At 33.6% G+C, this 63,066-nt stretch overlaps 1 protein-coding gene across 1 annotated transcript; it reads right to left on the bottom strand.

Moving 5' to 3' along the window:
- Nucleotides 1–4,504: 4,504 nt before the first annotated feature.
- On the bottom strand, nt 4,505–11,212 carry LOC126885116 (E3 ubiquitin-protein ligase RNF12-B-like). Its single transcript, XM_050651546.1, has 2 exons — nt 11,096–11,212; nt 4,505–5,529 (listed from the first exon to the last, which is right to left on the bottom strand). The coding sequence occupies exons 1-2, from the start codon at nt 11,105–11,107 to the stop codon at nt 4,531–4,533; spliced, it is 1,011 nt and encodes a 336-aa protein (XP_050507503.1). The 5' UTR covers nt 11,108–11,212; the 3' UTR covers nt 4,505–4,530.
- Nucleotides 11,213–63,066: the final 51,854 nt, after the last annotated feature.

Here is a 63,066-nt window from a genome sequence, read left to right as displayed (position 1 = left end):
GAAAAACCATATCTTGCTTATATATAGTCATAGTCATACAACCTTCTATAATAGACCGTTTTAAAGGCAACTGACTTCTGTTTATACATAAATGTACCAAGATCATAAAAGTACCATTGCGTATACCTAAAACTGCGTAGAAATATAAAAGTTATAGAACAATATTTGCGAAATAATAGGGAAAATGACCCAAAAATGGTGTGAGCGGCAAATTTTGGAAAGTCATACATACAGTAGAACGTCTATAATCCGGACGTCAAAAATCCAGAACATCAATAATCTGGATTTGTATCTAGCAAAAATATCTGATTCTTTTAAAATAAACGCTGTACTTAAACTGCCGTCAAACGGTCTTGCACTATAATGCCGTTAATAGCTATGTATATAGTTACAAGCGTTATGTTTGTACCTAATTTTTAATTATTGTGGGAATAATAAGTTTGAATTTGGAAAACTGGAATGACTTGGTAAGTGTCATTATTGGGCGTCCGCTCGTTTTCTAAATATTGGTACTTTTAGTTAGTAATGATGTTATTATTGAAAGTAATGGTAAAGTTGCATTTGAAAATGACACACAAGTTATTATTGAAAGTAATGATAAGTTGTATTTGAAAGTGAAAATAAGCTGCGTGGTGAGGTGGTTCGTCAAGAGATAAGTAAGGTAGATAACGTGGAGGGAATATACAAGAGTCAAGTCCAGAAAATAAACTTCCTATTATTCACCAAACTCTTCAAGTGAACGATGTTGCTTTGTCGACAGTTAAAATGCCAGTGGCAGCAAAGAAATTAGGACGCCCAAAAGGACAAGGCCTGACAGCAATAGGACTACCAAAGAAAAAGAAAAAGAAACCCAAAACATTTCTAATTAAATCCATGGTTCCATTCCACAGAAAGGATTAAATTTCTATAATTAGTATAATTAGTAATTAATTTTTTTTCTTAGTTTACCTTAGTTTATTTTAAACAGGTTTGACAATAAATAAAGACTAATTTAATTATGTATTTATCATTAACCATAATTAAAATACGTTTTAATACTTCACTTTGTTTTATTTTTCGTTTATAAGAAAATCTTCTAATATTAATAAATTCTTTATCAGAAATTGATACTAATATGGCCAGCCTCCAAGCGAACGGCAGCCGAAGAAAATGCCGTCAAACGTATCATAAGAATGACGTCATGCTGTTAACGGCATTATAGGGCACTACCGTTTGACGGCAGTTTAAGTACAGCGTAAAATAAATTAAGAAGTTCGCTGCGAAAAACGAACCTCTACCGCAGTTCAAAAATATTTTATACATTTTTTTAAAAGCCCAAATAGTGTCTGTTTTTACTGTACACATGGTGCTACTATAAGTTAATAATTACAATACAGTGTTTAAACATAAAAAAATGTTTTGATTAATTTCACCTCTAGACACTTTACTGTACAAGAGAAGACATAAAATTTTAAAACGTTTGTTGTACTTTAATGTGTATACTGGCCTTTTTTGAGGTAATTACGATAATCCGGATAATTTGATAATCCGGATGGGGTCCGGTCCCAATTAATTCGGATTATTGACGTTCTACTGTAAATAGAAAATTATAAATTCTAAGGACTTCTACCAAACGTCATTTCGCCGGTACGGAATAAGAACGACGTAGGTAACTGCAAAAAGTCAAATTTCTTAGGAGAGCAAAACAACGATTTTTAAATATTCAGAATAGGGACAAAGTAAATTAGGAGTAATCATCCAGGGGCATCAGTACGGCGTTTATTCTTACAATCATGGCTTTTATTTTTATCCCTATTGGTTCGAATTTAATTAACTTAATTTAATCCCTCCATTTTCAACCCTGTTTACAGTTGCGTCATTCTTCATCTAAAAATTTTTAAACATTTAAAATAGTGATTAAATAAAGGGGAACCGTCTGGAGCATTGGTATGAGGTTTATTCTTATAATGATGGCTTTTAGTTTCATCCCTATTGGTTCGAATTTGATTATCTTAATTTAATCCCCTCATTTTCATCCCTATCTACAGTTACGTCATTATGGATCTTAAAATTTTTATAAAATTAACATGAAGTAAAACTCCCTAGTGTAGTTGGTATATTTAATAAAAATTATAAAAATTTTTAAAAATCCAAACGGATTAGGTTCAAAACGTTTTCGGACTTATCAGTCCATCATCAGTGAACCTAAAAGTAAGTAATCTCACTTAGTAAAATTGAAAAGGGTGAAATTTTGAATGTTAAAAATTGAAAAGTGTGGTTACGATTACTTACTCTCTGTCCTTGCTAAATAGCCACAATGCCAAACACTGGTCAAGATGTATGTTCTAACTACATGGTGAAATCTGATCTACAATTTGGCTTACATTGGATGCCAACGGATTAGTACTAGGAACATGATGCTCTACTCCATTAATTAAGAGATTTTTTTATAATTAGGTCTACATTGAACTACGTTTAGTCTGTCAATGATTTAGAAGGAAGTTGAAATACTTCAAATGTCAGTAACATTGACATCCAGGAAAGGGAATTTTTAAGGTATTAACCAAGGTCAAGATCCAATGTGGTTACGGAACTTTAAGTTTAAGACTGTGTTGGAATTTTAATTTTTAATATTAGAATTTAAAATTTACTATTTTTATAAAAATATTACAACCATTACCATAAACTTGACTATAAAATTAAATTTGATCGAACTTATTGTCATAATATTGTAATGAAAAAAATGTAGGATAGAATTATTGGTTAATGAAAGTTAATAATTTTTTTGGCCTAAAATAGCCTTGTGGGTGAAAGTTAAAACGTTGAAGTGATACAACCGTTGTTTAGTGTGTATAGAAATTTCTATACACACTAAACAACGGTTGTATCACTTCAACGTTTTAACTTTCACCCACAAGGCTATTTTAGGCCAAAAAAATTATTAACTTTCATTAACCAATAATTCTATCCTACATTTTTTTCATTACAATATTATGACAATAAGTTCGATCAAATTTAATTTTATAGTCAAGTTTATGGTAATGGTTGTAATATTTTTATAAAAATAGTAAATTTTAAATTCTAATATTAAAAATTAAAATTCCAACACAGTCTTAAACTTAAAGTTCCGTAACCACATTGGATCTTGACCTTGGTTAATACCTTAAAAATTCCCTTTCCTGGATGTCAATGTTACTGACATTTGAAGTATTTCAACTTCCTTCTAAATCATTGACAGACTAAACGTAGTTCAATGTAGACCTAATTATAAAAAAATCTCTTAATTAATGGAGTAGAGCATCATGTTCCTAGTACTAATCCGTTGGCATCCAATGTAAGCCAAATTGTAGATCAGATTTCACCATGTAGTTAGAACATACATCTTGACCAGTGTTTGGCATTGTGGCTATTTAGCAAGGACAGAGAGTAAGTAATCGTAACCACACTTTTCAATTTTTAACATTCAAAATTTCACCCTTTTCAATTTTACTAAGTGAGATTACTTACTTTTAGGTTCACTGATGATGGACTGATAAGTCCGAAAACGTTTTGAACGTAATCCGTTTGGATTTTTAAAAATTTTTATAATTTTTATTAAATATACCAACTACACTAGGGAGTTTTACTTCATGTTAATTTTATTTAACTAGATGGTATACAGCCAACCTTCGGGTATTATCCCGTTTTATTTTTTTTTCTTAAAATTTTTCTCTCCAAAAAACTATTTTTAAATATTTATTATGCCGTTTATTTTAATAGCGATGGTTTTTATTTTCATCCCTCTTGGTCCGAATTTCATTATCTTAATTTAGTCTCCCCATTTTCAACCCTCTTTACAGTTGCGTCATTATTCATCTGAAACAAGGTCTTAAATGGTGCGTATTTCAATAACGACGCAACTACCCTGTAGTGGCTCAGCACATAGTTACAGTTCTGTTGCTTTTGTATCATCTGTACGCAGTATTTTAAAAGTCAATTACGCAATAAACAGGAATTGACAAAATATGCAGTTAGGTCATTCTTATTCCGGACCAGTGATTTTAAATAGGAAAGATATGTCTTTTTCTGTGAAGCAATGCCCACCGATATCCCCGTGGAAAAAAGTTATGGGGCAAAAAACAAAATTGCTTTCTTTCATGTATTTCTTTTCCTTTTTTAATATATTTTTGTAAAAAAAATATTTTTGGCTCTAAAAGGTGTTATTTCGATAATAAATGTAACCTGGATTTTTCTGTAGACGTGTTTGTCCCAAAAATGCATAGAACTCACCCTAATACACCCCGTGCTTAAGGACTAATTCACCCCTTTCTCAAAAACGCACCCCTTTAAATGGTAGCACTCCGCGGGTTTTTCATACCTAGCGGTCCATTGGCCAGATGATATAATAAAACCCCGTTAACATTGAAGTTCCTTTTAGCTCTATTATTTTGAACATAATCAATAGCCTATAATGCCAAAGCCAAACTCCTATTTTATAGCAGACATAATTTTGAAGCTATATTTCGGGTAAAAAAAAAACCAAAAATAAATACTAACATAGTTTTATTTTATTTAAAAATAATATGGATTTTGATGGTGCACATTATGTTGTCTAAATGACACTGGAGATTCAACAGGAACATGTTCTTTCAAAAGATAGGGTTGAGGTACATTAACCTGTTCCCTCACATAGATAGGTTGTTGTACAGGTACATGTTCGTTAACAACAACGGGAGATGGTACTGGTACCTGTTCTTTTACTACTACTGGGGATGGCACTGGAACTTGTTCTTTAACAACTACAGGAGATGGCACTGGAACATGTTCTTTCACAACAACTGGTGATGGTACTGGAACTGCTACGGGTTTTGGTACCTCCACAGTATAAGGCTGTGGTACTCCTACTTTAACAGGTACAGGTACTTCTACTCTAACTGGAACTTTTACCTCTACAGGTACTGGTCTTTCTACAGTGTAGGGTACATGTTTATCGACTGTAACTGGGTATGGCTGTGGTACTTTTACTTCATAAGGGCGATCTACGGCAACTGGTACTGGGTGAGGTACTGGTACTGGTACCTGTCTATCTACTGGAACTGCGTATGGTTGTGGCACAGCGAACGGGAAGTGTTTTGTAATAGTATTAACGGTATGAGTTGAAGGTCCAACATTAAGGACAGATGCCAATGATCTTAAATCTAAACCTTGCACGCCAACAGAATGTGCTGACAATGGAGATCCATATATGGATGGAGAGTATCCAGAAAGTGATCTTAAATTAAGTGGAAGTCCTAAGGAAGGTGATCCTACAGAATGTCCTACAGAATGTGCTGACAATGGAGATCCATATATGGATGGAGAGTATCCAGAAACTGATCTTAAATTAAGTGGAAGTCCTAAGGAAGGTGATCCTACATAAGGCGAAAGAGAAAGCGGTGATCCTAAGGACCTAAGATTTATTCCTGATCCTAAGGAATCTAGGGAAACTACGTTGCCTTCAGGTACTCCACGCTTGTCAGACTTTTTTGTTTCCTCTCCATACACTAATACCGATAAAAACAGTGCACATACCTGAAAAAAAAAAAGATTTTATATTATATAAATGGTGTAAATACACCTTAAAAGGGCAATTAATGTAGAATATACGTTGGACTTAACTACTCAGAGCCGTTTAAAGTCGATAAAGAACGTCCAAAAGGATGCTGCCTGTTACGAACCTAATTAAACTTTATAAAAATAAAACACTAAAAACGGGAACAAAAATGTTGACAAATAGGAATAGAAATGTATTATGACAACTATCTCCATAGACTTTTATTTGCGAATAAATTAATTTTAGCAGAAAACAAAACATCATTGCTTTGCATCATCTTTATGATTTTAGCATCAACTATAACTATATGATAAAACAGCTGGAAGAAGAATTTCGAAAATGAATTTTCAAAGTTAATTATCATACAGCAAAATGCATGGTCAATTTAAATGCTCCAGAAGACCGGAGGAGAATAAAAACTCAATAAAACAAAAAAATGAATGAAAATATTTAACTGGTAACTTTAAGAAATACAGGATCAGATGAAATGGATACAAAAAACGATACACTGTAAAACCTGTCAATTTAACGAAAAGAAAAAGACGCTATTAGAAAACAACTAACACATGAAGATAATTTTTACTGAATAGTTATTGGACGAAACATCTGACCAATATTGAAGTTTCATTGGTCATATAAAAGACAGCTGCGAACATCAACCTGGAAATACTAGAATGCTTCTAGAATAAGGTACTACAGATGATATAAAATGTTTGTGGTTCGTCTCAAACCTAGTCATTAAAAAACAAGAATTTGAAATAAAAGATCCTAAAGTCTAGCGATGAGAATTTTATTAGGTTACGTGAGCAACCAAACAGTCCTGTTAACGATTTGAACATGAACACATTAAACTAAACATACACAAGTCTTTTACAAACCGTGATCTTGTCAGAATATTATAATATTATCTTTAATTTTAATAAATCATTTTATTATTTCCAATAAATCAATACTACTATAAGAGTAATGAATAAAACTTTGCACTAAGAAACCGCTGATTTCATGCAAAAAAAATACCTCTCTAACATCCCTAACAACACAAAATATTCCAGGAATATACTATCAAAGTTCTATTAATGTTTTAATGTCCTGGACATTCAAGGAACATTCGGTGAACGTCTGATTAAATAATTGGTGGAATGTTACCACAAGACATTCTATGAACATACTACCAATGTCCTATATTTTAAGTGAGGCCATTTACTATTCAATTTGCGTTCATTTTCAAATTTGCCACGCCTGTTCTATGTAAGTAGGGTCACGTGCCGCGTGGTCATCACATTTTCACATTTCATGATAACCTAAAAATTTACGATTGGATGGAAAATGGAAATTAGAATTATATAGTGGCTTTTTTGCTGTTCTGTATGTTAGTTTTGCTCTGGCTGGATCTCTTTTGTTTAACTTTCTGATGACCAAGCGGGGGAAATTGTGACCCCAGCGTATGTTTTTCTTTAATAAATTCAAAAGTATTTTCAATTTTTAACTAATTTTTTTTTATTTGACTTTAATATCATTCTAGATATCCTCATATTTTGAAATAAAAAAATTCCCTATATTTTACGAATAAAAGATATATTCTGAAGTTGATGTTTAGTAAAATAGCGTCTATAATGTGTAATTCCAAGTAGTTTTACGCTAATGACGTCGACTTTGCAAAGTAACAAGACACTTACTCAACATACACACTAGACACGACACTAATACTCATGTTGTGACTGGCAGAATGACATAAATTCTATGCCATGAAAAAAATTAAAAAAAAATAAAAAAAAATTAATTTTTTTTTTGTTAATTGTCATTTTTGACCTGGGGTCATTTTTCCCCGCTTGGTCATCCGTGTAACAAAAAAAGGTTGGTCATCGGAAGGTTAAACAATTATGTAAGTATTATAAAATCCGTTTTCAATTTTCTTTATTTTTTATGAAACAAATTATTTAAGCATATTATTACCTGTAAATAGTACCTATTCCTTTTGATGTTTAATTGTAAAGAATAGAAAAATTACCATCCATTTTAATGTTTTTTAGAATCAGCTGAAAGTGGTCTACAAAAAAACCAGGAAGGAAACGTATAGCCTTGTGGCTATGAAAGGCAAAAGAAAGATATATGTAAAAAGTGTATTGGCTAGTTGGAACAAACTCCACATTGTCGATGCATAATACGTTATTACTTTATAAATAAATATTAAGACATGTATAGGCTTATGGATATCCACTAGACCAAGTAATATAAAAATTATACAAAGATATGTGTACTTACTAGACCAAGTAATATAAAAATTATACAAAGATTCCAGAACAAAATACTGAGAAATATTGTAGATGCTCCTTGGTATGTGACAAACAGTGACCTCCATAAGAACCTAGAAATATAACCTGGATATAATCATCAAGAAGATGACAGGAAGTCACGAGCAAGAACTTCATAAGTACGAGAATATTGAGGAAATCCAGCTCCTCGATACTACTGGGCAAACTAGAAGATTGAAGAGGACAAAGCCTTTTGAACTAGTTTGAGTGATAGGTGATAGTGAAAAGCAGAGCATAGTGCTTGTGTGCCTGTGTATTGTCTGGTAAAATAGTGCACGATCTTGTTAGATTAGATAAGAGACGCTTTGGGGTAGGCTCTTCATTTTAAGGAACAGTAGTAATTTAGGTTAAATTAAAATTGCTCATTGGTTAGTTATGACGAGATTGTAATTGTAACGTATTTTAATTTCAATAGAATGAATCATCATCGTAGTGATGATTATGGAAAAATATATGACAAGAGTTTGTGCAATAAAAATGTTTATATTTATCAAGGATGTATTATTTTGGTATGGCCACAATGTGGCCACTTACAATACTTCTGGTATATCGTCGGTGATGTGACAATACCTCCTATCTGCTTTTTCATGAATTTTGTAGGAGACTAAAAACCATTTTTAGGGTCATCTCCTGTTTTCATAGGTAAATTTTGACATGTTTTGTAGTAAATAGATAGTTGAATTTACTACAAAACATGTCAAAAATTATCATATGAAAACAGAAGGTGACTGTAAAAAAAGCTTTTAGTCTCTCTTATAAAACTCATGAAAAAACAAATCGGAGGTATTATGTCACATCAGCGACTATATCCAGGGACTGTCTAAAAAATATACTGTGAATGTCCAAAGAACATTCGTAGACATTCATGGAATGTCCTAACCAGACATTCAAGGAATGTTTAAAATGCTGACACAGGACTTTCATGGGACATTTAGGGAACGTTCTTGTGCTTTTGAGGACATTCCAGGAAAGTTTTCAATGTCCTGTGTGTATATTCTAGGACATACATGGAATGTTTGGTGTTATTAAGGATAGAAATTTAGTGCTTAGAATACTAAGCATACAGTAGATAGTATAGTAGGCGGTAAATATCTGCACATAGTAAAAAATTGATAAGGCCTGAACTCAGTCAGCTTTACTCATATTCCTTATGTATATAAGCAAATTTCCATATTGCAAAGGATAAGGAATAATAATCGGTGAATCAACAAACAATTATTTTAGATATGCTGATAAGGACTATAGCTTTTCATAACCATTGTAGTTGAAATTGGTAAGAAATATGGCCTAGAATATCCTAGAAGTAAAAAAAGTACCTAATGATAAGACGGAGGTGCAAGAAGAAGACGGCACAGGGAGAATCGGGAGAAACAACGAGAATAATGAATTGAATGAAGGTTACGATATTGTATGATTTGTGACAATCAAAGACTGTCATGCTGGAACATTTGCAGAGACAAGACGATGAAAAAACAACAAGAAAAATACTACAATGGAAGCCGATAGGAAGGCGACAAAAATGAAGGCCCCCAACGAGATGGTTGGATGAAACAATGGAGAGGAAGGACACAAGAGAGATCCGAATAGAAGGACATAGCCAGACTGGCAATCTTCATCCAGGATTATTATGCCAATAGAAGAAGAAGAATGATAATTAGCAAAGAGATAGTTGGTGGGGTAAAATTTGTCATGAGTAGAAAAATGGTCAAAAAATGTTGCCATAACCATATCTTGGCATCATGTTATAAAGAATATGGAATATTGACAAATTTGGTTAAAAAATTGTTACTGGGATGAGACAAGGAAATACAAACCCACACAAACTATTTACTCTGTCATTGAAAGATAAAAGAATATGAATAATATTTAAGGCTATCAGCATGCATTTCAAGCGAACAAACGATATGGATATCTACTAGGAACAGCATTACGAAAAAAAAATACAAAAAATAGATACCTAGACCAAAATATAGACGGCGTCGAACACGTTGTGAAACTAAAATGGAGATGTACACAACGAATAAAATGAAGGAAGAAATTTGAGCAAAGTGATTGGCTACTGGTGAGCATATACTGCAAAAAATACCAAGAAAAATAAAAAAGGCTAATCTGAAAACATAATAACAGGAGACAAAAATAATTAATAAAGACGAATTAGAAAGGCATATTTCGTAAATTGAATCAATGTTAAACTATAGACAGATCTATAGATAGAATCATCATCTGTGACCACTTTTTGAGAAGATCTTTTCGGTGTCATGTGTGTTTTGCTTATTCTTGTATTCCTTGTTCTTTCAAATCCTGGTTAATACCGTCAATCCATCTCTTTCTGGACGTAGCTCTCGATCAGTCCCCGTTTAATCCTGTTCTAAGTACTTTTTTGTATTTCTCTTATTATCCATCGTTTTTAAGTGTACCGACGATATAAATATAAAAGATAGAACCATGCTAACGAAAAAAAAAATTATATAAAAATTGAACACAAGCTTGTGAACAAACGATATTATAGAAACTAATTTTTCAAAATTAAAAGAGATTAAACACTTGTTCAGAAATGGTTTTATGAATAAAAAAAGTCGTTACTTCTAGATAATACCGACAATTCGAAAACTTGGTCACAGCAGTGAATAATATGAAATTTGTGATATGACAGACCTCAATGTCAGAAACTTATGTCAGACCTATGTCCAGTAGTGAATGAATATAAACTAAAAAGAGAAGAAGAAGACTATCGCAGTCAATAAAACATATTTTAGTAAAGTGTCCCACTTATTATGCAGAGAGGCTCAAATGTATATTAGGTATATCTATATTAGACTATAAATATAATATATTATAGCTTAACCACAAATAATAAGCTAAGTTCATTGGAAGTAGATACAGATGATGAGATATATCTAATACTACCAAATAATTTTTACTACCTTTAATGTTACTTTTTCGTACTAAGAGGACCATATATTCAGTGTCTTTGATTGGCAAAGAGAAATAATTTTTTGAACATTTTGCCCCAAAATGGTTTCAAGAAGTCTAGTTAAATTATTATAATAAATTATATTTTACTTTTCTTTTATTAAAAATAAGATACAATTTAACTTTAAAATAAGTTTATTTTGACGTCGAATTCCACTTCAGAAACACAAACGAAAATAATAAATTATGTTAAAATGCCACAAGAAAATAGAACAATATTAATTAATTCAGAGCAATATTAATAGTTTATATAACTCACCAAGACCTTCATGATGTTGATCTGCAAAGTATTGCCAATGACTGATGCTATTTCAACTCATCACTAATCTTTTATAGGTGAAAGATTTTCTATAACTTATAAATCATTCAATAGTTTCACCACTGATCCAGATGTGACAATATAAATGTGAATTTGGCGGTCAAAATGCAAATAATTATATAATATTCGGTAATGTGTCGGATACCTACTATGTGCCTTGTATAATGGCCTACCATATGCTTGTATAATGTTTAAATTTTACATTTCCATTATTCTTTCTCCACAAAAAAGAAATTTTTTTTTGTAATATCTTCTAAAATAGAAATTACTTTGTATAATCTAAACATATGCTCAATAATAAATATTCATCCGATTGACTAATTTTGTACAAATTAAAAATCTGATTTGTGTATCATTTTTCAAGTAAAATAAACAACTGAAAATACAATAATGTACTAATGTTATATATTAGAATGTTGTAAATTAGTATAATAAATGCAATACATATGTAAGCTGTGAACTTCCTCAAAAGTTGTAGCTATTTTTCAATCAACAAATTTTTCAGAGACAGCTATTTAGTCTAGGCGCCAAATAGAGGCCACCGTGTTCTTTTCAATTTTGATGGACAAACTCAACGGTTTCTTATGGATTTTTAGCTGCTGATTACGAATTTCGAGGGTGGAATTCGATCCGAGTGGTCAAAAAATTGTTATAAACAATTTAATTATTTATAAATTGTTCATAAGCATCTGGCTCATAAACTAAAAGAGATAAAAAAGAATGTTTTAAATAAAATTTGTTCGTTCATAAAAAACGAAGAAAAAAACGTTTACTAAACTTATATCCAACAATTATAACTCAAGATATTGTAAAATTAGTGCACAATGCAAATTTCAAATTACAAAATAAGTATTTTTCGAAGCTTTATCGATCGTAACTCGGCTTCTACGCGTGAAAATGAGCCTTAGAAGGTTTCATTTTAAAGTTTAATAAATATACGTTCAAGCAAAGCTTACAAAATTAATTTGTCTTCATTTGTTTTAAAGTTATATTCGATTGAAATTAAAATTTTCTTAAAAGAATTGTACATTAATTTGTTTATAAGGGTTTCAAGCAAATTTGAGCTATAAACATTTATACTTTAATTTATAATAATGATAGAAGAACTAAAGAGCAACATTTTGAGCTTAAAAAAATCTTCGTATGTTTATTTTTGGCCAAGATATCCATATTTTAATAGCGCGCTCGAGGCGCGAGATTGGCTCACGGCGTAACGGTTCACGCGCTAACTTCTCGATGCGAATTATAATATCTATGTATATATTCGTTATGTTCTTTTTTCATTTTTGAAGATCCTAATAAAATTTTATCATATAATTCTTATAGTTAAATCAGCATACTGTACCTAGTATCACCTTTCATTCTATTTACGTTGTCTTCTATTTTTTGTACCAAATGAGAAAAAACATTAAAAACCAATATTTCAGAAATATAACTAAACAGTAAGTTGATATTATTTATTAATACTATTTTTACAAACATTATCTTTCATGCATCTGCATCGAGATATACAGAGAATCTCAGCTTTTTTACTTCTGCATAAGTTCTTAGAGCAATTTTTACAGTTACATGGTGGTACTAAGTCTGTTCTTATAGGCAGTAAAACTAAAACTTTCTGGGGTCAGAGTCTAATTATCTATAATGATATCCATATAAAGTGGATCTAGTTCTTTTGCAACATCATCAAGGCACGTCAATTGTGTGTATGCCGCCACAACATAAATGCTCGTCTTATATGCAATGATGATGCTATAAAAGAACTCGATTCATTTTTATATAGATATTAGCTCATTTTCATGCGTAGAAGCCGAGTTACAATCGATAAAGCGTCAAAAAATACTTATTTTGCAATTTGCAATTTGCATTGTGCACTAATTTTAAAATATCTTGAGTTCTAACTGTTGGATTTAAGTTTAGTAAACCTTTTTTCTTCGTTTTTTATTAACGTACAAATTTTATTTGAAACATTCTTTTTTATCTCTTTTAGTTTATGTGCCAGAGCCTTATAAACAATTTATAAACAACTAAATTGTTTATAACAATGTTTTGACCACTCGGATCGAAATCCACCCTCGAAATTCGTAATCAGCAGCCAAAAATCCATAAGAAACCGTTGAGTTTGTCCATCAGAATTGAAAAGGACACGGTGACCCCTCTGGCGCCTAGACTAATTTGTCCGTTCTAATTATTTTGTATAATATTTGCTCTTTTCGTCTTACCTTAAGTCTTCCTTTTAATTTCTTTTGCCTGGTAGGTATCCATTTCTTCGTCTTTCCTATTTTTATTCAGTTTGTCTTTTATTTTCTCATTATATGGCTATGCTATAACATCTTATCTTTTACAATTTCATTGATACTATTTTGTTGTTGTTTATCCTCATTTTTCTTTACATGCCATCTCCGCAAATAAGATTGTCAATCATCATTGCTATTCTAACTTTTGACACTAGAGCCCCAAAAATTGTCTGAGGTACCTTAGCCAGGACATTTTTCTTCTTTCTGTGCTGCGCCTTGAATCTTTCGCTGCATTACCTGCACTTCCTTATGTTTGTTTTAAGGTAAATCCAAGGCATTACTTCATTTCATCTATAACATATTTATGTCTCTAAATGTTTCGTCTTTAATCATTTTTCTTGAAAAAACGTTTAGCTGTTCTTTCTCTTTTACCACTTGTGTGTTTGATTTTGAGTCCCTTTTTGAGATAGTCCCTTTTGATATTTTTATTTTTTTTTTGTTCGGCTGATCTGCTTATCTATAAAGATATTTTTTATGCGGTAGAAATGTAAGGTTCCCTTTTCTTTAAAATGAATCTAAATTCTGAAACGGTTATTTATTTTGTCCTAACATAAATCTTTTTGAATTTGTTTCGTTGATCGATCGTTCCCCCACTTTAACTTCTGATTTCATCTCTCGAAATTATGTTCTTCACTCATCATTCTCTTTTCCTTATCCCTATGCGGGGTCGGCTTTCCTAATTGCATTTCTCCATACAATTCTATCTTGGGTCATACCAATATTAATCCCCTTTACCAACATATCCTGCCTAATTGTCTCCCCCACGTCTTCTTTGGTATTCCTCTCCTACTCCTTCCAGGAATCTGCACTTCAGCAATTCTTCGTATTGGGTGATTAGCGTCTCGACGTTGAACATGACCAAACCATCTCAACCTATGCTCTCTCATTTTGGCATCAATTGGTGCCACACCTAGACTTCCCCTAATATACTCATTTTTAATTTTATCCTTTTTTTGTCACTCCACTCATCCATCTAAGCATTCTCATTTCCGCCACATGCATTCTTTGTTTCTCTTTCTTTTTCACTGCCCAACATTCAGTTCCGTACATCATAGCTAGTCTTATCGCTGTTTTATAGAATTTTCCCTTCAACTTTATTGGAATTTTCCTGTCACACAGCACACCACTCGCTTCCTTCCACTCCATCCATCCAGCCCTAATTTTACTGCATGCATCTGCATCAAATTTTATTAGGGCTTCCTTTCATGTTCCAACATATTTTGTCTACTATTCTTTCCCTGAATAGGCCTTCCTTCTCATCTTTTAGCATCCACCACTTGATTTTTTGTGGCCCTCTCCGATATTTTGGCTTAGATTCCCTTTTTACTTCAATGTGCAGAACAAGCAGCTTATGTATGTTGTTGGCTTACTGTCTCACTAACTATTACGTTGCAGTCCTTGCATTCACGTATGTCTTCTTTCCTTATCATGAAATATTCTATTTGGGATTGATGTTGTCTACTTTTGTACGTAATAAGATGAGTTTCTCTCTTTTTAAAGAATGTGTTAACAATCGCAATATCTAGTGCTGTTGCTAGTTCAAGCATATCATCTCCAGCTTCATTTGTAGTTCCAAAGCCTAATCCCCCATGTATTGCTTCGTATCCTGCCTTGGCTTGGCCCACATGTGCGTTGAAATCACCTCCTATTATAACTTTCTCCTCTGACGGAATATCACTCAGAATGTCTCCTAATTGGTCATAGAAAGCTCTTCTTTAATTCTCACCCAGACCTGTTTGAGGAGCATACACACACACAACATTCAGTACCTATTTATCAATTACAAATTTCACTGACATCATTCTATCACTCGTTCTTACAACTTCCACTACGTTATCTTTCATTTCACTGTCAGCAATTATACCAATTCCATTTCTAGTGTTACTACTCCCTGCATACCACAATTTGTTACCTTCACCTAGTTCCTTCGCCCTTTGTCATTTCCATCTAGTTTCTTGAATACAAGCAATTTGAACTCTCCTTCGTTTGAGCGCATCCACTAACTCCAGACTCTTACCTGTAAGACTACCAAGATTCCACGACCCTATCCTAATTTTTCTAACCTGCAATGGTGTTCCCCCTGAGATAGTCCTCACCCGGAAATCCGAACGGAGGCTCATTTTACTTCCTGATTATTTTACCTCAGGAGATGCCATAATTTCAGTATACGTTTTTATATCATTGGAGAAGGTATTTTCATTATCATGGCCTGAAAAGGTTTTATTTGGGTATTTGATGTGCCTTTTCTATCAGCATTATACTCTGCCCTGCATGTTTAGCCAATACACCACCAATGCAACCACAGTGCAGTATTACCCCACACCCGCCTGCATTTTTCTCTATAGGCCAGGATCCCTACTGTAAGGACCGTCCTACAAGCCAATGTATTGTTGCCCGTATCCCGCCACTAGGAGGCACGTAATTTATTCGGGATACAAATTATGTTCCTCACTATATAGGGTGAGGCAGATAAAGGGTCTATTAGAAATATATCGAGAACTAAAGGCAACAGAATAATGAAAATTGGAATGAGAGGGTTTTGAAGAGTGATCTATTTAATTAAAATATTTTCACCTATTTGCTACTTCCGGTTATACCGGCAGTTGCTTATAACTTCGTTTTTTTTAATGGGACACCCTGTATATTTTTACACTTTTGGATTCTCCTCGACGTCATCTTTCTTAAAATATCAGGATTTGTAATAATATACACGGTAGTTTAAAAGATAATTACGTTTTTTTCTCAATTTCGTAGAAATATTCACACCCTGTAGAATTGTAGTAGTTTGACATAAAAACCCTAATTATGTTCTAATGATATATAATATAGCCTACTATTGTCAAGAATTGTCAGTATAGCCAATTTTTTAATTTTAGTATAAAGGGTTGGTTCAAACTCGGAATGAGTGTTTTCTGAGTTTTCTTAAATGGTACACCCTATATTTTAATATTGTAATGAAATGATATTTTATGAAATTTTTTTATTTCTTAAGCATTCCCTATACTTAAATGCTTTAATTTGTGCTTAATTGATAATCGAACCAACCATCTTAACTACGTAGGTATTTTGATAGATCAACCATTATTGCTAATTTTAAGGATCAGTCTAGATTAATATATATCTATTTCCGAAAAATTATTTGTGGTATAGGTATTGGTATTGATGCACAAAAAAAAACTTCCATCCTTCCTCTTTAAAATGGCGTTTGGTAAAAGTCCCTGTGATTTACAATTTCCAAAATATGATTTTTCAAATTTCGCCACTCACAGCGATTTTGGGATATTTTCCTTGTTACTTCGCAAACATTGTTCTGTAACTTTTTTCTACGCATTTCTAGGTATACGTAATGGTACATTTAGTAGAAAGAAAAGTCAATTACCTTTAAAACGTTCTATCCTAGAAGGCCGTATGGCAATATTTTAGCAAGATCTGGTTTTTCAAAATTTTATACTTTTAGGCCGTCCGCACATAGAGCGACGCTCGAAGTAATCGACTCGATTCCAATCGCGTAGATCTCTCCCCGTCACTTAAGTTCCTTCGTTGTGGCATTGAGCTCCCTACGAGCTCCCGATTGTACGACTCTCGTTCCGTGCGATCTGAAGCGCATGAGAAAGTTCGAGTTAGACGCACGTTTACAGTCATTATTTTATTTTTTTGCTTCGTTTTTGTTGATTTTTGCCCTAAATTAAATTTTAGTCTTTTTAAAGATCGGTGAATCTTATTTTCGTTGATTGTAGTACTATTAGCTTTGTGGAAATATATTGTTTGTAATGTAAAAGTCTGAAAACATTGAACTTCTGTCTCTAGGTGTTTATTATAAAATTCGTTGGGGAAGTAGAAAAATACCATCAACTGTATAAAAATGTAATAATACCGTACTTTTCACAGATCGAAATAGTCGTTTTGGTTACTATATAAAAAAAGCGTTAATTTATAAAAACAGAATCGACTAGTGTGCGGAGGGCAATCTCTTGTGTCGCAGGGTTCGTACAAGACGAGCAAGACGCGCGAACTTCGAACGTGTTTTCGATCGACCCATGTGCGGACGGTCTTAATTATTTTTGATATATTTTACGATTATTTTTAAATGTCTCATTATATTTTTTTATTATATATTTGGGTATATGTATTGTGGAATAAAAAGGAAAGCTCATTTTCTTTACTTTAAAATGGTGTACTGTAAAAAATTCTAGGACTCTTTTTAAACAAGATATGCTTTTTCAAAATGTGACATGCAATAGTTGGAACCATATGGAAAACTTTTTTAGTATTAATTTTATGAAAAAAAAGTTATTCTTTATAAAATGCTCTGCCTAGTCTGAAACCTAAAATGCAATCATCAGATATAAAATTTTATTAATAGTGTACGAGGTATGTTAAAAAATATGAATTTGCTCAGGAGTAAAGTACCTTTATATTTCACAATATCGAAAAGTGTTATTAAGAAAAATTATTTGGGATTAAAAATTATATTATAATATGCAATTATATTCTTCTAATTCAAAAAAAATTTAAATTTTAAATTTTTTTCAAATTACGGATACTCTTGAATATCCTACGGATATCTTGTTTAAAAATAGTCCTAGATTTTTTTGGAATACACCATTTTAGAAAATATGCTGTTTTCTATTATACAATGTACATCCCTAAATGTACAAGCAAAAAGTCATAATGAGAAATTTAAAAAATAATCATAAAAAATATCAAAAATCATTAAAAAGAGGAAACCTTGAAAAAGCAGAACTTGATTCAACATAGTCAAGCAACCTTATACAATAAACCATTTTAAAGGTAATTGACTCCTCTTTCTAATAAATGTACCATTGCATATACCTCTCTCGTTCCATCCCTCCTTGTGGAGTATTGGGCGCTTATGCGTTTCTTGGCCAAAAGTGTAAGATTGCTGTCTGGCCGGGACAGCGCATCTTCTTTTGTTTTTATTCTCTGGATAAATTGTGAACTAATTCCCTCCACTCTCTTCTATCTTTTGCTCTCTTTTTGACTTCGCCCCATCTTAGTCCAATTTTTTCGTGTTCTCTCGTTGTTGTTCTTTTCCAGCTGTTGTCTGGTCTGCCCCTCTTTCTTTTCCCCTCTGGTTGGTATTCAAGTGCTTGTCTTGCTATGCTGCTTTGGTCTTTCCTTAAAGTGTGGCCGATCCATTTCCATTTTTTTTCCTTGACTGTAGTAGATACGTTAGTTTGCTTTGTCCTTTCCCATAGTTCTGTATTAGTTATTTTATTTGGCCAGTATATTTTCAGGATTTTTCTTAGAGATTTGTTTACAAATGTTTGTAGTTTTTTAGTTGTATTTTCGTCCTGTTTCCATGTTTCTGCTCCATAGAGTAGTATACTTTTAATGCAACTGTTAAAGATTTTAATTTTTGTTGTTTCCGATATTTCGTTTGTTTGCCAAATTTTATTTAAAGCGTTGAATGCGTGTTGCGCCTTTGTTATTCTCGTCTGTATATCCTTTTTACACCCCCGGCTCCTTTCCATGACAGATCCCAGATATGTGAACTTGTCTACCTCTTCTACTTCTTTAGCGTTTATCATTATTTTATTATTTGGATGGTTATTATTTTTTAGAAGTTTAGTTTTTTCTGTGTTTATTCGAAGTCCGATCGTGTCGGAGTACTGTGCCAATTTGTCAATTTTTGCTTGCATATGATTTCGGTGTTCAGTTATAAGGCAGATGTCATCTGCAAATTCGAGATCTTCTAGCTGTTTGAAAAGGTTCCACCTGATGCCTGTTCGATCGTCGATTACTTTCCTCATTACCCAATCTATCATAATAAGAAATAGGGTAGGGGATAGTACACAACCCTGTTTGACTCCACTTTCTATGGATATTTCTTCTGTTACTTCACCTGAATGTTCTAGTTTGGCTTTGTATCCTTCGTAGAAGAGTTTAATAAAGTTTATGATTTTTTGTGGTATCCCATATAATCTAAGGATTTTCCACATCTGTGCCCTATTTATACGGTCAAAGGCCTTTTCGAAGTCGATAAAACTCACATCTATATCTTTATTCCATTCATTTGTTTGTTCCAAGATAATTCTAAGGGTGCAAATGTGATCAATAGTGGAATGGTTGGAACGGAAGCCTGCTTGGTTGTTTCTCAGTTTTTTATCTAGTTCCGGCTTCAATCTTTCCAAAATGATTTTGGTCAGCACTTTGGATGTGGCACTTAGTAGTGTTATTGCACGCCAATTGTTGCATTTGCTCAGGTCTCCTTTTTTGGGTATTTTTATAATCAATCCCTCTTTCCACTCCTTTGGCAATTCTTCGTCCGTCCATATTTTATTCAAAAGTGTATGTAGCATCTCTACTGACTGCTCGGTGTCGGCTTTTATTATGTCAATGGGTATATTCCTGCGGCTTTGCCATTTTTTAGTAGTTTTAGGGTGTTTCCAATTTCTTCCATTGTAATTTCTCCAATATTCACTTCTAGCTCTGGTGATTCTACTTCATCTTCTATGATTTGAGTTATTTCATGCTTAGCATATATCTCTTCGAAGTATTCCTTCCATCTTTGTATTATTTCTTTCTCATTTTTTATCCTATTTCCTTGTTTATCCTTTACTTCTCGTATATTTCGTTGTGCTTTTCCTGTTAAGTTTCGTATGATTGTATATTGTGTTCGTAAGTCGTTTTCTTTCGCTGCTTCTTCTGATATATTTAGCATCTCATTTATATAGTTTCTTTTATCTTTTCTGGCTTGTTTTTTTACTTCTGCGTTTTTTGCCTTGTATTTCCTTTCAAGTGCCCTCTCTTCTTTCGATCCTTCCTTTTGTAGAATTTCTTCTTTGATCTTTTTTCTTTCTTCTATCAGTAGTAGAGTGTCTTTGGTAATCCATTTTTTATTTTGTCTTCTTTTTAATCCGATTGTTTCTTTTGCTGTATTCGTCATCACTTCTTTAAAATATTTCCATGTTTCTTCGACTGACTTTCCAGTTTGTTGTGATACTGTTCGGTTAATTGCCAGTTTCTCACTGAATTTATTTCTTATACATTCTTGTTTTAGGGCATCAACGTTGTACTTGTTCCTTCTGCTGATTTTTTGGTTTTTATCTCTGGCTAATTTCATTTTTAGTCTCGCTTTGATTAGCATGTGGTCTGATCCCACATCAGCACCTCTTAAGCTCCTGACATCTTGCAGCCAGCTTCTCCATTTATATTCAATTATTATGTGGTCTATTTGATTCTTGTATCTCCCTCCCGGTGATTTCCATGTTTCCTTATGTATCCGCTTATGTTTAAAGATGCTTCCGCCTATTAAAAGTTCATTTTGCTCACAAAATTCGATTAATCGATTTCCATTGTCGTTTCTCTCTCCGATTCCCTCCTTTCCCATCACATGTTCATGTCCTTTATTATCATTTCCTATTTTTGCATTAAAGTCTCCGATTACTATTTTTATATCTCTTCTATATTTATTATTAATCTTATTAAACGTTGTTTGTAGTTGCTCGTAAAATTCTTCCTTCTCATTTTCGTCGTTTTTATTTGTGGGAGCATATACATTTATTACTATTATGTTATAATATCTTGCCTTCAGTCTCGCCCAAATAATCCTTTCTGACACTGGTTCCCACTCTACTAGAGCCTTTCTCCCCTTTTGGGTTAGCAGTATTGCCACTCCCTTTTCGTGTTTGTCATTTACATCCGTATTTCCAGAATATATCATTAGCTGTTGGTCACCTACTCGGGTTGATCCACTACCATTCCATCTTGTTTCGCTTAGTCCGACAATGTCTAATTTGTACTTATCAATCTCTTGGCTTACCTGCTCCAATTTGCCGGTTTCGTGACCCGTGTTGAGCTGGCCCCCCCCACTTGCAAAAATGAAAAAACAAATAGCCCTGATTTATGAGCTATTTATGAGCTCTCATATTCCGCAAACTAAAAATTTTGAGCTCGTTCCACTGAGCAGGAATTTAATACCCTAGTGGGGGGGGGCTGACTCAGCCCCCCCCCACTACTTAAAAATAGGAATATTGAATCGGTTTTTGCGGCAGAATTACGAGCTATTTATGAGCTCTTGAAATTATATAGTTTCGATTTTTGAGCTCATCCCCTTCACCCCCAAACAACCCTTTAATTGATTTAACTTAAGAGAAAGATGCTGAGAAAACTTAAAATATATCGTATTGCGAATATAATTCCTATAGCTTATATACTCTAAGAATAAACTATTAAATCAAGAGCATTTCGATTATTGAGCTACAACCCCTTCGCCAGAAAACCACCCTATCTTCCCGGCTTAAGAGAAAGTTGTATTTAAAATGCGTTAAACTAATTATTTGGCGACTACATATCATTTAATAATTTAAAAGCTTCCAAATTACGCGCATTTAGATCAGTAAATTGCAATTTATTTTGTATAGTGCAGTCACTGAAGGTAAAAATCAACGATTACCTTCATTTTCGGTGAACCTTCATCGATTTTCACGAAAATTGGTCAGTAGTTAGAGGATACGTCAAGAAACAAAGGTGACATGGTACCACCTTGCGCCTTTACCCTGAGGGTGGATACCGCCCCTTCTCGGGGGTGAAAATTATTTTATAAAAAATAAATGCACAAATCAATAAAAGAACAAATTAAAAGCAAAATTTATTATATAAAGTTAATAAAATGAGTCAATACTTTTTAAGTTATTAAAGATCAAAGATTTTAATTATTTGTGAAAAAAATGCATGTTTTGAAAAGGTTTTTTGTAAATCACTGAAAAATTTTAAGTTTTTACAAAAAAGTTAATAGTAGTTTAATTCGTATAGTTTCTATTCTAAGAATAAACTCTTAAATCACGCGTCTTTCGATTATAGAGCTACAACCCCTTCGCAAGAAAACGACCCCATATTCCCGGGTTAAGAGAGAGTTGTTCTTAAAATAATTTAAATTAATTATTTGGCGACTACATATCGTTTAATAATTTATGAGCTTGCAAAATATACGCATCTCAATTATTGAATTGCCATTTTCTTTCTATAGTGCAGTCACTGAAGGTAAAAATCAACTAGTACCTTCGATTTCGGTAAATCTCCATTCATTTTCACGAAAATTGGTGAGCGGATTTTGATACTATCAACTTTTTCTGCATCTTATTTTTCATAGGTATTTCTAAGTACTTTGACAAGTATTTAGTACCTAAGTGTTATAAAATGCATCTCTTTCCCGTTATTTAAGCTTGAACCCTTAGATTTTAACAGTCGCGGAAAAAAATATACATTTAATTACCAATAACTTACTTTAAATTAACATTAAAGGGGTTTTCAAGTAAGCAATTTATTATATTTTTTATTAGCTTCAATTTTAGTGATGAAAACTTTTTTGTAAAAACTTACAGTTTTTGAGTCATTTATGAAAAATCGCTCTAAAGCATGCATTTTCTTTCCAAAAATTAAAATATTTGATCTTTAATAACTCAAAAAGTATTGATTTATTTTAATCACATTATATAACAAATTTTGCTTACAATTTGTCCCTCTCTCGATTTGTGGGGTTATTTTTAATAAAGTAATTTTCACTCCCGAGAAGGGGTGACATATACCCCAGGCTAAAACCCCAAGTTGTTATTGTCAATTCGTGAAAATAAATGGAGATTTACCGAAATCGAAGGTACTAGTTGATTTTTACCTTCAGTGACTGCACTATAGAAAGAAAATGGCAATTCAATAATTGAGATGCGTATATTTTGCAAGCTCATAAATTATTAAACGATATGTAGTCGCCAAATAATTAATTTAAATTATTTTAAGAACAACTCTCTCTTAAGCCGGGAATATGGGGTCGTTTTCTTGCGAAGGGGTTGTAGCTCTATAATCGAAAGACGCGTGATTTAAGAGTTTATTCTTAGAATATAAGCTATACGAATTAAACTACTATTACCTTTTTTGTAAAAACTTAAAGTTTTTCAGTGATTTACAAAAAACCTTTTCAAAAGATGCATTTTTTTCACAAATAATTAAAATCTTTGATCTTTAATAACTTAAAAAGTATTGACTTATTTTATTAACTTTATATAATAAATTTTGCTTTTAATTTGTTCTTTTATTGATTTGTGCATTTATTTTTTATAAAATAATTTTCACCCCCGAGAAGGGGCGGTACCCACCCTCAGGGTAAAGGCGCAAGGTGGTACCATGTCACCTTTGTTTCTTGACGTATCCTCTAACTACTGACCAATTTTCGTGAAAATCGATGAACGTTCACCGAAATTGAAGGTAATCGTTGATTTTTAGCTTCAGTGACTGCACTATACAAAATAAATTGCAATCTACTGATCTAAATGCGCGTAATTTGGAAGCTTATAAATTATTAAATGATATGTAGTCGCCAAATAATTAGTTTAATGCATTTTAAGTACAACTTTCTCTTAAGCCGGGAAGATAGGGTGGTTTTCTTGCGAAGGGGTTGTAGCTCAATAATCGAAATGCTCTTGATTTAATAGTTTATTCTTAGAGTATATAAGCTATATGAACTATATCCGCAATACGATATATTTTAAGTTTTCTCAGCATCTTTCTCTTAAGTTAAATCAATTAAAGGGTTGTTTGGGGGTGAAGGGGATGAGCTCAAAAATCGAAACTATATAATTTCAAGAGCTCATAAATAGCTCGTAATTCTGCCGCAAAAACCGATTCAATATTCCTATTTTTAAGTAGTGGGGGGGGCTGACTCAGCCCCCCCCACTAGGGTATTAAATTCCTGCTCAGTGGAACGAGCTCAAAATTTTTAGTTTGCGGAATATGAGAGCTCATAAATAGCTCATAAATCAGGGCTACTTGTTTTTTCATTTTTGCAAGTGGGGGGGGCCAGCTCAACACGGGTGGTTTCGTGTAGGGTTCTTACATTCCATGCACCTATAAATATGTTCTCTCTTATGTCTATTTCATGTTTATCTTTCGTTTTTGCTCTATTTCTATTTTCGTCCTTGCTCAATTCCTTTTTCTGTGCCTTGTCTGTCGTGATTTGTGCTTTTGTTTGTGTATTTTCGTCTTCTGTTAGTTTTTTGGATTTCCCTGGTCTTCTTCTAGCTGGTTGCTGTATTGATTCCATTTGTGTGTTTTTCCATCTATTATTAATTTATTATATTTTATTGTAACACTTTTACCCTTATTAATTTCTTCATTTGCGACTTGTCTTATTTTTTTCTGTGTTTGTAGTTCTTCTTTTGTTATGTCATTATTTATATATACTTTATTGCCTTTTATGTGTTTTAGTTTAGCTTTATTTTGCATGATCTTTTCTTTTTCAAACTTGTTCTGTAGTTTGACCAAACATGTTTTTTCTCCCAGTTTGATAACTTCTTTGATTTGAACATTGATATTCATTTCTTTTTCCATGAAGTTTCCTACAGTTTGTTTCAGTTCATTTCTATCGATTGTATCTATTGGCAAGCCTTGTATTACAACATTATTTACTTTCCTTTCCTTTTCTAGTCTTTGTACACGTATTTTCATATCGTTTAGTTCTTTTTTCATTTCTTCCTTCTCCTTGTGTTTAGTTTGGTTTTCTTGTTTAACTTTCTCCAATTCTGTTTTCAGGTCGTTTAATTCCTCCCAGTACTTTCTCTGTTCATTCTTTATCTCTTTTACTTCCGTTGTTAAATTTTTTGTTTCTGTGGTTAAGTCATGCATCATTTTAATAATTTGATCGAGCTTATTATCTTCGTTACGGGTTTTGTTAGGCGATCTAGACACTTTTTTACTTTTTTGGAACAATTCTTCCTCTTCTTCTCTGTTCCTCTTTCTATGGTCTTCTGATGTGTCGTCGTCCGAATCCACTTTGTATCTATCCATTATTTTCACCGGTGTTAACAAATTCGAAGCCATTTTTTGTGGCGCAGCGTGCATGTATTACTCACTCCCGTTACTTAATAGTACAATCGGTGTTTTGTCACTGTTCGGTTTGCGAAAAAGTGCCGGGCCCGCCTCAAAAGCGCGGAGGCTCTTCACCTTATCAAACCTAAATAGTTACTGTTATTTATAGTTCGTTAATTTGCATACGATATTTTTGTTCTTTCCCAATAAATATAAGAAATTGTACACATACAGATTATTTTCACTTACTTATATTCACTCCCGTTACTTAATAGTCCAATCGTTATTTTGTAACAGTTTGGTTTGCGAAAAAGTGGCGAGCCCGCCTCGATGGCTCAAAATCAAGTCACCTTATCAGAACTAATTAGTTTCTGGTTTTTATAGTTCTTTAATTTGCAAGCGATATTTTTGTTCTATTCAATAAATGTAGATATAAGAAATTGTACTTACAAATTATTCTGCTTGTTTTCTTGGCTCACTTTCTGCACAATTTCACTTTGTCACTTTATGGTTCCTTTGGCGCTTTAAAAGCTTTTTAATTATAGCCGTAATAATCACAAAACTTGATAAAAGTTACGAGCACTCATAAACACGTCTTACCAATTCAATTAGAGATGGGACAAAAAGTCATAATGAGAAATTTAAAAAATAATCATAAAAAATATCAAAAATCATTAAAAAGAGGAAACCTTGAAAAAGCAGAACTTGATTCAACATAGTCAAGCAACCTTATACAATAAACCATTTTAAAGGTAATTGACTCCTCTTTCTAATAAATGTACCATTGCATATACCTAGAGATGCGTAAAAAAAGTTACAGAACAATGTTTGCGAAATAATGGGGAAAATGGTCCAAAAATGCTGTGAGCGGCGAAATTTGAAAAATCCTATTTCGGAAAATATAAATCCTAGAAACTTCTACTAAACGTCATTTTAAAGAAAAAGAGTGTGAGTTAATTTCTGCTAAAGCAAGGTCTATACCTATATCCCCGTGGAAAAAAGTTATGGGGCTAAAAAAATTGCTTTTTTTCGTGTTGTTTTTTTGCTTCTCTTTTGAATATATTTTTGTAAATAAAAATATTTTTGACTTTAAAATGTAATATTTCGATCGTAAATTTAACCTGGAACAATTTTCATGTAGACGTCTTTGTACCAAAAGTGCATAGCACTCACCCTAATTCAACCTGTGCCTAAGGACTAATTCACCCATTTCTCAAAAACGCACCCATACTATGTGAGACAATAAAATCCCGTTAACGTTGTAGTTCTTTTTAGCTCTCTAATTTTGAACATAATCAATAGCCTATAGTGCAGACTTTTAAATCGACGTGGCACAACAAATTAATTTAGTATTGACATATTCAATGGTAAATAAGAACTTATGGTGTACTCCACGAATATACGACTGTTTTGGATTATCGCGACAACGAAATTTTAGTGGGCAACATAAAAAGTACGAAAGTATTTTGCTATAGTAATTACTCCAATAAACAACAATATAATTTGCAATTTACTTTCGTTCTTCATATTTTGCACAGTAAAATATTCGTTGTCGCGATAATCCAAGAGGGTCGTATATTCGTGGAATGGGGTATACTGTCTGGTTGCTAAGGAATTTGACTTGTCTTCACATCCCACTTTTTTTTTGGCAATATACTGAGTACAGTCGTTACCACTTTATTTTATTGTATTGTTGATCTACAGCTTATTACAAAGCCATTGTGATTAATTTGAATGGAATTGGTTATCTTTAATAGATAAACAATCTACCTTCTGTATCCTATAGTAATAGGCCAATCCATTTGAGAATTTGTTGTAATTGTGTTACTTGTTTTTCTTTAATACGAAATGACTTTTTTAATAATTTTCTTTGTAAAATAAATTTTAAATTAAATTTTAAGAAATACGAGCACTGATTTCCTTTACACTCTGTATACTAAAGTTTGAATGTGATGAGTTTGGTACGGTTGTAGTCAGAAAAATATGGGCTTTTAATGTTTTAGATAAAAATATGCCCCCTTTTATGTAAAACAATTATCGGTGAACAAAACTAAAAATCGACCTGTCAGAGCTTTAACTCTGAAAATAATTAAGTCATAGGATAATAGACCATTTTCACACTTTATGAACACACTGTATACAGTGTATACACCCATTATGCTTAAAATTATTTATTTTAATTTTGATTTAAATTCTGTAATATTTACACAAACATATTAGGTAGGTGTGTATATGTGCAGACCCAGAAATTACCCTGTATCTGTTTTCAGTGCGACAAATTTTTTTGGGACTCTGAAACTTCTGAAACTATGGCACTATATTTCTTTACGGCACTACATATTATATTAGATTTGTCAAGAAAACCAATTATGGCAGACGCAATAAAAAAGAGGTTCCAAGGCCGTAGCAGACTTTACATGGTTAGGGGATACTAAGAATATCTACGAGAAGAAAGCAACAAAAACCGATGTGAAAATGGAAATTCGCATATGAAATAACAACCCATATTTCTGATCTTTTTGACAGCAACGATACCCAGTTTTTTATCCAATATCAGACACACATAATATGGACAATTATAATAATACAATGGCTCTGAAGGGATTGAGAAATGGCGAAGTGTGGGTGTGAAATCAACTTAAAATATTTGCTTCGGCAGTACTGATAGTGTGATGCATTCCAGAGCTAAAATGTTCTAGATGCAAACACATCTATTATAATGGGCCTGGAAGTGCGAAAATCGTAACCCGTTAAATATGAATTGAAACAACTAAGAGACATTAACAAGAACGTAATGTACAAAAATATCAGAACAAAAACACACCTTGTGGGTAATAATAAATTACGCAGAAGAGAATTGAATAAACTAACAAATAAATAAAAAATAATAGACCATCACCTTCGTCAAAGAGGAACAGAGAAGGAACAAATTTTAAAACACAATAACATACTAACTATGATGGATATAAGGAATAAAGTCAAAGAAAAAGACAGTGTAAAATATCGACCCATTGACAAATAAATAAAAAAGCCAATAGGGAACTTGCATAAAATTTTAAATTCGAAAAAAATGGTATAAATCACAACAGGGCCCCTAAAGACGACTAAAAATTCAACTTATACCAGCCACCCCAAAACGCGTCGTGACGTCACTGGGTTGTATGTTTACATTCTACACCAATTGTATATATAATTTTGGATTAGACATTTTAAACGTCAGTAGAAAATACAGTTATGTGACGTTACAAATGTTTTTGATCGTTTGAACTATTCATAGAAAATTTGTACTTTTACAAAATGGTTTTATTTTCAATAGTAAACCTTCTTTCCTTTCCTTCAAAAACTGTATCAAACTGCAATCTCAACAAACTGGTATATTTTATTACAGTGACATACGATAAATGTCATTATAATATAAATATTTTTCCTTTTTTCCCCGACGACGATCTGGCTAAATACCCAAGTAGGTGGAGGCCAATAAACTAAAGAAGGAGAAGAAGAATATACGTAAATATAACCATAAACTGAACCACATAGTCAAACTCTGTGACGTCACGGGGAACTATTTTAAGATAAAGAAGACTTTAAATTTGTACTTCTAAGTTACTATGAGTTTTTGAAGCGTGAAATTTTTTTCAATCTCATTTTTATACAAAACTGAACATTATTATGTAATAAAAAAAATGTATAAGTTCCCTGTTAAAGAAGCTAAAAATATGTAGATGTTTAACACGTTATTAGTCCAGAGAAATAAGATTTTTCTCGTGACACATGCCCCTCCAAGCCAAAACCAGATTTTTTGAGTAGTATGGACATCTATATTATCAACCTATAGGTTTCCTGTAGCCGATTTTGATGATATACATAGTTATAATCAAATGAAGATCAAAAACCGGTAAATTTTCGCTTTTTTCGTCTATTACTAACATGTGAAGCATACCAAACAAATTTGAGAATAAGAAAGTCATAAATCATATAAAATACTTCAATATGGCGTTCGCTGAATAGGTCTATCCGTATTTGTTGCTTAGAAAATTGCAAAATAAGTCATACATTTTGAGATTTTATAAATGTTCATAACTTATGTAAAAATTAAGTTAGAACCTTCATATTACAAGAAATACTGAGACTTCTTGTGCTTAAATTATATTTTAAATTTCAAAGTAATTGGTCAAATAGTTTAAAAGTTATTTAATTTATTTATCCCAAATTCATTTTTTTTGCAACACTATAAGTCAGAAAATTATGAGGTTACAGTAAGACTTGGGAGAGTTTATGAAAGAAGAACATTTATACTATTAACTCAATCAAATAAATATGACACACAGTAATTTTAGACAATGTAAAATTATTTTGCAAAAACATGTCAATGTTTTTCTTACTTATAAACAATTAGAATAACTTTTTAACCGTTACCCGTACAAAAATTGTTTTTTCATATTTAGAAAGACTGAACTTTATACACATTTAGAAAGAAAAACAATTGTCCTAGGACAGGGGTCGGCAACCTTTTGAGTTGGAAGAGTCAAAAAATTACAATTTACAAAATTTCAAAGTTTTGAAAGAGCCACAATTTTTTTTTGTCAACAATAAATAGTACTCTCATAAATAAAGTTCTTTGATAAAATAATGAATATATTTATTCATATGTATATAGTGTTTTTCACATATTATATTTCCATACATTTCATTTATTCAAGTAAAAAATTAAAACAACTAAATACAACACTAACTTGTACTTCAATCCCAAACAATTGAGCAAATAATCTCAATGGGAGCATTGGCTTTGCATGGTTTTAGAAAGTTTGGATAAATCTGGCACATAACTTGTTGTTTTAAGTTTTAAACACGACTTTAAATTTTCATTTGTTAGTTGGCTTCTTAGTTTACTTTTAATTATATTCATTATTCATGCAAGAGAACATTTGCTCGCAAGAATATGTCGATCCGAAGATAGCTAGCACTACAAATGCCAACTTATTCACCTCAATGTAACAATCTGGAAGACTATTTCATTCGTCGAATATAAGTCTCTCAATTCGCGGCATTTCTTTCAAAGCTGTCCACTTTTGTTGCGTTACGTACATGCATTTCCGGACCTCCAACTCTTCCAACTCGCTTTTCAATTCTGTAAATTTTCCACTCCACAAAGCTTTATTTTAAATCGATCCAGTATCAATTCCAAATGGCTCAACGTGGATTTAGTTACTATTTGTGTTGAGAGGATTTACTATGAATGCTAGAGTGGTTTTGTTGGTTTTGAATTGTTCAAATCTGCCAGCAAATTCATCTTTCGGAAGTAACTCGTGTCAACAGTTGCATTGGTTATACCGCGATATTTTTGAATATCTTCTGAAATAAAATTAATTTTTCTTAAAAGAAAAACAATTCTTCCACCAAAACATAGGCTGAGTTGCCTTTTCCTTGCAGTTTTAAATTCAGCTCATTTAATTTCGCTGTGATATATACCATACAGTAAAATTTTTGCAACCATTTGTCATTCCCTAATTCAGGGTGATTAATGCCTTTTTCATTTATGGTAGGGGAGCCCAAGCGGGGATTCTTGCAGTTACTCGAGCGCGTCAGATTATTATATGGGGAGAAACCTGGTACCCTGCATATGTACCTCTACCATATATTGGCTCTTAACACAGGGGAGTTCGTTAAGGGGGGCCCGAAAAAAAAATCTATTCTTAAAAAAACTCGAAATTGTCAGATTAAGATAAAGTAAGTTAAGTACATGCAAAAGAGTGTATATTTCAAAAATCTGACGATTTGAGCCGGGCATATGGAAATGGGCGAGCCCCAAAATTTCACAAGAAAAAAGCGAATATTTCGCGAAATGAATGACAGATTGAAAAACTAAAAAAAATCTATCGAAAGATATCAAACACGACTTCCCACGGAGAGGGGTGGGGGGTAAATTTAATATTTTAAATACAAATCCCGCGATATTTCGCGAAATGAACATTAGATCGAAAAACTGTAAAATACACTTATTTAATATTTTTAAAAAATCTATCGAATGGTACCAAACACGACCCCCAACGGAAGTGGGGTGGGGGTTACTTTAAAATATTAAATAGGAGCCCCATTTTTAATTGCAGATTTGGATTCCTTACGAAAAAATAAGTAACTTTTATTTGAAACATTTTTCCTAATTATGCATAGATGGCGTTATAATCGGAAAAAACGATTGGCGGAAATGGAAAATTAAATTAAAAAATGGCAAGCGCCCGCTAAAATGGAAAACTTTACTTAACTTTTTTTGATTTTAAGACCTACTCTTCACATCCCAATAGGTCCCCAAAGCGCTCGAGTGACTGCACATTCAGCATACTTTGCTCCCCTACCATTAGGAATGTATTTATTTCATTCAAGCACAAAACAAAACCTATCAACACCTTAACTTTGGAAAGCCATCGCACTTTATTGTGAAGAAGGAGGTCGGAATACTGAGCCTCCATTTCGTTTAAGAATTCTTTAAACTGACGATGGTAGAGTGCTTTTGACAAGATGCTATTAACAATCTTGATCACCACATTCATGACCTCAACTACTTCGACTGGAAATGTTTGGCCACAAAGCGTTTATTGGTGCATTATGCAGTGAAACGTAAAAGTTTCGTAATTTATTTTGCTTTGAAGAATCTTTGTTGCTCCTTTATTTTCTCCTATCATACTTCTGGCTCCATCACTCATCAGTTGCTATTGCAATGATTTTATTTAAATCGATCTCACTGTCTTTAGAGCATTTTTGCACGGCATTCGCTAGATCTTCCCCTCTAGTTTATCTCGAGAGCGGTAATAATCACAGAAGTTCTTCTTTGGGACCTTGGGACGACATTTACCTGACAAAAAGGGCAACTTGTGCCGTGTCTTTTACGTCACAAAACTTATCTATAGCAAGTGATAAGGTGGAAGAAAGTTGAATATCTTCCACCTGCAAATATGTTACATTTGAAGACATTTTAGCTATTCTATCTTGTACTGTTTTAGAGGATAGTGGCAAATCTTTGCTTTTTTTAAGATTTTTGGTTTGTTTTTGAAATCACGAAACAGTTCTTCAGATACACTTATGAAGCAGTCTTTGATAAATAAATAATATTTGCGCGTGGAACTAAAGAGCCGCAGTTTCACGTCCAAAGAGCCGCAGGTTGCCGACCCCTGTCCTAGGACAATTAGGGACGAAGTTAGCCCCTCCCTTTTTTTTTAATTCGCATGTTCTTCCAAAATAATTTTGCGGTTTTTAGAATTATTTTTTGTCATCTTTTTTAAATTAAATTAATAGTGTAAATCTTATTCTTTCATAAACTATCCAAAGTATTACTGTAACTTCATCATTTTCTGACTTATAGTGTTGCAAAAAAAAATAATTTGGCATAAACAAATTAAGTAGCTTTTAAACTATTTCAGAAATTTAAAATATAATTTAAGCAAAAGAAGTCTCAGCATTCGGTGTAATAAGAAGGTTCTAAGTTATTTTTTACATAAGTTATGAATATTTATAGAAACTCAAAATTTATTATTTATTTTGCAATTTTCTAAGCAACCAATAAGGATAGACATATTCCGCGAACGCCATATTGAAGTTTTTTATATGATTTATGAGCTTCTTACCCTCAAATTTGTTTAAAATGCTTAACTTTTTTTAATAGACGAAAAAAGGGAAAATTTACCTTTTTTTGATCTTTATTTGTTTATAACTATGTATATCATCAAAATCGGCTGCAGGAAACATATAGGTTATTATTATAGATGCCCATACTACTAAAAAAATGTGGTTTCGGCCTGGAGGAGGCTGTGTCACCAACAGGATATTTTTTTTCCTTATTTCTCTGAACTATATGGTTTACCTACACAAGTAAGTCAGGAAGGCAACAGCTTTATGCAATCAAATGAGATCGACTTTAACCGACGCTCAGGGTAATCTCGTATTTCATATACAAGACACAAAAATAATTTTGAAGAACTATGTTACCAAAACATTTAACTAAAAACAGAAGTAACATTACTAAGCAGAAAGAAAAGCCATAGTAAATCATCAATCCTGGAAATAAAGTAGAAGCTGGAATGTAAAATTGCAAAGAGGGTAACAAGAACGCAATAAAATGGCTTACCTCGTTGTTTAGTCAGATAAACCAAAATAAAACATTCCGCCACAATAGTTAAAAATTACCTTTGTAACGATAACTAAAAATTCAAACGCAAAGAAATGCGAAGACTACAGAAAAATATACCTTACGCGCTATCTGACAACTTTGCAAAAAATAATACTCAGAAGAATATATTAAAAAATTCGAGGTAAAAGTACACGAAAAACAGACAATTTAGGTTAAGGAACGCATTGGGTGCCTGTGAGGCCCTGTTCGCAGATCAAATTCTTTTTAAATATGTATAGACATCCAGTGCCATATATATGTGGGCTCCATTGATTATCAAAAAGCGTTCATATTCTCATCTTCACAGATCGTCTAGAAAAACTGCAGACACTTATTACAGGAATAGCAGAGGAAACTGGAAGATTTGGTTTAGATATTAATATTAAAAAGATAAAATATATTACCCTGATATAAACTGCGCGTCATATAAAACGGGCACCCTAAAAAATGGATAATTTTTGAGGTTGCGTATCTCCTAAACCCTGGTCACACATTTTAAAAATCGGTGAGAACGCTCGTCAAAGATAAAAGTAAGGATTAAGAATTCAAGATTTATTTCTCAAAACGAAAAAAGTAGACCTACAATTTTCGGCTGATGAAATGTTATGTTTTTTTTTGTAGGGACTGGAATCGTGAACCTTGTCGAGGAATCTAGGGAGCCCCTTCAACCGTTTGAAATGTGATTTGACAATTTCCTGGCTGAGAAACTTAAGAGAGTGATATGGTTGCACCTCAGTAGCCCCAGTAGACCTTTTTCAGAGCAGCTGCCAATAAGGTATGGATAGCTGTGATGACAGCCAACCTCTGATAGGAGAAGGAACTACTTCTTGGAAGGAAAGAACTCTTGGAGGGACAGAGTTACTAAGAATGAGACCTTGCAAATAATAGGAAAAGACCACAAAATAAGCATACTTCTAATCGCTACAGAACCTTTTAGACATTAGAGCAACATTCAGTTAAGTTACAATAGTTATCCTGGTAGCCAAATGCAGACCTCAGCTTTCATTTCAATTTAAAACTAATTTTCTCTACGCAATCAGTACAAAGGATGGTGTTTTCTCAAGGGTAAACTGCATATATGTATTGTCGTAATAAAAGGTTATTCCCGACATCGTCTAATAACTTCTAATAACCTTGGATTTGCAATTCAGCTAGGTCTATACAAGATACTTGCGTACATTAATTTGTTTTTTTTTTGTTCCTTGTCTGTAGGAATTTTCGTCTTGAATGTCTTATAAGAATGTATTTTAGTGGTATACGATACACACATTTTTGGTTATTAATATTTTTTTAAAATATGGATATGTTACAGTTCAAGTTGATTATCCAGTTTGAGTTGACTCCAACTAGTTGGAGTCGACTCTAACGGCTGGTTTCAGTAAAAGTTGATTATAAATATAAAATGAAGATTTATATTCAACATTTACTAGTAAAAGTAGACTCCAACTACGAAAAGTATACTCTTCCCAATGCCATTTAGTAAAAGTTGATTCTGATTCACACAAACAGCCGATTCTAGAAATTAAATGTTACTGAATATGTTCAAATTAGTCTAGACTCTATCGTCGCCCCCGTTAGGTAAATTATTCCAGTTCGATTTTTTTTGCACAAACTTACTAAAAAAGAGGTCCTATTCGACCAAATAACGAATCCACAGGGTGTCAGATGGTACTGTGGTCGAAAAATTGTGTAAACAAACAAATTTTTTAAACAAACTCACAAAAAAAATTTATTTAGGACAATTTTATTTACATCATTTGGGTCATTCGGAGCCAAAGAGGTCTTTTGTGATTTTTCTGTAAAATTTTGTTGTTCTCGAGTTATACGCGATTTAAAATTGGCAAAATACGAAAATGACCATTTTCAAGGCTTAATAACTCAGTTAAAAATTATTATTATGAAAGTCCGAAAGTCACTAAATAAAATTTTAACGACCCCCCTAAAAGTTACTGAAGAAGTTTTTGTTATTATTTTATTACTAAGCGGTTATTTTTAATTATTAACAATGAGCGCTAGGAGCGTATTGATGCAGCTATCAATGTGAGTGCAAGTGAGATGCACCATTGCACCATTTTGACATTTAAAAATTCAAACTTCTGTCAAACCACAAAACTGTCAAAACTTTGTAATTTATAGCTCACATGTCATCACCATGACAAGTCGAAAGTTCTTCTTCTTGTGGTGCTTTCTCCTTTAGTGGAGGTTAGCGACTACACTGGCAAATCTGTCTCTGTCCAATGCGGCTCTAAACAAAGATGTTGAATCAAGGCCGGTCCAGTTTCTGATATTTCTAAACCATGAAATCTGGCGCCTACCGGGACCCCGTTTTCCTTCACTCTTACCCTGGATGATCAGTTGCGTGAGGCGGTACTTTTCGTTTCTCATTATGTGTCCCAGGTAGCTAACTTTTCTGACTTTAATGATTTTTAGCAGTTCCCTATCTGTACCTATTCTCCTCAGAACATATTCGTTGGTGGCGTAGGTTGTCCAAGGTATTTTCAAGTCTCTTCTATAAAGCCAGAGTTCAAAGGCGTCCAACTTGTTCATCAGTGTTGTGTTGTGTCCAGGCCTCCGTTCCATACAAAAGTATTGACCACACATAGCAATGCAGAAAATGACATCTAAGGCTGATATTAATGCTACTGTTACAAAATAAGCTTTTCATTTTGATAAACCCCTGTCGGTCTACCTCTATTCTCGCTCTTGACTTCTTGTTTTTAATCAAGTTGATTGTTGAACCAGCAACCAAGATATTTGTACTGGCTTACGTGTTCAAGCTGTTGGTGTTTCACATATTTATTGGAAGAGGTAAATTTTTGTTCCTTGATATTCTTATAACTTTGGTTTTCGCAATATTGATCTTCATCCACATTTTTTCACAACTCTCAGTAATCCTATCCAACAGTATCTGCAGACTATGGTCCGAATCAGTCATTAATACTGTGTCATCTGCATAGCGGATGTTTTTTACTCTCTGACCGTTTATCCTGATTCCTTCTGAAGGGTGCGATAAAGAGTTCGCAAATATTACCTCAGAGTAGACGTTAAAAGTATGGGTGATAGCACACAACCCTGTCTAACACCTCGTTGTATTTCAATTGGCCTTGACGTATTACCATTGGTCTTTATGATTGCTGTCTGATTCCAATAAATAGCCTCTATAATTTTAGAATCTCTTTTGTCGACTCCGATGTCATTCAATCTTTCTATCAAGGTCTTGTGCTTCACCCTATCGAACGCTTTCTCAAAATCTATGAAACAGATAAAAAGGTCTGCTTGCTGATCTTTGTATCTTTGTGTCATAGTTTGAAGACAGAATATTGCTTCTCGTGTCCCCATACCTTTCCTGAAGCCAAATTGTTCTTGACCGGTGACCTAATCACATTTTTTATAATATATTCTGTTCTATATGATACGCAAGAAAAGCTTCAGAATGTTATTTAATAGACTTATAAGGCGGAAGTCCTGGCATAATTTGGCGTTCTTCTTTTTAGGCAGTGGTATGAAGACTGATTCAAGCCATATTTTAGGGATAGTCCCTGTATTGTAAACATTATTAAATAGTCCAAGAAGAAGGTCTAAGTTTTCCTCGTTGATCAACTTCAATAGCTCAGCTGGTATTTCATCTTTTCCTACAGATTTGTTGTTTTTTAGTTGACGTAGAGCATATTCCAGTTCGGATTTTAAGACCTTCGTCGGTTTCGGTATTTAATGTAGGAGGTTCTCTGATGTCATAGAAGAGTTCCTTTATATAGTCTTCCCACATGTTTATTTGTTCTTCAGGGCTTGAAATCAGTTTGCCTTCTGCGTTGATAAGATTATTTGGTCCTTGTGAGTATGTCGTGTCTGTGAATTCCTTCAGTTTCTTATGCAGATGGAAGTCATCATGTTTTTTATATAAGTTTTCGATTTCTTCACATTGTTCTGTTATCCATTTTTCTTTTGCAATTTTTATTTTTTGTATAATGGTTCTATTTAATGCTTTGTACATTGCTCTGTGCTGTTTGTATTTTCTTCTTTCATCCATTAAATCCAATATTTCCTCTGTCATCCATCTTTGCTTCCGTGGTCGCTGTTTTGTGAGCATTTCCGTTGCCGTTGTAAGGGCGTGTCTGATTTCCTCCCGAAGGCGAAAGTTAAGGATGTTTAATTATATGAAAGTGTGCTAAAAAAACAGTGCGAAAAAGTAAAACCTATTTAAAATACATTGTTACTTCAGACACACTTTAAACTCTTCATGTACTGCTATCTATATTTACAATTTTCACACAATAAAACCTTTACATTTTTACATAATATGAGATAGAGTAGATAAAAATTATTTTTTTGAATTTGGTTAACAAAAATTGGTTAAACAATTTTTCGACCGCGCTACCGCGTGACACCCTGTGTATTTGTTATAAGGATGTATTTCTTTGAGTAAGTTTGCAAAAAATCGAATCAGAATAATTTACCTAACGGGGGCGACATTACAGACTATACTAATAAGTAGTTGAAACGGTCAAAACAAAGAAACGCACACTCATCAAAAATGCACTTGAGATTCTCGTATAATCAACATTTACTGAATCGATCCAGGAAGAGTCAACTCCAACTAGTAAAAATTGATTTAAATTTTTAAAATCAACTTTTACTGCTCGTTTCAGTTGGAGTTGACTCCAACTAGTTGGAGTCAAATCTAACTGAGAATCAACTTGAACTCTAACAGATACATATACTAATAATTAAAAAATACTTTTCTTCGCAAAACTTTAATTTTAATCGACATTTTCACGATTCTCGTTTTTTGTTGTATAATAGTGATTATTTACATAAATAGAAAAACTAACATGTGGTATCAAAAATTGCCGATGAACTTATGGTAAATATCGTCTATCGATTATAATTAATTTGAATAAATTTCTTAATTGGACAGCAGTATTGCGTAGGTCATCTTGAGATTTTGTCGCTTATATAAATCTATTTTTGGTTCCTAAAATATAAATGATGTTGCATTTAGATCAATGTCGAAATTGTAAATTTATTGTTTATCTAACATGGTATAAAAGGATCGAAGACACATCAAGTCAGTATTACTTTTAGGTCAAGTCTTACGTGATAAACATCATGAAGATCCTGGTAAGAGTTTTAAAGTTATTTACGCATTATATTATAAACGCACGCTAAATTACTTTAGTACGATACATAAACAATTATAAATCTAAGAATAATTTAAAAAATTTAGTTATTAGGTATGATATCTAATATATTTTATTCTTTGGTTCAGGTCTCCCTACTTATTGTGGTAGCATCTACATATGCTGGAGAATCTAAAGCAACTGAAAAACGGGGAGTGCTTGAAGGAAATGTCCATTCCTTAGGCTCACCACTAGTCCTGTCATCACCAGTCGGATTGCAGACTGGCCTAAACAACGCTCATTCTCTAGGAGGACTACAATCTCACTCACTGTTTGCATCTCCCTTCTTGAACATTAGATCAGTCCCATCAGATTTACCGCTAATCGATTTAGGACAATCTTCCCATACAACTATAACTAAGAAGGTAGCTGTTCCAGTTCGTCAACCTTATGCTGTGCCAGTGGATAGGCCGATACCTGTACCTGTACCTCATGCTGTACAAGTTCCAGTAGATCGTCCCGTCCCCGTTCATGTTGCTCAACCATATCCTGTACCAGTTGAAAGGCAAGTGCCCGTTCCCGTGGAAAAGGTAGTGCCTGTACCGGTCCAGGTTCCTGTTAGAGTAGAAGTACCAGTACCTTATAAAGTAGCAGTACCACAGCCCTACCCCGTTGAAGTTGCTAGACCAGTACCAGTTCATGTACCAACCCCAGTACTAGTTAAACAACAAGTGCATGTGCCACAGCCTTATATCGTTAAGCAACAGGTGCATGTGCCCCAACCGTATCTCGTTAAACAACAAGTTGCTGTACCACAACCTGTATTGGTAAGACAACAAGTTGCTGTTCCTCAGCCCGTACTTGTCAAAGAACAAGTAGCTGTGCAACAACCTGTTCTGCTGAAACAACATGTACCAGTGGCTGCCCCTGTGCTGCTGAAAGAACATGATCTTCATCGATACTCTTCACTGTTAGTTTAATTTATTTTTTATTATGATATTGGCAAAAAATGTAAATGATCTATTTATTTTATCAAATAAATTATTTGCAATTGTCTCTGTGTTTACTATTTATTTTACTCTAGAGAATCTATAGATAGTAATAAACTTATTTTTAAATAGCTCATCCTAAAAAGTAATAAGCAAGAATAATTAATAGATCTTATTCGGAACTCTAAAGTTGTTTATTTCAAAATATTTCACATATTTCAATCAAAATCTTGAACTGAAAATTCTTTCTGTAAATATAATGGGCCACGACTATTACTTAATTTAAATTATTTATTAACATTAGAAAATAATGAGTTGATGTACCTACTATTGTATAATAGCTATTTGTATAACAAGGGAGGAAAGTGCTACTTTTCCTCCCGAGAATGAAGTTTACTGCCCGACGCATAGCAAAGGGCAGTAAACATTCAAGGGAAGAAAAGGCACTTTACTCCCATGTTACACACATGGTGTTTCCACCTTCCTCAAATAACAAGTCTTTTTTTATTTTTACTTAATTTATTTATGTAACTAACCAACAAAATTTATTAGAACTAAAACTAACAAGTAGGTACAAAATAACTGTGAACTGTCAAATATAAGTCAAATTATTAATGTAAACATTGTTAAATCAAAATAACAATTTACTGTTTTTTACCATTCTGCAAAATACAGGGTGTTTTATAATTAAACGTTAAAATGTATAAATACTTACGTAATAGAAAATAGATATTGTACAGGGCGTCAATAAGTTATATTTCATGAATGAAATACCGTGGCGTCACTTTTACTTTTCCTCCCTAGGGAGGAAAAGTACAACTTTGCTCCCTACAATCAGGTCCGGAAAAATATACTTTCGGTAGAGGTAGGTGGAAACATATTTTAGATATTAAACTTAAATTGTAATTGTAAAATATAGAGTAAGTATTTCTTGTAAATTGTTATATATTAAAACAAAAAAGAAAAAAAAAATATAAAAAAACTAATAGAAATAAAATATATAATAAAAATATAATAAAAAAGATATGTAGATAAAAATGAATGACGAACTTGGACAGTCCATAGTAAAAAGCTTTCGAATTAAGTAGAGGGCTAAAGAAGAATGTTGTAGTTTTTGCTGTGGAACTCTGAGAACATCATTTAGAAAAAAAAATACAAAAAAAATATAACAAATTGAAGAATCTCAGATGCAGAATCCACCAATTTAATAAGAATTAAAAATGGTAAATAGTATTTTAAAACTGAGATTTTTCGTGTTGAAAGTTCTTACTGGTACATCCTTAATCTGCGACTTTTTCAATTAATGAGACAGCAGACGACAAATATAGAAAACGAAAGGGAAACGATCACATTTTGCTTTCATTCGTCTAGGAAAAACGGACAGCAGAGGAACTTTCAGTACTCAAATCCGAGTAAAGGAAATAAAAATAATAAATGATGGTTTTGCTTGTTTTCGATTCAGAGGGTTGCACACCAGCTAGACAGGCTGTTTCTACCATTTCAGGCGTCCTCAGTAGCTTTCGTTAGTGTGCCTACCTCAGAGGTAGACCTGAGGCCTGAGGCCTCTACCTCATGGTAGAAACAGCCTGTCTAGCTGGTGTGTAACCCTCTGAATCGAAAACAAGCAAAACCATCATTTATTATTTATTATTATTATTATTTAAAAAAAAAAAATATATTATAAAAAATTATTAAAAAAAATACAAAAATAATTATTTATTAGTAGAATTGTTTATTAGAGATTAATATTAGTATAAGTTTTAGGATAAGATACGAAAAAATGACTAATAAAATAAAAAATAGTAAAATTGACAAATAGATTTAGTGTCCGCCGTCATATAAACCCAAACAAACAACAACAACTATTCTTGTTCTCATGATCATTTTTCAGTGCGTCATTAATTATGACGTCATATACTGTATTGGGCGTGTCGAGACTTATTTCATGTAATTATTGACGAATCTGACAGATGCCAGAATCGTACTTCGTCATAGGTGAAAAACTTGTGGAATTAAACTAATTAGTAATTTAGTAGATTTTATTTTTACACAATATGTTAACATGTAGGTATTTTTTATAAAGGGGAATAAAATTAAAAAGTAAACAATATTGTTAATTAAATTTATAAATATGGAAACATTCAAAAATGACACAAAACTATCCATAAACTGTATTTTTATCTTCTTCTCTAGGTGCTGTCTCCGCTTCAAAAGTTGGTAATCATCAGAGCGATCTTTATTTCTGAAACCGCGGCTCTAAATAATTCATTGTTATTACATCCAAACCAGTTCCTAAGGTTCTTCAGCCATGAATTACATATCCTTACTATGGATATTTTCCTTGCATAATAACCTGGAGTATAAACTAACTTCTAACGAATTAAATTCTAAACCAAAATACAAAACTAACTTTTAACGAACTAAATTCTAAACCAAAACACAAAATAATGCACAAAAACGTTGTGAAACACAAGGGAAGTCGAATTCGAAATTTCAAAATGATAGGTACACAAAATACTGACCTGAATAATAACCGTCACTTGACTCTTTGACACTTCTAAAAATTGGCCAAAATGGACGAAGTTTTCGTCAAATGTTCGTAATACGTGTATTTGACTGGCTAGAAAAAACGCGCATCCTAAATATCAACGAATCAAACGTAGGTTAGGAATAGACATCTTATGTATATAACCATTGTAATGCTGCATTATTTTTGTGTTTAATCACGGAGCTACCGCTTTTTCCGTCTCATCAAACTTAATGCATTAGAGAGAAATCGAAAAACTGTGACGCACTGAAAAATGATCATGAGAACAAGAATATTACTTATTATTTAAATCTTTGGTCACTGTCGATGTAATATTCCTAAAATTCTAGAAATAACCCCACATACCTATTCGCTTTTAAATCAGATGTATTTATTTTAATCTGAATTTTTTCGTTAAGTACCAAAGTCGCTCATATTGTAAACTGCCGAGTGACTTAAATACAAGATGTTAATGTATTGTGTCGTGTTTGTTTTTATTATACCCTAATTCTTATTAATGTTGAAACAATAAAACGATGCCTCAATAGTATAACTATTACCTGACACTTGAGATTGAGATGCCAGTTTCACCGTTACGGTTATTAATAATATGGTAGGGAGCCCAAGCGGGGATCTTTGCAGTTACTCGAGAGCGTCAGATTATCATATGGGGAGAAACCTGGTACCCTGCAGATGTACCTCTACCATATATTGGATTTTAACACAGGGAAGTTCGTTAAGGGGGGCCGAAAAAGGATCTATCCTTAAAAATACTCGAAATTGTCAGATTATAAGGTAAGTTAAGTACATGCAAAAGAGTGTATATGCCTGTCGGTACAGGGAGATACCAATTATTACGGCAAGAAAATGAACAAGACTTGCAGGAGGATAAAGAACTGCAGTCAGAGTTAAAAGAACACATGGATAAAGTAAATACACTCGTGATCGAAGCAACAGTAAATGAGGAGCTAGACTTTTTGGATAATGGAGAAGTAGAGACAATAAATCAACTAAAGAGTACAGTCAGGGAAACTTTAAAGAAATTACGGCCAGGAATGCACCGGCAGGACAGCACACAGAGGAGAGATGGTGTGACATTACCCCAGGTGCAAATTCCTGTGTATGAAGGAAAATACGAGACTTGGAGAACTTTACACGATCTGTTTACTAAAGTAATACATGAAAACGACCAATTATCGAACGCAGAAAAAATGCAGTACCTAAAAACTCAAGTAAGAGGGGAAGCCAACATAATGATACAATATTTACACATATCCGAGGCCAACTACGAAGTGGCCTGGAACATGTTAAAGGAAAGGTATGAAAACCCGAGGATGATATTGTTTAAACCAATAGACAGGATGCTACTAGCGCAGGAAGTAAAGGAAACTTCTACTAGAGCACTGAAATCGCTACATGACACCTTCCATGAGTGTCTGGAAGCCATCGAAGGATTAGAAACAGACACGGAAGCATGGAGCCCATTGATAGCCAGAATAAGCGTAACAAAATGGGATAATGAAACAAGGAGAATATACTAAAACCACATCGGAGACAGTAGAGAGATACCGACGTCAAATCGACACAAACATTTATACAGCGAAGATTCCAAACACTGGAGCTGCTGGAAGAAGAAAAGAGACAAGAGAAACAAGAAGGATCGGGTAGAAAAACACGAATAAGTTGCGTGATGTGCAGCGGAGATCACGGAGTAGCACACTGCAGAGAATTTCAGGAATTCAATACAAGAGAACGGAACAGAATAATAAGAGAAAAAGGATAGTGTGCGAATTGCCTAGCACATAATAAAGAAAAACAATGTCTTTAACAGCTGATGTGTAGACAATGTGGCGGAGACTACCACACAATGTTGCATTATGAAAGAGGAAACACGGGTAACAGAAGGAGCTCAAATGAAACGAAAGGAGAACAAGCACAAGAAAGAAATGGAAGAGAATCAAACAATAGGAGAAACGGGTACCAATCAGACAGGTACAGGGGAGGAAATAATTATTCGAACAATACCAGAGAACAAAATAACGGAAGGCGAGAAAATACGCAAGAGAACCATGGGCAAAGGAACAACAACACACAACACAGAGGTCAGAACTCAGTTAACTGTGCAAGCCATAATGAAGGTGAAGCACTACTAGCCACAGCAGTGGTACGCATAAGAGATGCGAAGGGAGATTCTCACATAATGAGAACACTAATCTACAAAGAGTCACAATGCGCATATATAACGGAACAAGCGGCTACGGCGCTAGTAACAAAAAGGAAGCCAATACAGGCGACTATATCGGGAACAGGCTCGTCAGGGGAAAAGACAGCCAACTGGAGCATGAAACTTTTGATTGGAACTCATTTCCAAAGTGATTTCGAGATGGAAATAGAAACACTGGTATTAACAAAAAATAACAATTTACCGGAACAGGACATAATATTACAGGAATATAACGAGAAAAACGCACTACTGGCCGACCCAAGATACTACAAGGTATGGAAAATAGATTTATTGCTAGGAGTAAAAGCATATAGCTACATATTGACAGAAGGGATAAACCGAATGAGCAATGGTCTTCTAAGTCAAAACACCAAACTAGGATGGATAGTGTCGGGGATAGCACGAGAAAAGGAGGCTACAAAAGCAGAGGTATGCTGTATGATATCCAGACAAGAAATGGACAAACAAATAAAGAAATTCTTTGAATTGGAAGAAGTAAATCAGGAAACAAATCTCTCATTAGAAGAACAAGAATGTGAAGAGATGTATCGACAGACAGTTAAAAGAAATGAAGAAGGAAGATACGAAGTAAAAATTCCGTTTAGGGAAGACGTCGAAAAGTTAGGAGAATCAAAGCATCAGGCAATCGCCAGATTGATGCAACTAGAAATAACATTTATAAAGGACAAACAGTTAGAAATTAATTACAGACAATTCATGAAAGATTATGAAAAACAAGGCCATATTGGAATAGCAGAAAACCAGGGAGATGGATACTACCTACCTTATCACTCAGTGAGAAGGGAGAACAGTACTGCAACAAAAATAAGAGCCGTGTTTAACGAATCAAGTAAAAGCTCATCATCAGTAAGCCTGAATGATATTATGCACACGGGGCCAAAATTACAGCAGGACTTGACAAATATACAATTAAGATGGAGATCCAATAAAGTAGCATACTCAGCGGATCTGGAGAAAATGTTTAGACAAATAAGAATGGCAGAAGAAGACCAAATATATCAAAAAATACTCTGGAGAAAGGTCACAGAGGATCCAGTACAGGAATATAATTTGAAAACGGTGACATACGGCACGGCCGCAGCACCATTTTTAGCGGTAAGAACAATACAACAGTTACAAGAAGACGAAGGAGAGGAATTCCCTATGGCGCCGAAAAGAGTAAAGGAAAATATGTATGTAGACGGCATCCTAGGAGGAGCTGAGACGTTGCAGTAAGCAGAAGCAGCCCAAAAGGAACTAATACAACTTTTCAAGAAAGGAGGATTTATACTTAGAAAATGGTTGAGCAACGAAGAAAAATAATGGAGAACGTACCAGAAGAAATGAGAAATGTAGACTCCAAGGCATTCAAGCAAGAAGAAGTACGAAAAACGTTATTGGTCACCTATAGAAGATACAATTAAATTCAAAATAGAAATAACGACGACAAAGAAAATAACGAAAAGACACATACGGTCAGAAGTAGAAAAACTATATGACCCATTAGGGTGGATAGCACCAGTAGTAATTCAAGAGAAAATGTTCATACAAGAACTTTGGGAGCAAAAGACCAGTTGGAAAAAAGAATTAACTAGCACGCAACAAAGCCGGTGGAAAGCGTACCAGGCGCAATTAATAAATCTTGAGAAAATAACAATACGCAGGTGGAACAACTTAAATAACACAATCAGAGTAGAACTACATGGATTCGCAGATGCGTCTCTGAAAGGATATAGAGCGGTAATTTATTCAAGGGTATTAGACCCGGAAATTAAAACGAGTCTTATGATAGCAAAATCGAAGGTCGCACCATTAAACAGAAAAACAACATTACCAAGATTAGAACTGTGTGCCGCGGTACTATTACCAAATTTAATGAAGAAAACCCTACAAGCATTGAACAGGGAGAACATTGAAGTATATGCATGGTCGGATTCAACAATAACCCTGGCTTGGATAAAGGGATCGTCAAAAAGGTGAAAAATGTTCGTCGCCAACATAGTAGAGGTGATAAAAAAGCATTAAAGTACCAGAAAAATGGCATAAGGTGGATACAAAGAAAAACCCAGCATCCTGTCACGTGGAAGTACCGCATCAGAGTTATTAGAAGCGGAGTTATGGTGGAAGGGACCAACTTGGCTGACAAGTGAAAAAGAACTTGAGCAGACAGCAGCGGAAATACCAGAAACACACGAGGAAGAAGTCAGAATGAATGTAACGGTGCACACGGCAACGATAAAGGAAAACATATGCGAGAGATTCTCGAATTTAGATAGAATGAGAAGAGGTTTATCATATTGTGCGATATTTTCAAACAACTGCAGAAAGAAGAATGACAAAAACCAAGGACAGCTTAAAGTCCGAGAATTAGAGGAAACACTATTAAAAGTGATAAAACTCACACAGCATACCTACTTCAAACAAGAAATCGACAAGCTGGAGAAGAAACAACAACTAGACAAGAAGAACAAATTAGCATCAGTGGTACCATTCCTTAACAAACAAGGGATTTTAAGAGTCACCGAAAAGCTGAGGCACACGAATCTACAGTACTCGGAAAAACATGCAATAATTTTACCAAAGGAAATTGCACCAACAAAACTAATTATATCGGAGAGTCACACTAGAAACTTACATAGCGGACTAAAACAGACATTATTTTACAGTACATAAAGAAAAAATACTGGATAATAAACGGAAGAAGAACCGTGAAAATTCACTTAACAAAATGTTTAACGTGTAGGAGGTATAAAGGTCAAGCAGCACAACAGTTAATGGGAGATCTGCCGAAGGACAGAGTGAGCCCGAGTCATCCATTTACGAATACAGGGATATATTATACCGGGCCGATAAAAATAAGTACTACGAAAGGCAGAGGACAAAGGAGTTATAAAGAATACATTGCAGTATTTGTGTGTCTGTTAATAAAGGCAGTACACCTCGAGGTAGTAAGCGATATGTCTACAGACGCATTCATCGCGGCGTTCAAAAGATTTACGACACGCAGAGAACAGTGCAACAATTTACAGTAACAACGGAACCACATTCGTAGGAACGGCAAATTTACTAAAAAAGAGAATCAACACATAGAGGACGAGATAAAACAAGGATTAATTGCACTAAGCACTCAGTGGCATGTCATATCTGTATATGCACCACACTTCGGAGGATTGTGGGAGAGCGCAGTCCGAATAATGAAATATCATTTGAAAAGAATCATAGGGAAAACAGTTTTAACATATGAGAAACTAAGTACGGGGCTGACACAAATAGAAGTCTGTATAAATTCGAGACCATTATGTGAGTCATCAGAAGACCCAGGAGGGAAAATAGCAATAACACCAACACACTTTCTTATAGGGAAATAAATTTTATCACCAAATCGGGAAGAACAGCTTACGACTTATTTAAAGATGCCAACGAGGTGGATATTATTAAAAAAAAAGAGATTTCTGGAAGCTTTGGAGGCAAGAGTACCTACAACAGTTACAACAAAGGAATAAATGGCATAAAACTCACCCAAACGTAAAAAGAGAAGAAATAATAATAATTAAGGAAGAGGATACACCTCCAGGCAGACGGCCGTTAGCGAGGGTAATAGAATCACACCGAGGAACTGAGGGATTAACCAGAGTAGTGACAGTAAGAAAGGCAAACGGGAGAATAACAAAAAGACCCATACATAAGCTAATAAGACTGGAAGAAGAGAAACAGGGATAACCAAAGGATTAAAACAGGATCAAGATGGAAGAAAATACTTACCGCAATAATATTTTTAACAATATTAAAACCCATGAACGCAGAACTGTATAAAATATACAATCCGGAACCAGGATTATTTACGGAAGACCTTGGAGAGGTTTTCATAGACCGGGGAACATTCCGAATAAAGGTGCTACTAGAAAAAGGAAGAATTCAAAAGAAGCACCAACTGATAGGAAGCATGACACAAGGCGTACAAGAACTATGTCAAGAGACAAAAATCGTAAATTGTAAGGATATAATAGGGAAGTTAGGGGAAGGACAAAGAAAGGCGGCGTCAGTAAGCGAGGCGTTGACAGTAGAAATAAAAGGAAGAGGAAAAAGAGGTATATTAGGAACAATATTAAAACTTCGTATTTGGCGTAAACGACGAAGTCTACAGTAATATTGAGGCACTAGACAAAAACCAGAGAGACTTAATAAAGGGATCACAGCATCAGGCAAAGATAATGTTAGAAAAAATAACGTCAATCAACCACACGGAGATGAGGATAAACGATCAACTAAACAAGTTTCACAAAGCACTAATAACAGGTCTACAAGAAATAGCTACAGGACTAAACGAAGTAAAGGACAAAGCACAAAGATTAGAAACCGAATATAGCAGGTTGCGAATACAAACTATAGCATTACAAGTTACGGAGTTCATAAACGAATATATTCAATTTTACGAGGGAATATTAAACGTTCACTACAACCACGGACATTTTATTGATATAGTAAAACCGGGTCAAATAACCAAGTTAATAGAAAGAGCAGGGCAGATACTACCACAAGGAGTTGAAATACGACGACAACCCATTATAGAAACATAAGTCAGCTATGGAGACAGATACATAACAGTCATCGGCTACTTCATAGTGACAGGGACAAATAGGTACACTATGCTCAAAGCCACTGCTATACCACTAAAGGTCGAGGGGTCAGTGTTGCATTCGTTTGCCTCCCCAAGGAATCTACTGATCGTAGATTATAATACATTTCACTACTTTGAATTGACCGCGGAAGATAGAGAGAGATGCTTCCAGTTAACAAGGGCACATATAGCGTACTCTCCAACAACCATAATGAACATGGATACCAAGTCAAATTTTATACTAGAAGAAATTTATGAGCGATCTAAGAATAGCACATGCCCAGTGGTTACCAAAACAATACAATAAGCTCAGTGGAGGAAGATGGGTGCTCCCAACTTCTGGCTAGTTATCACGTCGATCACGATACACATGTCCATTATTTGTGATGGAAATCGGAACGAAAAGGTCCCGGAACGAGTCACATTTCTGAAACTCTCACCCCGATGCATCGCCCAAACGAAAAATGTTACACTACTCCCCACTAGCAGTGAAGTGGAGACTGCGACTGCGGTTACCAGCTACCTGAAGACCCCAATCACTCCCGTAGCACAATTGGTGACGATTACACGACGTAAGTTAACTACGACACCACACACCCACATTAATATACAAGGAGAAGAGCTCCGTCCTATACTCCTTGAAAAAGAGAGTCTGGAGGAAGAGTTAACACATATGCATTGGCGAACGATCCAAGAAGCACATTGGCCTTATTCAGCGGCCACCGGAATCATTACTACGAGAGTTGTAATTTGGCTACTCGTGTTATGGAAATACTGCCCTGTTACGCCAATATGTCGCTCAGGTAAACCACTTAACCAGAAACCCCAACACGAGGTACACACATTAGTTCGGAGCCGAGAAGACGGTTCCCCTTCGACTTCGAAAGCCGACGTTCCACTCACCACATTTTCTTCCAATAGCCCCAATTTTGATCTAAACATATAGTCGGACATTGAGAGCTAAGGTTACGGTTGGAAAAATGTTAATTTATTTTTAAACTATTTATGTATTATTATGTTAGAAATATCTTATATATATGTTATACATGTAAACGTCGAGTACTGACGTTTGAGCCAAATTGGCCGTCGGGCAGTATGTCCAATACCAATTATTCAGAATTAATATCCGATATTGAACAGTATAATTATATCACCCAGTAGATCGCACGAAATAATCTGTTTTTATATTTACACATGTAAATTATACAAAATTATACAAAAGTGCTAACGAAAGTAAAACTATTTACCTTTGTTAGATACACAAATCACGCAGGTCTCGTGTCAATGATGACCCAATTTCAGCTTCTATAAAACTATGATATCTCAGCTAGAGAAGGAGTCTTCAACTAACTCGCGTATAAGCCATAGTCAGTACTCATCGTTCTCCCGGGGTAACTTCCCTAGTGTCGGTCTTTATAAATAAATTATCTGAGTGCTATTGGTGTTTCAATCAACTGAAGAGCAGCCTCTACTGAGCCGCGAAGATTAGACAGGTACTAAACATGACCCCCACGGAGAGGGGTGGGAGATAAATTTAAAATTTTAAATACAAACCCCGCGATATTTCGCAAAATGAACATCAGATCGAAAAACTGCAAAATACACTTTCAAAATGTTTTTGAAAAATCTATCAAATGGTACCAAACACGATCCCCCACGAACGTGGTGTGGGGGGTTACTTTAAAATCTTAAATGGGACCCCCAAATTTTTATTGCAGATGTGGATTATTTACGTACATCATACAAATGAACATCAGGTCGAAAAACTGCAAAACACACGCATTCAATAGTTTTGAAAAATCTATCTAATGGCACAAAACACGACCCCCCATGGAGGTAGGTGGGGGTTACTTTAAAATCTAGATTAAATATAAGCCCACAAATTTTATTGCAGATTTGGATTATTTACTTAAAAATAAGTAACTTTTATTCGGGACATTTTTCGAATTACGGATAGATGGCGCTATAATCGGAAAAAACGATTGTTGGAAATGGAAAATAAAATTAAAAAATCGAAAGTCCCCACTAAAATGGAAAATTTTACTTAACTTTTTTTGGTTTTAGGACCTAATAATCACAACCCAATAGATCCCCATAACGCTCGAGTGAGTGCAAATTTAGCATACTTTGCTCCCCTACCATAGGTATAGGGGAGGTAAGTACGCTAAATTTGCAGTTACTCGAGCGTTATGGGGACATATTGGATTCTGAAGATTAGATCGTAAAAACAAAAAAGTTAGGTTTTGCATTTTAGTGGTGACTTCGCATTTTTTAATTTAATTTTCCATTTCCAACAATCGTTTTTCCGATTATAGCGCCATCTATCCATAATTAGAGAAAATGTCTCTAATAAAAGTGATTTATTCTTAGGTAAAGAATTCAAATCCGCAATAAAAAATTGAAGCTCCTAATAAAAATTTTAAAGTAACCCCCCACTTCATCTCCACGGGTGGTCCTGCTTGATATCATTCGATAGATTTTTAAAAGATTATTAAACACGTATTTTTCACTCTTTAGATCTGATGTTCATTTGGCGAAATATCGCTGAGTTCCTATTTAAAATTTTAAAGTTACCCCCTCAACCTGAGGGGTCGTGTTTGGTATCATTCAATAGATTTTTGAAAAATATTTCAGTATTTTTTTCAGTTTTTGGATCTGACATTCATTTCGTGAAACATTCGTTTTTTTGTGAAACTTTCTGACTCGCCGTGTCTATATACATACAAATTATTCTGTGTTGTTAGGTTTGGTTTTGAACGAGATGGATCTGAGTATGTTGGTTGTTTTAAATATTGTTGTAATGTACTTGTTTCCTAACCTTTTTAATTTTTCTGCTAAGCCCTGAACATATCATTATCATCGGGAATCAAGCATCCACCCTCATAACTTTCAGCCAAAGCACGGCTATTGTCAAATACCTTAGGTACTAAGTACGTCAAACCTCAATTTTTAATTTTTTGGGAAAACTTACTCAACAACATATTTTGTGGTCACACAATGATTCTGCAGTTCAAACCTATTAGTCTAAGAGCTAGAGGCGAGAAATCATTGTCATAAGTAATATGAAGTTTGACATGTGAAATGTGTCTATTGTATGTTGATAATTATGACCCCTTTCAGGCTGACACCTCAGTGGATACAGGAAGTAGCAATAAGGGATGAAAGGGGAAAGTTAACGCAGTCATTAAAGGTTTTCACCTCCTATTTTGTTAAACCTCCATCGATTTACATGAAAATTGGTGAGTAGTTAGGGCATACCTCAAGAAATAAAACTGATATGGTGCGAAGGTGCGCTTTTACCCTGGGGGTGGATGCCACCCCTTCTCAGAGGTGAAAACTATTTTATTAAAAGTAACCCCACTAATCGATAGAGGGACAAATTTTAAGCAAAATTTATTACGTCTAATTATTAAAATAAATCAATACTTTTTGAGTTATTAAAGATCAAAGATTTGAATTTTTCGTCAAATAAATGCATGATGTAAAGCGGTTTTTCGTAAATAATTCAAAAACTGTAAGTTTTATCAAAATAGTTGTAATTACCAAAATTGAAGATAATAAAAAACAAAAGAGATTTCTTATTCGAAAAACCTTTGAGAATTAATAAAAAGTGAGTTATAGGTGATGGAATGTATATTTTTTTCGGCTAGTACCCAAATCTATGTATTCAAGCTCAAATAACGGGAAAACGGTGCATTTTATAAAATATATTTGCTGACACTTGTCAAAGTACCTACTTGGAAATATGTATCAAATGAGTTCACGGAAAAGTTGATACCATTAAACATTATGCTACAAACATTTTTCAAAGTTTAGGCTCCAAAAATTTGGAGCTTAATTATTATATTATTTATATAAGTTTTTAAAACTGTTTTGAGACATTTATATAAAATATAGCAAAAATGTATTTGAATATTATGTCACATGCGCCCATTATTGGACACCCTCAGTTTCTGTACATATTCAGTTTATACAGGGGCGGTTCTAGACCAAAAAAAGTGGGGGGCAAGGGAACACAACCAGTGAATAAACAAGATATCGTGCCTTTTTAACGAAAATTATAGTACAAAAGTACTGTAAAACCTGAAGGGGGCAGCTGCTCCCCTGCCCCTGGCTAGAAAAGCCACTAAGTTTATATCGATAGAAAAAATTCAATTAAATATCGAAATAATATAAAAATAATATTTTAGTAACATACATTTAATTAATAATAATATGTTCTTTTTATCATTCGTAACTTCACGCATGTGCTCTTAAATTGACGGATTGATGATATTTGATCAATACTTCCAACCGTCAATTAAAGACTATGAAAGATCTACAAGAGGTAACAAAGAAGCTAATCGCGTTTTCTGTATATCAGAACCCAATCAAAAGAGACCAGTCGATTTTATTAAAGAGTTAAGAAATAACACATTCAAAGAGGCTTTGGTTCGATTTTTTCTGACTTATTGGGCTGATAACGAAATAGCACCTTTTCTGCAAGGTGAAATAATATATGTTAATTTTATTGAGTGTCACAAGTTTTTCGTTAGTAAAAATGGAGAAGTGCAGAAAGACGAAGCTCCACATTTCAGTTGTCCAGCTCATGAGGAGGCAGACACTAAAATAATATACCACGTATATCAACTACAGAAGGATGCCAATGTAATCATAAAGTGCTCAGATACAGATATTCTGGTTATTATGTTAAGTAATATGCATCACTTGAACAGTAATTTACACATTTGGATACAGTCTGGAACCGCAGGAAAAAAACATATTGATATCTGTAAAATTTACGAACATTTTGGAGATTCAATATGCAAGGCTTTAGCTGGTTTCCACGCTCTAACTGGCTGTGACTATAATCCATGTTTTCATAGAAAGGGAAAAAAGAGACCATTCATTATTATGAAATCATTTGAGCAATACAAAGAAGCATTTTAGGCTCTTGGAGATATCGATTTTGACGAAGACACGGTTTTTGAAATTCTAGAAACATGTATTTGTCACATATACGGTACAGGGATTACAAAAAGGATTCTCCAAAGAAAAGTCAATGACATACGGCTTACAATATTTAATCGTCGATATAAGCTAAAAGATGTTTTGATGCATCAACTTTACCACCATCTCAATCTGAGCTATATCAACGTCTTTTACGAGCACGATACATTACAAGTATTTGGTTGAACGCCTATAAAAAAAATCCAACAGATCTGGTTATTGAACAAAATGGTTGGGAACTTGCTGAAGATATCACATATAAATTCAAATGGTTTCAAGGGCCTCACATGCTAGAGATTGTTAAAGATATTATTTTTGAGAATGAAACAGACGATGAGATGGATGATGAGCAAGCTTATGATGACATTCATAATAGCGAAAGTGATGAAAATAATTATGATAGCGATTTTAGTGAATGTGACAGCGAAAGTGAAAAATAAATAGTATTTTCAACGAAAATTTTGATTTCATTTATAAATTCGTAAAGTCCGTTCGTTCGTTCCTGCGTTGCCACCCCTGCAATATCTGGAGCTTATGTACCGATGTCAATGTAGTTTTGTCTCCTGAATCCAAATCTGAAAACGGCATTTCGATATCTCAAACCATCTTCGAGATAACCGACCTCAAAGACAAGTTGCATCTCGGGACAGCAATTTATGATTTTTTAGCAATTTTAGATAGCGAGATAATTCTACAATGGAGACACTGTACGTAAAAATGTTATTGAAAACATATTATTTCAAAAATATATTACTTCATATAAACTGTAAAAGAATTGAAATATCAAATAAATAAATATTACTTATTCATTTTAATGTAAGTAATGTTAAATGGCAGGTTACAAATTTTTGGTGCTGTATACCCAATGATTTATGTATTATATATATATTATATTGTATAATATACAGTGTGTCTACTTAAGTTGGACACGTATATTACGGGACACTTTTTATTTTTAATTTTACGAAATGTTATAATTCATAAAAAGTTCTGCATCGTCTAACACATACGATTCAATCATCAGATAGCAAATTTTATCTATATTATAGGAGGTATTTTATAAAATATGAATTTCGCTCAAGATTAAAGTACCTTTTTTTCACACTGTTGTAAATTATTGTTACTACGAAAAATTGTTTGAAATTAAAAACTGTATTATAATATATGCAATAGTTGTTATTATTATAATTAAATAATTAATAATTATTATAATAATGTAACTATTATCTACATTCTTCTAATAAAAAGAAAATATTTAATTTTTTTCTCAAATTAGAGATACCTACCAATCATCATTTTCATTTATAACTCTTTTATTATTAATTTTACGAACAAAAATTATTCTTCATAAAAAGATCTGCACGGTCTAAAATCCAAGATGAAATCATAAACATAAGAATATATAAAATTGTATCGATTTTAGTCGATGTGTAAAAAATATTAATTTCGCTCAAGAAATTCGCTAAGTAAAGTGCCTTTATAGCTCACAATATTTAAATAGTAGGATATAATTGCACATTAAACATAATTTTTAATTCTAAACAACTTTTCATAATAGCAATTTTCCATATTAGGAATTTAAATAGTACATAAAAAACAAAGTTTTCGTTATAATAATGCTCACATTTTTAACTTGTTATATTTAAATTGTAATAAAACGAACTTGATAATAAGTTATAATCCTAACTTCATTCCCGAAATTCCTTTAAAAACTATTCTGTTAACAAATTTCAAAATAAATATATTATGTATAAATAGCGTATGTTTTAATTTTCACTTTTTCCTAAAAACTCGAAAGGGTTCTCTTATTTTCATCATCACTTGCTTAGCTTTGATGTTATAAACTTCATTTGGAGCTCACTTGATAGGTATTCTTGAGTACTTTGACAAGTTTTCAGTAAATATATTTTATAAAATGCACCGTTTTCCCGTTATTTGAGCTTGAATACATATATTTGGTTACTAGCCGAAAAAAAATATACATTCCATCACCTATAACTCACTTTTTATTAACTCTCAAAGGTTTTTCGAATAATAAATCTCTTTTGTTTTTTATTAACTTTAATTTTGGTAATCATAACTATTTTGATAAAACTTACAGTTTTTGAATTATTTACGAAAAACCGCTTTACATCATGCATTTATTTGACGAAAAATTCAAATCTTTGATCTTTAATAACTCAAAAAGTATTGATTTATTTTAATAATTAGAAGTAACAAATTTTGCTTAAAACTTGTCCCTCTATCGATTAGTGGGGTTATTTTTAATAAAATAGTTTTCACCCACGAGAAGGGGTGGCATCCACCCCCAGGGTAAAAGCGCACGTTGGCACCATATCAGTTTTGTTTCTTGAGTTATGCTCTAACTACTCACCAATTTTCATGCAAATCGATGGAGGTTTAACAAAATAAAAGGTGAAAACATTTAATGATTGCACCAACTTTCCCCTTTCATCCCTTATTGCTACTTCCTGTATCCACTGAGGTGTCAGCCTGAAAGGGGTCACAGTTATCAATATACAATAGACACATTTCACATGCCAAACTCCATATTACTTATGATGATGATTTCTCGCCTCTAGCTTTCCGTCTATATGAGAGTGGAGCTCGAACCAAACACAACCTCTAGGTCAAACTGTCAAATAGAAAAAAGGTCCAGATCTAAAGATAGTCTATAAGGGGCTGGACAACGGAGGTAGGGTACAGGCGCAAGATATTGCTAAATGTTGACAAGCAGTGAAAGGCTATTGGCTTCAGTGGGTCATAGAGCTATTTCGAGAATATTTGTTCTTATTATATAAGCCTTCGGGGTGCCCTTTGAAGATTAGTATTGGCTAATTATATACCACAGGAAAATAAAAAAAAATGGAACGAAGAACTAACAAAGCATGGAATGAAGCTAAATAAACAACAAAAGTCATGATTTTAGAAGAAAAATAAAATAGACATAATATGTCTCAAAACATCTTAGACGAATCACACAATTAACGTAGACGTATTGCACCGAATGAGAAAACAAAAAGAAACTCCTTTCACAATTAAGAAATGGAAACTTGAAAACCTCGGTAATATTATGAGACATGATAAATATCATATACTCCAACTGATAATACAGGCTAAAATAGAGAGCAAAAACAATCATGGCTTCAAAACTTTCGCCAATTGTTCGAACTCGAACATCGATCGAGTTATTTAGAAACGCCGCAAACAAAATTAAAATTGCTATAAGGGTAGCCAACGTCCGCAACGGACAAGGCACATGAAGAAGAAGTAATTTAAAACACAGAATACAATGAGTAAATCACTACAAATACCTGTAAGATCAGATGCAGAAAAAGAAGATTAAAAAGGAAAAATTAATAAGAGAATTAGAAACAAGATACGATACAAAAGTATATAATATATACTTTTGTATCGTATTTTGTGTATACAGTGATGAGCGCGCTAATAACCGGCAAAATAGCACAAAAGATGGAAAACGTATTAAGTTGTGAGATAAAAAGAAATGAAACTAGTCGAGCTGGGAAATTTAGCGATATTAACGTATGAATTTACATTATATTGATTATTTCCCACCTTTACATGTATCAGATGAATATGTCAACTAAAACTGTCACTGCGACAATGGCAATTGCCAAACTCATCCGATACGTTTAAAGGTGGGAAACAATCAACATAATGTAAATTCATTGGTTAATATCGCTCAATTTAGTCAATTTCCCAGTTCGACTAGTTTCATCTCTTTATAACTCACAACTTAATACGTTTTCCATCTTTTGTGCTATTTTGCCGGTTATTAGCAGGCTCATCATTGTATATTGTATGTATTATATGTATGTGCGCACATCTACGTAATGTTATTATATTTGGAATGTTGTAGCAAACAGTAATTTATTAATCTATCGTGGCTGAATGGATCAAGCACCAAAGCAAAAAAAAAAAAAGATACGATACAAATGGATACGATTCAAACTCCGAATTCGGACAATGTCCGAAATTTTTACTCACTTCACGATCTGGACAACGTGAACTACCCACGTCGCGGAGTGAGCATTTTATTTTAAAGGTGGGAAACAATCAACATAATGTAAATTCATTGGTTAATATCGCTCAATTTAGTCAATTTCCCAGTTCGACTAGTTTCATCTCTTTATAACTCACAACTTAATACGTTTTCCATCTTTTGTGCTATTTTGCCGGTTATTAGCAGGCTCATCACTGTATATTGTATGTATTATATGTATGTGCGCACATCTACGTAATGTTATTATATTTGGAATGTTGTAGCAAACAGTAATTTATTAATCTATCGTGGCTGAATGGTTCAAGCACCAAAGCAAAAAAAAAAGATACGATACAAATGGATACGATTTAAACTCCGAATTCGGACTCCGAAATTTTTACTCACTTCGCGATCTGGACAACGTGAACTACCCACGTCGCGGAGTGAGCATTTTATTCGGACATTGGCCGAAACGAAATACCCACAACGCGTTTTGGGTAAACGAAAGTACTCAATTGCCGAAATAAACAGGTTCACCGGAGATTGAGCAAAATAATAATACCCATAACCCGACTTGGGCAATCTAATTTACTCACGTCGGGTTGCGGGTATTTCTAGTTTACGCAAACGTCGAAAGAGTGTTAAAATTATTAAAATTCCAGAAAAAAACCAGTTCCAGGTAGCTCCTAGTACATTTATAATAACATCGATGTACCTGATGAACAGCTCAATATCCATATAGAAGCAATGATGCCATCCGAGTCCAAACAAGGTTTCATCAGATGTGGATGCAAGAACTGTTCGGACAAATCTTGCAAATGTGTAAAATCAAACATAAAATGCAATTCTAAATGTCACGGTAGCACTTCTTGTGTTAACAAATAAAGTGAATATTTTCTGAAAAGAACTGTATAATAAACATTGAAAATGGTACATGTATGAAAAAGACCCATATAAAAGACGTAGGTATCAGTGGCGGCTCTTGATTTTTACAATAGGGGAGGCTATACCTTACTGTGAAATATCTAGACAAATTTGCACTAGTAAAAAAATCCGCCAAAAAAATCTAATTTAAGACCCCATTTTTTTGACCATTTTTTATTTACATTTTATAATATCATAATTCATAATTTAATAATATCATATCATTTTAAAAATAGTTAGTCAAATTGTAAAAGTGCATTACTAGAGTTTGTGTCGTTTATTTGTTAACAATTCTATCTCTGTGAGTAGATATGCATATCAATATAAATACAGATTTGAACTTTTGCAGTCCATATAGGTTGAAGGTTCACATTTTTTAAGATACTCAACTGAATTTCTTTAATTCTAAAAACGGCCTACTGCAAATCCAATAACACGGTAAATTACCGATTTTTGCTTTGCATTACAGATATCGGAAAAAGTTATTTGAACAAGTTGTTCCAAATATTATTCTAACCCCACATACCAAATTTCATCACAAAATTCGCACTTTTAGTTTTTTCATTATTTGCAGTCAGGATCCTGAAATTGCAGAGGAAGCTACTGGCCGATCAGCCGGCCTTGCCCAATCTCCTGGCAGCGTGTGTGTTAAACTATAATGAATGCAGCTCTAAAGAGACCGGGTCTCCGTAAACGCTGCTGGGCTGCGCGGAGCATAAGCAAGTGAGATTTTCCGGCCAGCAGCCTCCGCTCCAGTTTTAGAATCCTGACTACAAATAATGAAAAAACTAAAAGTGCGAATTTTGTGATGAAATTTGGTATGTGGGGTCAGAACATTATTTGGAACAACTTGTTCAAATTACTTTTTCCGATATCTCTAACGCGAAGCAAAATAGCAAAGTAAACAAAACAGTGTAGCATGTGTAAAAAATTTATGGGGAGGCTAAGCCTCCCTTGACTCCTCTGACCAGCCGCCACTGATAGGTATATGTATGAAAACGTTTAATAATTTTTTTTCGATTTTCAATAATACTTGTATGTTACTGTTTAGTTTTTTTAATTCAACTTTTTTACTTGTTATTATGGAATTAGTGAAGCGTATAGTTGTGTTTGGAGGCTTTTCGGTGTTTGCGAAAATTACAAATACCCACAACCCGACGTGGGTAAAATAGATTACCCCCGTCGGGTTATGGGTATTATGATTTTGCTCAATCTTCAAACAATATTGTGAACGTGATTATTTTGGCTATTGAGTAGTTTCGTTTACACACAACGCGTTCTGAATATTTGGCTTCGGCTAATGTCCGGATAAAATTCTCACTCCTCGACGTCGGTAATTCACGTTGTCCACATCGCGAAGTGAGTAAAAATTTCGGACATTGTTCTAATTCGGAGTTTGAGTGTAACATATACAGAGCAATCTGCCTCCCAACAGTCACTTGCTGTTTTGGAGCGAGACATAATATACATTCTCCCATAGGCCGAAAAACAACATATGTTACAGAAATAAAATTTTTGCCGATCTTATAGTAATCTCCACACATAAGAATGGGTTGACTTATTATTCTTCTACTGGGAAACTGCTACTGCTACCAATACCACATTAAAGCATCAGATGCAAATAAAACTTTATTTTTCACTAAATCGAGATGCTTAATATTACACTAATTAACTGTACAACTTGTTTAATTTAATTAAAGTGCACTCGAAAATAGAGACTAGCTTTTTAATTACAAAAATTCCAGAATGAAAAAATGTGAATTGTGTTTTTTGCTTGGCGTTTAAAAAGAGAATGCAATTTTACTTACATTCGGAAAAATGAAAGGATACCCATGAACCATCACATCGATCACTGATTTCGTATTTGCTGCCTTTTTCTATAACAAACGTTTGTTATTTATAGAAAAAGACAGCAAATACAAAATAAGTGATTGATGTGATCGTTCATGGGTATTCTCATTTTTCCGACTGTACAGTCCGTACAATATAGATACCGTTGCATGTCATCCGCGTCATAGCACGTGACGTCACATGATACGAACGCCAAATATTTAAGTGGTAGGTTTATTCCTTTTTAGAACCGTTTAGCCGCGTACATTGGAATTACAGCCATTAGACAAAATCTTTTATTATATACGCGTAGAAATAATATTGAAAGATTTCTATTAATGTAAATTTAATGAAACATACCCTAACTTGTTTCATTTAAAGCGATTTTTTAAAGCACACTTGTTCGGATTACACTCTAACTGCTATCGAAGAAAGGTGACATTTTGGAAAAATTTGTAACATTTATTTGACAGTTGCGGTATTGACGCTTTAGATTTGTTTCTATGCATCACTATAAGTATTTGTTTTATTATACAAGGTGTCCCAAAAGTAGAGGAACGGTCGAATATTTCGCGAACTAAACATCGAATCGAAAAACTAAAATTCAATAATTTTCAAAAATCTATCCAATGACACCAAACACCAACCCCCACTACACCCCCTGGGGGTAGGGTGGGGGGTAACTTTAAACTCTTAAATGGACACCCCCAGTTTTTCTTGCAGATTGTAATTCGTTACGTAAAAGTACCCAACTTTTATTCAAGACATTTTTTCGAACTGTGGATAGATGGCGCTATAATTGGGAAAAACCATTTATCCTGATACCATAGGTAAATTATAGAAACGGTCTAGTATCTCACGAAATGCACTTCCAAATGAGAAACTAAAAACAGATTTTTAATCTTTTTCGAAAACCTTTCTAATAACACCAAACGTGACCCTCCAACCCACCCCTGGAAGTGTGGTGGGGGTAAATTTAAAATCTTAAATAGCAACCACCACTTTTTATTACAGATTCGGATCCGTCATGAAAAATTAAGCAACATTTATTCGAAACATTTTTTAGAATTGTTAATATGTAGATGGCGCTTTAATTGGAAAAATACGATTTATAAGCGCCATCTATCAAAAATTTAAAAAAATGTTTCGAATAAATGCTGCTTAATTTTTTATGACGAATCCGAATCTGCAATAAAAAGTGGGGGTTGCTATTTAAGATTTTAAAGTTAACCCCACCCCACCTCCAGGGGGTGGGTTGGAGGGTCATGTTTGGTGTTATTCGATAGGTTTTCGAAAAAGATTAAAAATCTGTTTTTTGGTTTCTCATGAAGAAGTGTATTTCGTGAGATATTAGACCGTTTCTATAATTTACCTATGGTATCAGGATAAATCGTTTTTCCCAATTATAGCGCCATCTATCCACAGTTCGAAAAAATGTCTTAAATAAAAGTTGCCTACTTTTACGTAACGAATCCAACTTTGCAAGAAAAACTGGGGGTTTCCATTTGAGATTTTAAAGTTGCCCCCACCCACCTCCAGGGGCTGTAGTGGGGGTTGGTGTTTAGTGTCATTGGATAGATTTTTGAAAATTATTGAACACGTATTTTTCAGTTTTTCGATCCGATGTTTAGTTCGCGAATTATTCGACCGTTCCGCTACTTTTGGGACACCCTATATTTATCGTTTTTATTATTTACTTTAACGTAAGATTATAACTTCTTGTTTTCTATTTTTAATGCTTTTATTTATTTACATTGAATATTGATTTGTTTGTTGTCTAATCCACTTCCCAATAATTATGTGATATATTTGATTTAAAATGGATTCAGGATTTTTTTAATCCTTTGGCAATAATGTCAACTTAGATCTCTGACATAGATCAGGTAATGACGGGCAAGGGTATCTATATGTATTGTACGGACTGTAATTTTATGACACTTTCTCCAAGGGGAGAGACAGTATAATAGTATGTAGCTGTGAATTCATATTTCACTACCGAAAAGAAATGATTGTTCATAATTGTTCAATCTCAAATTAATCCCTTAATTTGTAATCTCACATTTTTTCTTAACTTGCTAAACTTTTATAGTTTCACCGTGTATGATTGAAACATTGGGAAACATCGAGTAATATTTTAATAATTAGAGTCCATTCAACCTGCAAACTTAACAAAATGCCAAATCATATATTTTTCAATTGAACTTTACAAGTTTTGCAATAGCTTCCTTTAAACTGTAGTTGCAATCTTTCAACATGCAAAGTCCGTAGTTCGGTTGTCAAGCAACTTATTGATGAATTGTATATTTTGACGAGATTATAAATTAACCAAAGGGATTATTTTGGGTTGCAGTCTAATTGAAATAGTTACCTCGTTAACAAGTGCGTAAGTCGTTGTTAGAAGTTACGCCGAGT

This window comes from Diabrotica virgifera, chromosome 5, assembly GCF_917563875.1.
Source record: "Diabrotica virgifera virgifera chromosome 5, PGI_DIABVI_V3a".
Taxonomy (NCBI): Eukaryota; Metazoa; Arthropoda; class Insecta; order Coleoptera; family Chrysomelidae; genus Diabrotica; species Diabrotica virgifera.
Note: the sequence above shows the minus strand (reverse complement) of the source record. Positions and strands in the feature narration are given on the sequence as shown.